Below are 72,089 nucleotides of genomic sequence, written 5' to 3' on the forward strand. Positions count from 1 at the left end.
CCAATCTATTTCATACATTACTGCCAGCTACAGCTCTGAACACATCACTTGCTTCCAAAGATTTCCTATTGGGACGAAATTTTCTTCCTTCCTTTCTTTCTTTCTTTCTTTCTTTCTTTCTTTCTTTCTTTCTTTCTTTCTTTCTTTCTTTTCTTTCTTTCTTTCTAACAACAGAGTACTTCCTTGTTTAGTATCTGCCCTCATGGACTTTGTAATAGATTCAATTATTGGTCCTGATTCTTCACTCCCCTGTAATGGGATTACACATCCATACATTTGCTTTATAACTTTGCTATGCCCTCCTACTGTAGGTGGAATTATCTTCCCTACCCCACATGACTTGGTCTGGCAATGGAATATGAGTAGATGTCATAGGAGACAAGGTCACACATATGCTTTTCATGGTTTGGCTTGGTTCTTATGCTCTGGATCTGCCATGAGAAGAGTATGTTCTGAATTCCTGCTGTCCTCTTAGCCTAGGCCCCACTGTGAACACACATGCAGACCTGAGCCCAAACCATAATCTGGATCCAAGCCATCTGTTCCAGAGTGGACTTAAGCTACCCAGCCAGGCCCAATCCAGATCATTCTAAACTCAGCTGACCTTTAGACCCATAAGCATGAGAATAAATGCTTGTTGCATTTTGGGGTGGTTTACTATCCTTCATTATTGTGCTTGTATCTGACTAATACAGACCAACTACTTTTTTAGCTCCACATCTCATTACAGTCTTGTGAATACACTATAATCCAGCTAATTATGACAACTTGATTATATCCTGGTCCATCTTCCTATTTTCATACAAATATACATATAGTATTTATTGGCCCTGGGCTAATACAGCAAGATAATCATTAGTGATCTCTTTGTAATCCTCTTGAATCTCAAGGCAGGTTATCATGTCATTCATGGCCTTGAATTTTTCAGTTTCCCTTTTCACGTATGTGTAGTTTGGTCCCATGACTGGAGAGATGAACCTTGCCCTTTGGTAAGGTTTAATATTTATTAAAGGGCCTATATGTTCCAGAACTTTGATTGGACTTTATATACATACAAGGTTCATCCATGAAACAGAGATTATTTTCCCCTTTTCTTGAAAGGGAAAGATAAGGCTCAGAGAAGTTATGTAACTTGTTCAAAATGTAAACAGTAGAGGGGCGCCTGGGTGGCGCAGTCGGTTGAGCGTCCGACTTCAGCCAGGTCACGATCTCACCGTCCGTGAGTTCGAGCCCCGCATCAGGCTCTGGGCTGATGGCTCGGAGCCTGGAGCCTGTTTCCGATTCTGTGTCTCCCTCTCTCTCTGCCCCTCCCCCGTTCATGCTCTGTCTCTCTCTGTCCCAAAAATAAATAAAAACGTTGGAAAAAAAATTTTTTTTTAAAAATGTAAACAGTAGAGGTAGGACGGAAATTCACTTTTGTCCTGACTCTCAGTACCATGCTTTTTGGCTATGCCATCTTTTGCAAAGCACAAAATTATTAGATAACTGACTTACTGAACATGTAAGTGACATAAACAATAATGTGTTTTAAGTATGATGAATCTAGAACATAAAATGCCATGACTTAGTGATTTTATTAAAGAAATTTTGGGGTGCCTGGGTGGCTCAGTTGGTTGAGTGTCTGACTTCAGCTCAGGTCATGGTCTCGGGGTTTGTGAGTTTGAGCCCCATGTCAGGCTCTGTGCTGACAGCTCAGAGCCTGGAGCCTTCTTCGGATTCTGTGTCTCCCTCTCTCTCTTTCTGCCCATCCCCTGCTCACATTCTGTCTCTCTCTCTCAAAAATATATGAACATTAAAAGACTTTAATAGAAAAGTAAACAAATAAAATTTACAGATTTAGATTCTAAACTTTTTTCTTTTAATTAAGTAAACTCTAACCTCAATGTGGGGCTCAAACTCACAACTGCAAGATCAAAAGTCACATGCTCTACTGACTGAGCCAGCCAGACATCCCTGGATTCCACACCTTAAATAGCTCATGCCTCCATCTCTGAATATTGCCCATGTTTATTTCTTAAAGTTCTATAGCAGTCGGAAGGAAATCACAGAACAGCCATCCCAGGATAGCAGACAGAGTCTGACCTAAGCCCACAAAAGTCAAAAGTGTCAGGGTTGGGGTTGAAAGCTTGGCTTGACACTGTCTCCAGCTCACACCCTGGCACCTTTGGGTTTTGTCTTTTTTTAACAGCAGAGTGCCAGCCTCGAATTTTTAAACCTTAACTCTGAATTTCTTGACTCAGTGTGTTTAAGATAGACTTTGCATGTTACTATTTTGAAGCAGCTGTTTGTCAGAGTTGGAGAGGAGGGGAGGGAATCAAAGTTTAAAGGGAGGTGCTTGTCTTAGAATCGAGGCTGTTGAGATACAGGATTCAAGGGAGGTTTGATTTGGACAAGCTGAACAGCCTTACTCTAAAGCAAGATCTTTCAACCTCGGTTGTATTGACGTGAGGGGTTGGACGATTCTTTGTTGTGTGGGGGTGGGCAGTCTTGTGCATTATGGGATATTTAGCAGCATCTTGGTCTCTGCCCATCAGATGCCAGTATCACCCCTTCCCCAGATGTGACCATAAAGACGTCTACAGATATTGCCAAATGTCCCCTGGGGGTAAACTCAACCAGATTGAGAACCGCTGCCCTAAATGAGTGAGACTGAGATCATTATAGCCTTTTAAACTCAGAAAGGAAGAGTAAAGGGATGACAGATAAACTTATCTAGAAAAATTATCCTAACAGGAATTAGATTAAGTAATGGGGGGGGGAGGATTTTACTTTTAAAAAATGTCTTCTTTTGTATTATACACATGTCAGGAAAGAAAAAGTTAGATGGAGCCAATCTCAAAACATAAACTAAAAGGACAAACTGTAGAGATACCCAGTAAATTAACAGTAAAGCCTGAAGGGGGGACAAAATATAAACCGCAAAATACACCTAATTGGCACATTGATTGTTTTAAACTGGTTATTTTTAAGAAACAGGTGAAGCTCTGAAAACTGAGAAGTTACCCTTTTGTAAGAGACATTTACATTTATAAGGGAAATCTGCATTTGCAAGGATGTCTAACAGGCTGTACCAGGAAGATGGGGGAGGGGATGACTTAGTCTCCAGAAACTCCTGTCCCTGGAGAAGGGCAGACACTTAAATCTGTGCAACAATCATACCGTCAGTTACTAAGCTTTACCTGAAAATCGCCCTTAACTGGCCTCCCACTTCTGAACATCTTTTGTCTCTAGCAGGGGATGTTATATAAGGTGATGGCTTGGACCATCACCTTATTTTCCTGGGCATTTTCTCAGTATATCCCATGTATACCAGAGGTATATATGTTATTAAACTTCTTGGGGGGTTTCTCCTGTTAACCTGACTTTTGATTACAGGGATCACTTCAGCCAAGAATCTAGAAGGGTAGAGGGAAATTATTTTTCCTCTTCCATAGGTTCCATGAGCTTAGAGCCAAAAAATAAAAAATAAAAAAAATAAAAATAAAAAATAAATTGAGAACTCTTCTGTTTTTAGGCCACTACACAGTGACCTCCCCTCTTGCTTCAGGGACTCTGCTTTGCACCTTAGTATATGAGGTAGGCATTATTGTTCTCATTTTATGGATAGTGAGCTGAGGCTTGTAGAAGTGTCACTTGCCCAAATTCACAGGGACAAAGGCAGGGATTAACCCCAGCTCTGCCTGGCTCCCAAGCCTTGGTTCTTCCATCACTATGACGTCTCTATCCCACAGCGAGGAGAAGACCTTGGATTCCATGGAGCTTCACAAAGTAATCATCACATTTATCTTACCTTCCATTGAACCCAAGGCCGGTTTTCCTCTGCTGCTTCTGATTATAGCTGATCATGCAGGGCACTCAAGGAGATTGTTGCCACATAGGATGGGCTCACAGAAATCTCTGGCTTAAATATTGTGTGATTCTGCGATTCTACTGAAAGCCATCCAGAGAAAGGAGAAAGCCATATCATTATACTGAACTGGAAGGAAGTGCTGGGAAGGAAGCACTCAAGCTGCACAGAAAAGGGGCTCTCATGCTTCTGGAAGGAATTCCTTATTCGTGCAGTAGGATAGGATAGGATAATGGGATATTATGTGTAACTTCCTTATGATGGGCCCAGCAGATAAGGAGACCCTGTAATGGGGATGACATGGGAGTCTAAAGGGCCAGAAAAAAAAAATGTTGCAATGAAGGGCTTGCCTTTGAACCTCTGAAATTCTGCTAAGAAAGTTAAGATTCCTTGGACTCAAGTTAAACCTAGGCATTGCTCATTACTAAATCAGATGCCAGTAGATGTGTAAATACACCAGGCATACTGATGGTGAGTTTCCCTTTAATTTATTACAGCTTTTCCCAAGAGCGTGTTTTATAAGAATAAGGAAGAGGTTGATCTGTTATGCCCAGAATTCGTGATCCCCAAAGACCACTAGGGAGCCGAGTCCGATGCAAAAGCAAAGAGCCTTTATTCGAGCTAGCTCGAGCTCAATCCCCTACCTGCACCGACGCAGCGGTGAGATACCAGGGAAAGAGAGCGAGTTTCAAAAGGACAAAGGTTTTATTGGGGCCTGGGGGCAGTTGGTGAGGTAATGGCTATGGCCTCAGCCGATTGGCTGGGGAGGGGTCCTGGGGAAGGGTTTACTCGAGGGGAGGAGGTGTGGTCAAGGTGAAGGACACAGAACAAGATGGAGTCAAGGGGAGGAGGTGTGGTCAAGGTGAAGGACACAGAACAAGATGGAGTCAAGGGGAGGAGGTGTGGTCAAGGTGAAGGACACAGAACAAGATGGAGTCGGCTGGCGTAGGCCCGCCCTTTCAGATCAAGGTAAGTGGACATTGGCTTGGGCTGTGGTATGGATCTATCCAGAGTGCACAGAACAGGAAAGAGGGATGAGATGCTTGGACGTGTTCCAGTTTCACTTCTTTGCTCATGTATGCAATGGCTTTATTGCCTCTTCGTGGTGTGCTAGGTACTGTGCTAGGTGTTGGGGTTGTAGTGATAAGCAAAACAGTGGGGGAAATAATACTTTTTAAATAAACATATAATTAAATTTATAATTAATCACTGTGATAAGGACTCTGCAGGAAAATACAGGGGTCCTTGGACAGGGCTACCTGGCTTGTCCTGGAGGTTAGGAAAGGCTTCTCTGAGGCAAGATCTGCAGGAGGAGTGAACTAGCTAGGCAAGGGGAGAGGGGTAAGTGTTAGAGGCAGAGGACAGAGCTTGTGTAAAGATCCTGGAACAAGGAAAATCTGTGGCATTGGGAGGAATTGAGAACGGATGATTGAGGTTGGAACACACAGGGCAAGAACAAAAAGGACACAAGACTGAAGAAATGGGAAGGGGCTCAGATCAGATCACCCTAAAAGAAATGTAATTGACATATTCAGATTCACCTTCTAAAAAGATCTCTGCTGTGCAGAGAAGAGTTGTGATGAGGCCAGAGTCAACCCTTGAGGAAGTTGTGGCGATAGTCCTGACAATAGTAGAGAGTCGTGGTGGTCACAGAGATGGATAGAAGCAGACAGACTGATGAGATCCTGAAGAGGATGAGTCAGTCTCCAGGCCTTGGTCCCATCTGGAACTCCAGGCCCTGAGGAGATTACGATACCAAATTATATGACCTAAGTTTCCTGTGATCAATGAAGGTCATACTTGGACATCACGTTCTTTAGGTCTTTCATTTTATAGATCAGTCTGAAAGGGGAAGTGAGTTGCTCAAGGTCACATGAGAGGGGCCTCATCAGGACTAGAACCGAGGAACACCAGACCAGCTGGTTGGGACTGCTCAGGTTACAGGGTCAACATGCACAGATTCCTTATTGACATAGAAATGTGTTACAAAATGACATGGGAGGTGGAAACGGTTATCACCCTGAACGCCATTTCTGGTACATGGTAGGCCACATATTGAGTGCAAGACTAACTTATGTGTCTTTACATACCCCTAAACTCCCCCTACTAAGAAGAATTTGGGGCCCCTGGGCAGCTCAGTCGGTTGAGTGTCTGACTTCGGCTCAGGTCACAATCTCACAGTCCATGAGTTTGAACCCCACATCAGGCTCACTGCTGTCAGCGCAGGGCCCACTTTGGATCCTCTGTCCCCTCTCAGTCTGGCCCTCCCCTGCTCATGCTCTTTCTCTCTCTCAAAAATAAATACACATTTAAAGTAGAAGAGGAAGAAGAAGAATTTGGTCATAACTATTCTCATCATCGACTAATGTAAGAGAACTTTGACATATAACTAGGACAGGAATTAGGTAGGTGATGTGCAGGGATAGATTTTTTTTTTTCAAAAGTAATAAGACCTGGTTGTTGGTTCATAAGAAATAGAGGACATGGAAGGAATTTGGATTTCTCATGCACATTAAATGGAAGACTGATTAAGGGAGGGTTCTTTGCTTACAAACTGGAGAAACAGACTCTGGCAAATTTAGACAAAAATAGAATAAAATGAAATAAAACACAACAACCAACAACAACAAAAATGAACCCCCCACCCCCCGTCAACCAATGCACAAGCAAAACAAAACAAGAGCAAAAGAGGAAATCAAATCGTTAGGCTACTGAGAGTTCAGAGAGGCATCCGGAAGGAGGCTGGAAAATTGGGTCTGGGAAGGCACAGCGTTTGGAGGCTGGAAGCACGAACCATTGGGATGTTCTCTCACTGGAAACAATCTGAGTAGGAATATTCTGCTGGGCTGACTCACTGTAACACTGTACTCCGTTGCCTTGACCCCTTGCTCAAGGTGTATGTTTCAGGAGGGAATATCTGCTTGACCTGGCCCTAGCCATGCGCCTGCCCTTTGGCTAAAAGAGAGCATGGTCCCTGAACACAGTACCTCCAGGGAGTATTCAACTGGAAAGAGGTAGTTACAATAAAGGAAAGTAGGGTTGCTGTCAGGAAGATAAAAATAGAAGTTAGGCTCCCAAAAGCAAGTATACATGTATAAGTGCCAAAGGACAATACTCACTGCAAAGTTTAGCTGCAGGTGTATCTTTTCTTAATAAGCCATAGGTGAAGGTTCTGCTTCCTTCTTTCTCTCTATTCTGTTCCCCACCTTGCCTCTCTAGTGTCTTCAGGCACTGCATTCAGAGGCCACCCCACCTGCTGCAGGCCCTCAGAAACTGGGTGTAGGAGGAAGGCTGTCAGCTTCAGATGAACTACCGAGCCTGAGTGGTTTAGGATTAATTATAAGGGCACAAAGATGTGTTAGCCTTAAAAACAAAACTGCCAGTGGGGCGCCTGGAAGGCTCAGTTGGTTAAGCATCGGACTCTTGATTTTGGTTCGGGTCATGATGTCATGGTTCCTGTGACTGAGCCCTGCGTCGGGCTCTATGCTGACAGCCCCGGGCCTGCTTGGGATTCTCTCTCTCTCTCTCTCTCTCTCTCTCTCTCTCTCTCTCTCTGCCCCTCCCCAACTCACAGTCTCTCTTTCTCTCTCAAAATAAGTAAATAAACATTTTTTAAGAAAATAAATAAAACTGGGGCACCTGGGTAGCTCAGTTGGGTTGAGCGTCCGACTTTGGCTCAGGTCATGATCTCATGGTCCGTGAGTTAGAGCCTCGCGTCAGGCTCTGTGCTGACAGCTCAGAGCCTGGAGCCTGCTTCAGATTCTGTGTCTCCCTCTCTCTCTGTCACTCCCCAATCATGCTCTGTCTCTCTCTCTCTCTGTCAAAAATAAATAAACATTAAAAAAAAAAAAGAAAATAAATAAAACTGCCAGTTATTTTATCAGCAAATGATGGGTTTATTCTAGAATAACAGAATTGCAATCTGTGGCAAAATCATAGACAAGGCCCTAGAACAAAGGAGAAGACTGCCCTTTTATAGAGGAAAGAGAGGACACTGGGGAGGCTGTTATAAACAAAAAGTCCATGGAAGTAAACCAGGAGTTTGAAGTACAGGGGCTTTCCATTGGTCGATTGTGAATTTCTCATTGGCTGGACTGCTGGGGCAGTGGAGAGGAGGAGAGACCTTTTTCCTACTGCTGGGGTAATAAAGTAGTATCCACTTAGGTCCTGGGTCCCTCTCTTCCTGTTGGGTCTGCAATTGAAAAGTGGCAGGGTGTGAGAGCTCCCCCTGCTGAACCTCCTGACCCCAGTTTAGTGAGGTTTCGCTTTTTAAATTTTCACAGATGGAAGTCTGTAGGTGGGAGGGTCTGGTTGGGGAGACGTACCAGATTGGCTAAACATTAAAGACAGTGGGAAGTGAAGAGAGGAAGGTGAGTATTAAGGAATGAGGGAGATCCGCAGGCCCCGGGTCTGCCACAGTCACCTATCAGGGAGGAAAGTGAGATGTTACCCCAGTGAGACAGCAGCCTCCCCGACATAACCTGAGCCTCAAATACAGAACTGTTTAAATTTTCCTTGGGAGCCGGTGTTCCTTGAAAAGACTGGGAATGCGATTTCCTACCATGTAACTTCCATAAGCAACTAGTCAATGTGTTCACTGTTGCTTACACAAGTTGAAAATGTCCTTTCCTTTGCTTTGTTGCTGGTGGCTTTTCCACCTAGAATGGACATTAGAATCACTTGAGGACCTTCTCGATATATCACTGCCTGGGCCCCCGTTCCACAGATCTGAGTTCAGTTGGTCTGGGCTTACACCTGAGCATCAGTATTTTTAAAGCTCCCAGGTGAATCTGACATGCAGGTTTAGCTTTCCCAGGGTTGAGAAGTCTATGTTGATTTTTTCAAAGGGGAGATTTGATTAGCCTCTCTGGACACTCTCAGCACAGGACAGACAGGGCTGTTGCTTCTGGGCAGGGCTACTCCTCTAGTGACAGCATCTTCAGAGATGCTTCTGGCTGGTACAGTTGTAGCTGGGCCAACCCTCCAGACCCACTGAGATAGATAGAGCCACTGAGGTAGAAGATACCAATGCAAACATACATAGTTAGTTTCAGGTTTCCCAGACTCCTTCTTCCAGCCATCTGGTATACCAGATCACTAGGGCTCAAATAGAGTCCTCTCTATACTATACAGCATCACGCCTCTTCGTGAGACAAGCACCTCACATTGTGCTCTCCATTCAATAGTATTGCTTCCCAGGGGCAAACTTTCCCTATAAGTGATTACCGGTATCTTCAGTAATCAGCTTCTCAAATGAGCGTGAAACATGGTTAGTATCCAAAAAAGCAACATTTTTGTCTCCCACATTCCTTTAAAACATTTCCCCTCCAGATTCTTGTTCAATCATTTATTCATTTAGTCTTTCATTCAATAAGAATCTATTAAGTACCTACAAGTATGTGTTTGTTGAATCAAGTAATATTCTAGGTATCACATGTAGCTATAATAGTGAACAAAATAGAATCCTTTCCCTTCTGGTGCTTACATCCTAGCTGTAGGAAATAAGCAATAATTTAAAAAAAAGTAAAAGTGGGGCGCCTGGGTGGCTCAGTCGGTTAAGCGTCCGACTTCAGCTCAGGTCACGATCTCGCGGTCTGTGAGTTCGAGCCCCGCGTCGGGCTCTGGGCTGATGGCTCAGAGCCTGGAGCCTGCTTCCGATTCTGTGTCTCCCTCTCTCTCTGCCCCTCCCCCGTTCATGCTCTGTCTCTCTCTGTCTCAAAAATAAATAAACGTTAAAAAAAAAATTTAAAAAATAAAAAAAAAAAAAAAAAAAAAAGTAAAAGATATTAATGTTAGGAAGTGATACCAGTGGTGGAAACAATAATTCAAGGCAGGAAGATAAGACTGCTTCAGATACCCATAGTAGACACTGTTGGCGACCTTCCCAGCTCCCGTTTGTTGGGAGAGTGCTCCCATGTCCCAGTCCCTGTGTTAGCTGTCATAATGACTCACAGGTCATCCTTCTGACACTTGTCTTCAGCTGATAAGAGCCCTTTTGCCAGGAGATGCCTGGAAGTTTATACATCCCACTGAGGGGAAGCCTGCAACCAGTAACTGATTGATAGGTGGTATATATAACCTGGTTTCCTTGCATCAAGATAGGACAATTCTGTAGTGCCATTCATATTTTGAGTTCTCCGTGGGATCAGGTAGGGGAAGTTAGAAATCACACCTTCGCTTAGCGGCTTCCTCTGCCTTATTCTCCTTCTCTTGTTTCTTACAGGTTTCTCCTGAGAGCACTCCCTCAAGGAGTTACTGCACAAAACACGTTGTCACAGGCTCCGCTTCTAAGGAATCCAACCTAAGACAACATGTAAAGGAAGTAAAGGAGCATACTTTGCAGATACCTGGATGAAGAATATTCTACATAGAGGGCCTGAGCTGATTTCAACCGGCTGCTTCTGGGGAAAAGCAAGGACAGGAGTACCTTCCTGGGATATTGTAATAATTCGGGCTTTTACTTGCAGGGTTTTGAGCATAAGAGGTATGTGACCTGCCTTCTGTGTTAATGGGCTCTGGGCACTAATGACAAACATCTCTAGCCTTTTTCTGCTGAGTTGTCCTTATCTCCTAAGGAGGTCTTTCAAAAAGCCCAGGTCAATTTCACGCAGACTCTGCCCCCACAGCCCACATCCCTTGCTCTGAAAAGATATAGACCCATCTCAACCCAGCAGCTGCTCCTTGGTGCCACCACCAAAGCTTGAGGTCAGCCCTTCTCACTCTAGATTTGTTACAGAGGACTCAGACCCAGTCCACAGTCTGCTGTGAGTGTAAGAGTGTAAGTCAAGCACCGGTTCCCTGTATCTCCCAGCTCAAGGCTCTCCAGGGGGTCCTTTTGAAGACTCCATCATCACCCTTCAAATTAATCAGGAGCAACTCTCCCCTACTTCTTCCTCAAAGCAGGATGGTAGAGCGGGGCCCTAGGAATGACAGCAGCTCTATGCAAACGTATCTTTTAACCAATGTCCCGTCACAACATTCTGCGGAGGCCTCCTCACTGGACTGGAGGAGAAGGGGCAGTTACAGCCTTGTCCTCTCGCAAACACCCCCGGTGGAGAGGCCCAGGAGCTCACAGCAAACTTTTTCAGTGGCAGCCATTCCCCCCCTGCCCCCCTCCGCCCAATTCTCCCTCCTGCTCCCTCTCTAATCCTCTTGAAACACCCAAGGGATTCACAGTCACAGAATGAGTTTTCAAATTCCTTTCCTTTGTAAATCTGCATAATCTGAAATCTACCCCATTGATGCAGATACATTCTAAAGCAAAAACATGGCACAGAACCCGCCCTCCCCAGGGCTGTGGTGTAAGGGAGAATTTCCAGTTGTAATATCCTGCTACATTGTCTTAGTAGGTCATTGTGGTGGAGGCTAGTAGTCATCCCTCAATATCTCTTTTCTTTTTTCTTGTATATTTCAGAAGTTCCGATTTTTAGGTGACTCGTGGTACCATTAAGAAGGATCATCTGCGCTCTGTAGGACTCTCTATAACATCTCAGGGAAGGATTTGAATTCGCATGGCTTTATATCACATATCCACCTCTAGCTTGATCAACAGGGCTTCAGAATAAAATGTTTGGGACACAAAGTTTTTGCTAGCACCACATATATGCTTATCCTGGAGACAGGAGCAGTTCTCCAAAAAAAGAGGGTCTGTCCTCATAAGGAAAAATTGGTGCTGGCAGATCAAAGAGTAGAAGTTCGCATCAGGGGCTTTTAAGATTTCTGAGGCTGATACTTCCTGTTTGGATCCCATAGCCCTTCTGTGGTCACTGTGTAAGGTGATCTAGGCTAATTGCCAATTTGTATCTAAAGTAAGAAGGCTGAGTAGTTTCTTTGATCTTGAACTTGCTTTTATTTCTCACGTGTGCTGCCCTGATAAATCGACTTATTAACACTTTCTCTATTTTGCCCTATATTCTCCATGGTCTCTGTTATGTTTCTGTTGAAAATCTTATTCACACATTTGTGTGCTTGTCTTGATTATAGGAATTTTTATTTTTACTGATTCCTTGTCTTTGCTTTACTTCAAACCCATTGACTCAATCATCAAATTACACGCACACGCACACGCACACACACACACACACACACCATATGAAACATACTTGAGTGATAGGAAACACAACCCAAAGCTTTAGTGTAGTGTGGAAATTAAGGCAAGAAACAACTTCCAGAATAAGCAGACCTATCCAAAAAGTGGTGGTGGTGGCGGCAGAATGGGAATCATCTTTTTTTTTTTAATGTCTATTTATTTATTTTGAGAGAGAGTGTGAGCACGCGTGAGTGGGGAGGGGCAGAGAGAGACAAAGAGGGAATCCCAAGCAGACTCCACACTGTCAGTGCAGAGCTGGGCACCGGGGCTCAATCTCATGAACCATGAGATCATGACCCGAGCTGAAATCAAGAGTCCGATGCTTAACCCACTGAGCCAGCCAGGCTCATCTTTAACTTTCAGAGTAGAGAATCATTTTTAACTTTCAGAGTAGAGAATACATAGGGAATGACTAAAGTGGCAACCTCAAGAAGTAGGACTATGTTATTTAATGACTCGGAGGCAATGCCAAACGAGATAGCAAAAGGGGATGACAGTGGTTGCTTCAGAGGAATAGTTAGTAGTGGGAAAAAGAAGATGGCCCAGGGGCTGATTACTTTCATAATAAATCTGGTTGAACTCTTGTTAACATGGTAATCGGATAAAAACAAAAAATGAAATGAAATCACAGCCCCAGTGGTCTTGGATTCTGGCCTGGCTTATGTTCACGACTTAGGTTTTCTATTTATGTCGCTTGCGAGTTGAGTTCCCCGTCTCTGTCCTTCCAAGATAGTTTTATCCCTACTGTTGGAGGGCACCTGCTAGACTTACTTCCTGAGAAAGAAGCACATAGGAGGTAAAAATGGCAAGAAATTGTATATATAAAAATGTCTCTCATCGACACTGAAATTTAATTGTCTTAGGCACAGAATTCTAAATTGGAACCCGTTCTTCCTCAGAATTTCTCTATTGTCTTTCAGTTTCCATGGTTTTACTGAGAAATCTGAAGCCATTCTGAATCATGGTACTTTGAAAGTGAAAAAAAAAATTTTTTTCTTTTCTGGAAGATTTTGGGATTTTTCTCTTTGTAAGTTGTGGTAAGAATCCATTTGAATTTGGGGTGCCTGGGTGGCTCAGTCAGTTAGGCGTCTGACTTTGGCTCAGGTCACGATCTCACAGTTTGTGAGTTCAAGCCCCGCGTCGGGCTCTGTGCTGACAGCTCAGAGCATGGAGTCTACTTAGGATTCTGTGTCTTCTTCTCTCTCTGCCCCTCCCCTGCTCATGCTCTCTCTCTCTCTCTCTCTCTCTCTCTCTCTCTCAAAAATAAATAAACACTAAAAAAATTAAAAAAAAAAAGAATCCGTATGAATTTATTGTGGTGAACTTTGATGAGACCTTTTTATTCTGAAACTTTTTTTGTTAGCTTTTTCGTTGCTTATTTTATCTGTCTTTCTATAATTCATTTGTGTGGATGTTTAGCCTTCTGGACACTCTTTAATATCTAGCAAATGTTTTCTCTCTTATTTTCCATCTCTTAATCTTCTGCTCCACTTTTTTTTTTAAGAGTTTATTTTTAAGTAATCTCTGCACCCAACGTGGGGATAGAACTCACAACCCTGAGAGCAAGAGTCCCAAGCTTCACCAACTGAGCCAGCCAAGCACCCCTGTTCTACTTTCTGAGAAATATCCTCAAAATTATCTTCCAGCATTTTTATTGATAGGTACATTTCTGCTCTTAGATTTTTATTTTCCAAAACTCACTCTGGTTATCTGCATGTTCTTTAAAAACAGAATCCTATTTTTATTTCCTACATGCATCATCTTTTCTCTCAGAGAATATTAATGACTGTCGTGTTTTTGTTTTGTTTTAAGTTGTCATCTCTTTGCTTAGGCTTCTGACTTGTGCTCTTCCTCAGATGTTTGATAATCCTTGTTGAGGTTGATAAACCTCTCCAAATCGGGTGCCCATGTCTAAGAGTCCAGCTTCCTTGGGTTTATTAAGTCAGTCAATACTTGTCTTTCCGCTTTCCAGCTTCCAAAATTTTAGCACTAGCGGAAAAAGGAGTCTTTAAAAAGAGAATTCTGTCAATGAGAAGAGGGATGGTTTTCCATTCTTCCTCTCTTTGCTGCTAACGTGCTATTTAAAGCTGTCGAGAAGCACAGTGATAGGAGGACCCAGAAGGTGGACGATCCCTGCTCAGTGGTTAGAACACTTCCGTTCTGTTCCCAAGCTAACTGTGCCCACTCAGCACAAGAAAAGCCCTGCGCTCAGATTCCCCACCTCTCCTAGCAGGCCACCTGAGCCCCATCTGTGGCAAGGCCCAGGGTGTGTGGCCCCTGCCCCTTCTCCTTGCTTCCTAAGCCGCTGGTCAAAGCAACCCTCTTATCTGCTTGCAAGTCTTTCTGCGAAGGCAGTTTTAGAGCAGTCTTGTCTCCATTCTCATCACATATCCAGAGATGTCAGTATCCTACATGTAGGTGGCAGGTGAGCCCGGCTCTTTGTTCTGCCTCGGTCTCCTCCTCTGTAAAACAGGAACGACTCGGCCTCCCCCACTGCGCTGCTGTGAGCAGGAAGTTAAACGGGGCCAGTGGTCAGAGCCTGCCCTTCGGGAGTCGCTCTGCCTCTGCCAGCTGTGAAAACTACCAGCCCAATGGGGGCACCTTCTCCCCAAACCTCCCTCCCCGGGGCTCACGGTGAGGGCTTGCGCTTTTTCCCACCAGGGCCACAGGGTTTGCAAAAGTGAAAGTAACTTTAAACCCCTTGAGATCAAAACAGAAGGCGAAAAAAACCCAATAGCTAAATTCTCACGTCAACAACCATTGCAAGAGGAAAGAGAAGGTATCAAGCGCTCTAGACGGACGGCGTGCCGGCGGCAGGGTAGGCCAGCAGCAACAGCTCTCTCTACACAAACCCAGGGAAGGTGTGAGACACGGTGGAGTCTGCTGCTTCCTTCAGACCCAGGGAATGTCTGCCTCACACCTCTCTCTCTCTGCCTCCCCCTCCCCCCCTTCCTTCTATTTTTATAACTTAGAGAAGAACAGGAAGGGGTATTTTTTTTTTCAATGTTTTTCAGCATTCAGGGCCTGCCTGTGTTCCAGAAGGTGAGGAGGTTGTGAGCTTACCAGCTTGCCACAGAAAATGCTTCTGGGCCGGGGCCAGGCCTTCAGGCTCTCCAGTTCGCCCCCGGGGGGAGCCGCCTAACCCGGGAGGGGGACGTCTGCTGTCCATTCTCCAGCCGGCCCAGGGAGCTCTAGGTCACCCTGTACGTGGTCTTCCAATGCAAAGTTAAGAAAGGACCCCGAGATTGTTGACTCAGCATTGAAGGGAAGGGAGCAGCCAGGTTTGAGGAGATGGCCCCGAGCCAGCCCGCCAGATCAATTCCTCTCTCCTGGAGAGACCTCTGCCGCTGGCTGACTTCGGGAACACACCAGGTAGGCAGTGACCACCAGGTGACTGAGGCTCCCGGGACCACATTCAGCGCTCAGTTTAGAACGAACCCCCTCCACGCCAGTAGAAAGTAGGAAAGATGGACACAGTCTTCAGCCCAAATATTCTCTCCTTCACAGATGCTTCCGGGCCTCTCCTCCCGTCTGCTCCCCTTCCCACTCCTCCTCCCCTCTCCTCTTATCTTTCTCTGTTGCAGCCACTTCTAATCCATTCTCTATGTTTGGTTCACCTTTTAGCTGCTGGTCCTATCCCCCCCCCCCTTTTTTTTCTCATTAAGCTAATTCTACTCATAGGTTTGTCCTATTTAGAAAATAAAACACAGTTAAATTTGAATTTCAACTAAACAGTGAAAAAACTTTTAGTATAATTATGTCCCATGTAATAGTTACACACGCTGATAGCAAAAAGTTATTTGTTGTTGATCTTTCCATTCAGTGAAATAGACTTACTAAAACACATTCATGGTTGATCTGATAAATGAATTGATCCGAGAATCTGTATCTTATCTGGAAATGCTAGCTCCAAACCTTTTTTGCTCCCCTCTTCTGAATACTTTCTAGAGACAGACTTTCTTTAAGCCAAGGGGAGAAATAAAGGACTATAGACAAGTTAGTTCCCGTGCTATGTGACCTACTAGGATGCATTCACACTGAAGGGAGGAGCTTGGATGGCTTCAGTTTACTGGCTAATGGTAGGACGAATAGCCTTGTTTTCAGTTTGCTTCTTTTCCAAGGGAATAACCCTATAATGAACATTCCTGGCTTTCTGCACTGACCTGATGAGCTGTGAGGCTGCACGCCTAAGTCAGCAGCATCAAATTCCTCCCACATGGGTTATTGAACAGACAGGATCTGTTTTTTGGGATTGCTGTTTTCATCTGGGAGAACTTCAATGCAGCGAACAAGTATTTCTTGAGTAAATGTTAAGTCATCCTTCTCAAGGTACAAAGCTTCAAGGAGCTGTCTCCCGCCTTCACCACATTCTCTAGTTCATTTGGGGACCACACATAAAAAGCCAGCTGGGCTTTAGAGTAGTATATTTGTGACATGAGCAGTATGCATTTAAAATGCTACATATGATGGAGGAATTCCACTCCCTATAATATCTGATGTGTTCTTTTCCTTTGGAGAAGTTCTTAAAAGCTCACAGAGTGACATAACCAATAACCATGTACCCCAACCACTTCGTGAATTAGCAGATCTTAACCTTGTGTGTTTTGCCTTATATGGAGAGAATTTCACACATTTTTTCACATCTTAGCATCTCTGAAATTGGGTGCACTTTAAAATTAGTTACATATTGTGGCAACTTTCTTCCTGAGTGATACATAAAATAATATGAGGTTTTTTTCGTCAATGGCATCTTAGGTTTGATAAAACAGCATGATTTTTACTATTAAAATAATATTACAGATAAAATTGAAAGATTTTCTTCTCTCCTACCACTTGTCCTCACCCCACTGGTGTCATTTCTCTATTCACCAAAGGGGAATAAAGACTCATAAATGTGGTATCTGTCCTTCAGGCTATGATTGTATATACATACATATATTTTGCCTTTATTGTATTGTATTGTGTTGTTCTCTGTGTTATTGTTCTGCACATATAATTTCGCATCTATCTTTCTCTTTTTTTAACGTACAAGTATATTTTAAAATCTATCCATGGCATATGTAGAGGATTTATTTATCTCCTTTATAATATTGCATTGTGTGAATGTAATGTAATCAATTTATCCATTCCACTATTGACGGACATGTAGGTTGTTTCCAATTTGTGTTTGCAGTTTTGAGTTCTTTTCTTTTCTTTTCTTTTTTTTGTTTTTTAAGTAGGCTTCATACCCAGCACGGGGCCCAGTGCAGAGCTTGAACTCATGACCTAGAGATCAAGACTTGAACTGAGATCAAGAGTCGGACACTTAACGGACTGAGCCACTCAGGCACCACCCCCAGTTTACATTCTTATAAGTAAGAATTTTCTATTTAGAATTTAATTTAGTAATCCACATTTAGGAATGGAATTTCCTAAAAGGTTGTAGGTATGTGCATTTTCAATTTTCAATGTATCTTTAATTGAACTAAACCTACATTCAGGGGTGCCTTTACCTTTGTGGGTGAAATCTGGATTTGTTACTGTGTGAGGTTTGGTTTCTTTCTTCCTCAGAGGAAAGCCCTTCTGTTTTGCCTTTCACCCACTTATTTACCAGAAATCGTAATAGTACAGTGACTCGCTGAAGCTGTTACCTTTGAAACTTCTTCTGCCATGGTTCAACTGAACCACCTACACTTCCTAAATCATCACTGTATTCCCAAAAACCTTCTGGTATTGAAAGGCCACGCAAGACCCTTTCAGGCCCATATGTCAATCATCCAGAGTTGGAGAGATGAAGTCACTTCAGTGTCAGATTTTAGAGATACGGCACTGTGTGTCAAAGGCCCACGAGTGGGCATCCCCATTCGGTCTAACAGTGCCACATCCAGGAATTTGCTATAAGGAAGTAATTAAAGATGTGTACAAAAGTGAAGTGACAAGGTATTATTTACAGATAAGTTTATAACAATAGAAAGCAAGAAGTATTGTCAGGATTCCACAACAGAAGTAACCTTTGGATTCATAAATAAATCAGGGTGGGTTTCGATGGGGAAGAAAAAGCCCCAGAAAGTGCACATAGCATGTTGTTAAACGAGAAGATGGGACAGAAATAGTTTGAAGAGTATGACTTCTTTTTGAGAAGGTTTTCATGGAAAAACATCTGGAAAGACAGAACCCAGGCTAACAGTGGCTCTCTCCGGGATATGGAATTATGGATGGGTTCTGTTTTCTTCCTTTTGTGATCTATCTTTCTAGCTTTTTTACAATGAATATCTATTATTTCTGTGGCTAAAATAATTAAAATGAAACATGCCAGGATTTTATTTGCTTGGGTTATGGTTTTGTTTTGTTTTGTTTTGTTTTTTTGCAAAAAGGTGATTTTATTGAAGCACAGGGACAGGACCCGAGGGCAGAAAGAGCTCGCTTGGGTTATGGTTTTGTATTGAGAATGAATGCTAGGAGGTGGGCAGGCTGGTGAGAGAATTTACGAGCGAGATAAGAAGGGGGAACAAGTTTAATAAAACACATTATCTGGGAACAATTTTGGATTTTTCTTGTGCATTTTCTTTATCCTTGTTCTCCAGACTTTTTAAAGGACTCTTAGCACAAGTATCCAGAGATGACTGTGGTCTTGCAGTGAATAATCCAGTTTTCCTTTTGTTTTTAAAACACGTCTGGGGGCGCCTGGGTGGCGCAGTCGGTTAAGCGTCGGACTTCAGCCAGGTCACGATCTCGCGGTCCGTGAGTTCGAGCCCTGCATCGGGCTCTGGGCTGATGGCTCAGAGCCTGGAGCCTGTTTCCGATTCTGTGTCTCCCTCTCTCTCTGCCCCTCCCCCGTTCATGCTCTGTCTCTCTCTGTCCCAAAAATAAATTAAAAAAAAAAAAAAAAAAACACGTCTGCATTTCTTCCATCACTGTAAGTGGAGAATTTGCGCGCCCAGTAAAGACCTTCAGAAACGTAGATTTGATCACCTTCCTTGATAATAAATTTAAATGTCTGTTTGTTTGTCTGTTTGTTTGTTTATTTTTGAGACAGAGAGAGAGGGAGAATCTCAAGCAGGCTCCAGACCCAACACAGAGCCCTAAACAAGGCTTGATCTCTGAGCCACCCAGCTGTCCTGATAATAAATTTAAGAGAAGTATCCAATGTTTCCTTTAGGTTTTTGTTTTGTTTTGTTTTCTGATTGTTTGTTTTAGTTTTGGAGGAGAACAAAATCTCCTCTAGAAGAATATTTTCTTGGTAGCTTCAATATCCTGTCCTTGAAGCTTCACTGGGGAAAAAGAAATCACTCGTTTAAGGCAAGAAGCTCTCTTTACTATGAGCTTCTCATCAGCTTCATAATGTCCAGGTAACAGTGTGTATAAAGGAAATATGGTTGCATGCAGATGGGCTCTTTGATGGTTATAGATATATAAATTTAAATAAAGTTATCACTATACTAAACCAAAATATTAAAAATGATATAATCTAATGCTATGGGCTATGGAAAAACCGGCATATGTACTCACGGACAAAAACACTTAAAAATGGTTCGGCATTTGTGGGTATAAATCCTAACAATATGTAAGAATGATCAGAAAGTTTTCACTTCCCAAAGAAAAAGTGATCAGTATAAAAATGTACACAAGACCATTCGCCGACTATCCTTTTAAGATGTAACTTCAGAGTAGCAGCACCATGAAGTTCAAAATTCTTTTCAACTTTGAGTCACCAATTTTAGGATTCCTAAAATTATATAATTTTAGAGACAGAAGGAATCTTAAAAATGTAGCCAGATGGCCCTAAAGAGTTGGAACGATTTTCCTAAGGTCTCCCAGGTAATAGGAAGCTGAGTTTGTGGCTGGTGGATTCTGTAATTACGAGTTCTGCATCTTTCCATGCAATACCCCCCACTCCCTTGCTCTCGGTGATGAGACAGCACCCAACAAAAGAATCCAGGGCCAGAAGCAAGTTGTTGGTCAAGGCAGAGTCATGCCTAGACGACCATACAGAACTCTTTCAATTCTCCCACTTTAAAGAGAAAGAAAATGAGGCCCACAGAGGTGAATTCATTTGGCTCAAGGTCAATGGACCTCTCTTAATGGTTTCTTGGATGAGAGAGACAAGTATGGCAACTGGGTCAACAGTGCGAATGTCTGATTCTTTGGGTTGGAATATCCGGATGAAAGCTGAAGAGATACAGAGCAAGTGCTGGTTAAGCAAATATACCCAGTGCTGGTGCTGCATTCCAGACAGACAATAGCTCTGGAAGTGGTGTGAATGGCACCCCACCCCCACAATTAACCTCAAAGAGGTGTTAATTTCACAGTCAAACTGAGGACCATTTAAATTCAGGCAGTGTCAGAAAACAAGCATTTATTTGGAACCAAAAGAACAATTTGTCTCTTTTCTTTTGCATTGTCTGTCCCATTAATTTTCCCAGAATAAAATGTCCTCAAACAGACTCTCCCTGCTCCTAGAACACCGCACATCCCAGTCTAGGCAAACAGGACCTTTAAAAGAAAGAAGGAAAGGCACTGGCACACCCTTCAGTGAAGACTGCAGGAAGAATGAATAATTGCCTAAAGCTAAGGCAGCACACATTTGTTCTTCCGAGTGTCCTTTTTTATTAATGACATGATGATGTCATCCAGCGTTCATCACATTTGTTAGAGTGTGGACACTTTTTCTCTCAAACCACTGATTTTGTTTATGACCACATAGTTACGGTTTTGGATAACTCTACATTTCTTTTCTTCATCTCAGGCTTCTCAATCTTGGGCACTGCTGACACGTTGCACTGGATACTCCCTTGGTGAGTCGGAAGGGGAGGGTGTCCTCTGTATTATAGGACATTTAGCAGTATTGCTGGTTTCTACCCACCCGATACCAATAACACACTTCTTCCCCATGCTCCCCGTTCATGACAACTGAAAATGTCTCCAGACATGGCCACTGTCCCTTGCTGAGATCTAGTCCTAAAAAGTCACCAAAAAAGTTGTGCTGTTCTAATCTCAATAGGCACCCAAAATCTTTCCCAGAGTTGGGCTCAAGTCCAATGGTTGTGGCTTCCTGACTTTTCTGGTAGTGGACCATCCACCATTTTGAAATCAAAATCAGAAAACATGAATGTTGCATTATTTGGGAAATTGGAGGGATGTGAACTAACTTAACTCTTTCTCCCACTCCATCTTTTAAAAAAAATTTTTTTTTTAAAGTTTATTTTTGAGATAGAGGGAGCGTGAGAGTAGAAGGGGCAGAGAGAGAGGGAGACGCAGAAATCAAAGCAGGCATCAGGTTCTGAGCTGTCAACACAGAGCCCTGCACAGGGCTGGAACCCATGAACTGTGTGAGATCATGACCTGAGCCAAAGTCTGGCACTTAACTGACTGAGCCACCCAGGTGCCCCTATCCCACTCCATCTTAATTATTCCTTTCATTTGTATGTCATTAGCACCAACTTATGTTGTCTATACCTAAATATATTGCCATTTTGCTAAATAATCTGTATAACAGTAATACCTACCATGTATGGAGCCCTGCTATGTACTAGATTCTGTATTATGCATCTTGTATTGTCATAACCCAAAGAGTTAGGTACTTATTGTCCTCATGTCACTAGAATGTAACTCCTTGAGGGCAGGGATGATAGGTTTAATTTACCAACTACCTCAAGGCTTTGCATAGTGGCCAGCACATATGATTGTGCATAGTAGCGTCCAGTAAATATTCTTTAAAATGAATCAACGATTGAATACATTTTATTGAAGATCTTTGACTTCTCCCTTTTCTAACCCAAACCCAAAACTTGCAGCAAATCCTGTTTTCTCTACTTTCCAAATACGTTCGGAGTATATTTCTTATTTCCTTTATTGCTACCAGCCTGAGCCAGGCCAGCACAACCTCTCACCTGGATAATTTCAACCTCTCACCTGGTCTTCATGCTTCTTCCCTCATTCTACTACAATGTGTAGTAGCAACCAGGGATCAGCAACCAGGGATCCTTTTGGATAGTTCAGATGATTTCACTCAAATCTTCCAAGGGTTCCCATCTCACACAGACCAAAAGCCAAAGTCCATCTAGTGGCCTACAAATTCTAGATCTCATGTCTTCTGTTCCTCCTCTGGGTTCATTCTCATGTCCTCTCCCCCTCACTCACTCCGTTCCCTCTACACTGCCCTTCCCACTGTTCTTTGAACGTGCCAAGCACCCTTGAACTTCTGAGCCTTCATACAAGCTGTTCCCTCTGCCAGGAAGACCCTTCCCACAGGTCTCTGCTTAACTTGCTCCGTCCTTACATCTTTCCCGAAATGTCAACTTCCCCATGAAGCCTTCTCTGGCCACTTTTATTTAAAGTTGCAATTCCTTTGCTGTTTCCTTTGCCCCCTTGCATTTATCATGTTCTAGTAAACCAGAATGTAAGCTCCATAAAGGAAGGGATTTTTGCCTGTTTTGTTTGCTGGGAAATCTCCAGCAAACTAGTGTACTAGTTTATTGTACTAGTACTAGTACAATAGTACTAGTGTATTGTAGCTGCACAAATATTTGTTAAGTCAGTGAATGAACGAGCGAGGACACAGAGAGGCTAAGTGGCAGAACGTGGTCACAAATGCCGGTTGCCAGTCTCGAAGTCCCATTCTTGCCATAGTTCTCAAATTTGGCTGTGGATTAGAATCCCGGGGGGTAGCGTGGGGTGGGGTGGTTAATACTTGTCAAAACGCAGATTCCTGGGTCTCACGCTGGACGTCAGGAGTCAAGATATGAGGGATGGGGATTCAGGAGACTGTACTTTAAAAAGCTCCCAGAAGGTCCTGGGCAGCTAGTCTGCTGGATCAGCAGATCTATAAATGGGAACTTAAGGTGTGATCTAGAACCTGCCTGCGTCAGAACCAGCTAGATCAAAGTCTGACATCTGAAGCCAGCTTCTGACTCTGCTGTCCCTATGACTGCTTGTTTTTCCCCCCTTTTCTTTCTTTCTTAAGTTTATTTATTTATTTTTGAGAGAGAAAGAGAGCGAGTGAGAGACAGAGCATGAGTGGGGGAGGGACAGAGGGGGAGAGAGAGAATCCCAAACAGGCTCTGCCTCACTGTCAGCACGGAGCCCCACGTGAGGCTCCATCTCGCAAACAGTGAGATCATCATGACCGGAATCGAAATCAAGAGTCAGATGCTCAACCGACTGAGCCACCTAGGCGGCCCGCCCCTTTTTTTCCCCTTTTCATAACCAAATTCTTTGAGGAAAAGACCTCAAAATCTAACTGTGTTGAATTTCCTCACAGTAGAATCCCATGTGTGCAATTTCCTAACTGTATGACCCTGGTTAATTATTTACCTTCTTTATCAGTTTTCTCATCTGTAAATTGGGGGAAATACTAGTCCCTGTCACCTAGGATCACTGTGAAGTTTCAACGGATTTATGTTATGAAATTACCAGAACAATACATGGCACGTAGGAAACATTCAAAGATGTGAACCGTTATTGTTGGTAACACCACTAACTTCTAGGTTCCAGCCCAGACTTATGAAATCAATCTCTGCACGGAGGGCTCTAGAGCATTCAAAACAAGCATTCCATGTGATTCTGCTGCACACAGATGTTTGAGCAGCCCTGCCTCAGTCTGTCTCATGGGGAGAGGACCAGCCTGGCTGCCAAATGTTCCACAGATGCTGGTACAAACAGTAGTCTCCTGTCCCCTGAGAAACACAAGATCTGTGCCTTGGCTGGTAATAAAGCATAGAAGTTTGGAGTGCCAAAGTAAACTCAGAAATTATCCAGCCCAAATTCTCACTTTTATAACTAATGAAACCGGTCCCTAAGGTGGCTGTGCAACCCATGTGTTAATATTCTTAAAACGAAAGCAAAGAAATCCCTTTATGTCCTTGTTACTCAGTCAATGTGGTCACAGGACCAACAGAATCAGCACCACCAGGAAGCAAGCGTGTTAAAAATGCAGAATCCCAGTCCCCACCCCAGACATACGGCATCAGAAGCACTGATCTAGACTACTGGTTGTCAGACTCAGCTGCACACTGGGATTACTTGGGAAGCTTTACAAAATACTGATATCTGGATCCCATCCCTAGAGATACTTACGCATTTGGTCGGGCGTGAGAAGTGGACATTGGGATTTTTAAATCTCCTTAGGTGATTTTAATGTGCAGTAAAAGACAGTATCCCTATCTCAGTCACTCTAGATATCAGTTGCTCCCCAGGTGTTCTGGGTTGGCAGAAACTGCAGCATCACACTGGGCCAAGGTTGCTTCTTGTCCATGGGAAAACCCAAAATCAGGAATGGTTTGCGATTGTCATTTAGAAAACACACACACACACACACACACACACACACACACAATTTATGAAAAATCATATATACTTATATATATACATATATACATAAATATGAATCAACACATATGTCATCTTATCTTTAACATTACAAGTTTCATCTAATAAGCAAAGGTGTAAGACAAGAAGATTACATTTAAAAAACAGAGAAAAGAGAAAGATCTATCAATCACCATCCTACCACCCAAACTCGACAGCACGTCTCATTTGGCCACGCCAGCTTCAAATTCTGGATGTATATGTTCCCCCTGTTGACTTTGCTCACACTGGTATTTATTTTCAGATCTACCAAAGCGGATGACTGCATTTAGCCCTGTGTGTGTTTTTTGTTTTGTCTTGTTTTCCCCAATTAGATTGCCGCTTAGGACTGTCTCTCTTTATGAGCATGTTTTATGAAGAGAATGCATAATTGTCTCTTGAATCCATCCCATTAACTGTCTGGCACTTCAGCTTGCTCTTCTGTGGCCCAGAGATAACTTCTAGCCTATCTCACTTGTGGGGAAGATTACATGAGATAATGAAGGCAAAGATGCTTTGAAAAAGGATAAAGAGCTTAAGACCAGTGGGACAGAGGAAGCATCATCAATATAACCCCATTTGTTGAGGGCCAATGTGCCAGGCATTGGGTAGTTTACATATTTTGCTTCTGATGCTCACAGCCACCTTGCAAGGCATTATTACTTTTATTTTATAAACGGGAAAACTGAGGCTCAGAGAGATGCAATACTGAGCTCAGGCTCTCACTACCAGTAATTGAGAAAGCCAGTTTTCACACCTAGATTTCCTTGATCCTGAAGTCACTTCCCCAACCAGCCGCTCAGAGGCACATGTAAAATGTTACAGACTTTAGAAAGTGCAGCATCATAGGAAAGGAATAGATGGAGGGCTGTAAAACTGGAAGGGAAAGAAACTTTGTCGTTAAGTTGAAGTAATTCGTACTTCCGTGAGGGTTTGGCAGATAAATTTCAAAGTAGACTGGTAGCCTTGTCCGACTGATTCTACCAATTTAAGCAAGAATAATTTGGAGACATTAGATTTTCACCAAGACTTTATAATGAACACTTAATTTGAAAACTATGCTTACTTTGTGTAGACATACACTTCTGAGGAGTACTGAGGATCAGCTTGAGTTGAACACGTACATACCCGTAAGAATTAACAGAGCAATGGAAAGGAAGACTTCCAAGAGGGTACACACCCAGATTCTGCCATCCCCTCAACTATCTGTCTATCCCAGTCTCTCTCTCTCTCTCTCTCTCAGGTGTTTTGGAATGAGACTCACAGAATAGGAAAACTTTTCTTAGGAGGCACTAGAATTAGATTTATATTCTCTAATTTACTGGCTCTCAACCTTGCCTACACATAAGAATCACCTGAACAGCTTTAAAAATATTGATGCCTGGGTCTTGTCCCCAGAGATTCTGATGGATTGGTCTGTAGGGAGGCCTGGATTTGAGGATTTTTGAGACATCTTGCCAATTCTCATAGGAGATAATGTTAGAGAATCCCTAGGCTAACTGCTCTTTTTATTTTATTTTATTTTTTTAATGTTTATTCATTTTTGAGGGACAGAGAGACAGAGCACAGGCCGGGGGAAGGGAGGGCAGAGAGAGAGAGAGGGAGACATAGAATCTGAAGCAGGCTCCAGGCTTGGAGCTGTCAGCATAGAGCCTAATGTGGGGCTCGAACTCACGAACCTTGAGATCATGACCTGAGCAGAAGTCAGATGCTTAAATGACTGAGCCACCCAGGTGCTCCTCTATGCTAACTGCTCTTAAAGAAGCTAGTGACTAACTTACTAAAGAAAATGTGTGTAATGGAATTATACATAATAAAGAGTGTATCACCCTAGACAAACCCATAAAAAAAAATTGTCATGATCTTTGAATATAACTTTAGATAGCCCTGGATATACACACTACATGGCTTATTACAGTTTGTAATGAATATTTGCTGAATATGTAAAGGATTGCATGGTGGATGAACCAATGAATAAGCAAAGGAAAGGCAAGGGTGAGTGACTACACTAGGAAAGGTGCATCCTTTTTACTTTAATTTTTTGAAAAAAATTTTCATATAGGCAAAATTAGAATATCCATAGATTTGAAGTCAAGAGACTTGTGTTTGAATGTGCACCATGGAAAAAGTCAAATAATAAAACTCAGTTTTATTATTTATTAAAAGAGTCTCTTATTCAAAGCCCAATCCTGGGCTTTTGGGATAACAGGTAAGATTATCATCTACAAAGAAAACTTTGTACGTAGTAAAGGGCTACAGAAATTCAAGGGAATGTTATTATCTTCATTATAAGAAAAACCCAGTAAGGTAACTTTGGGCAGTGGCTCTCAAACTATAGCATGTTTCAGAATCCTCTGGAGCATGGGTGAACATGCAGATTCCTGGTTAGAGGTCTTGAGTCAGCACATCTGGAGACCACACTTTATGTGGCACTGATTTTGACAAAATTATCATGTGATGCTTATCCAACAGCATCATATTTTGTTGCCCTTATCCTTTTCCCAAGGCACCTTAACTCTTCCTTTAATTTGCTCTATCCTCTCCAAACCTGAGAGCCAGCTCTTCAGAAAGAAAACCAACCAACCAACAAACAAAAATGACTTCCTTCATGTTTGTGAATGAATTGACGACTGTGTACTACTTGATCTTGGGAGATCAGAATTCTAAGACAAGTTATGAAATAGAAACTTGCTCATCTCCTTAAACACTTAACAAGTTTAAGTCAGTCAGTATTGTTTCATCATGGAAGGTGGTAGGAGAGCAGGTGAAATATTAGGTTTGGGTTTGAGAATAAAAGAGAACAAAGACAGAGAGAGATGGGAAAGAAAATGTCTATGGGAAGGCAGACTTAATACTTCAAAGTTTTGACTAGTGTAAGCCCTAACTAACAAACTAGCCTTGGTTCTCAGTTGAGTTCTCTTCTTGTATTTGCCTCAAACAAGATTAAATGAGAGCTTGGTGGCAACAATTATTTGGTGGAGCCAAAGTTTGAGAATGCCAGGAGGTTAGATAATAAGACCCTATCTACTAAAACATTCATTAAATTTTTTTCAAAATTGGGGTGCCTGGGTGGCTCAGTTGGTTAAGCGTCCAACTCTTGATTTGGGCTCAGGTCATGATCCTAGGGATCGAGCCCCACATGGGGCTCCATGCTGCGCATGTAGCCTACTTAAGATTCTCTGTCTCTCCATCTGCCCCTCCCCCATTCATGCTCTCTCTCAAAAAAATTTTTCAAATTGATTACTCTTTGATATAATACAGTTGCATGATTCAAAAGGCAAATATGAGAAATCAGTGCAAATGGTGGAGGAGGGAACTCTTGGGATTTATCAGTAGAGACAGAAAAGCCTGACAAAAAAAACTGTCAGAATTAAACTTACTAAACTCTGAGAATCAAAGGTTTATAGCAACCAAGTGAATGCTTCACCAAAAAAAGGCCACTGAAACATGGCAAGAAATGTTCATTTCATCTAGTCCCACCATTCTCCTCAATGTGGTGATGGACTTCAAGACAGCAGCCCACATTCCCAGCGTGGGCATCAGGTTTCAGAGGAAGTGGACAAGACCTTGTTCCTCAGGAACTGTGTTTGTCTGTTCTGACCTTATTGGTGTTTCTCCAAAGAACTGATGCAAGGGGCTTCCTTTTCTTCACCCCACTTGGAAATCTATCAGGACTGAGTGGCTACGTGGAGGATGTTTCCCCAAAACACTGAAAGATGAAGAACGTGCCACTACCATCTGGGGCAAAGAGGAGCAGTTTGGGCAAACAATAGTCAAACCAAAAGTACAGGAAGAAATGCCAAGGAGTGAGATTTTTGAGGGGGATAACATCTTTGAAGAATTCTCATGTGTGCTAGGGAATCTAGAGAACATGTGCATGCCTCTCCAACAGGACACATGCTCAGAATAGACCTGAGAAAATCATATGCTTTCATCTCTAGCTGACCCTTACTTAGGCTCAGTGCAAGCCCAAAGAGGAGGCTCAAGCAGAGTTGAAATATGGCGTGGCTAAGGAGGGAGTGACCCACTACAGAGCCAATCTGCAAAGACCTGGAGAATTGTTTTGTTTATGTTTCCAGACTTTCTTTTTCTGGGCTTCAGGCATTTAAGGAAATCTTTGTCAAACAACAAGCTGGGCACTACGCTAAAGGAATAGAGACTTTAGAATCTTCCCATGACAAGGAATGCAGTCGTTACAAAAATAGTTTAGAAAAGTCACTAAATAAACAACTAAGTGCAGCCCACAATAACAAAAAGCAATGACAGAAAATCTTAGGGAGAGGAGAGAATTTGATTTCCAGTTACCACGTCATAACACTCGAAATGGCCTGTTTTCAACAAAAGAGAAACCAAAAAGTATGGCCCACCCAAAGGAAAAAAATAAATTAGCAGAAATTGCCCAAGAGGAAGCAGACCTACTGAACAAAGATTTTAAATCAACTTCCTTAAATATGCTCCAAGAGCTAAAGAAAACCAAGGTCAAAGAACAAAAGAAAACTAGGACAATGAGTCTCTCTCTCTCTAAATAGAGATTTTAAAGCTGAAAAGTACAATAATTGAAATAAAAAAGTCATTGGAGGGGCTTAACTGATTATTTTTTAATTAATTAATTTATTTATTTTTTTAGCAGATAGAGTTAATGAAGTTGAAGATTGGTGGAATGAAATTGTCTAGTCTGTGGAGTAGAAAAAAAAAAAAGAACTACAGCAAAAAAATCATACAGCCTAGAGAAACTGTGGGACACCATCAGGTATACTAAAATATATATAATGAGACTCCAGAGAGAGATGAGAGAAAGAAAGGGGCAGAATGAATACTTGAATAAATTATACTATAAAACTCCCCAAATTTGACAAAGACATGAATCAACACATCCAAGAAGCTCAAGTTTCAAAGTAGGACAAATAGAAATCCACATGGAGACACATAATAATCAAAATGGTGAAAGGCAAAGAACTTTGAAAGCAGCAAGAAAAGAAGTAATGAATTATATACAAGGGATCCTCAATATGATTAACAGCCAGTTCTCATCAGAAACCATGGAGTCAGTGAAATGACATATTAAATTCAAAGTATAAAATGATAATTCTATGTAATGGGCATGCAATAAAGATGTAATCTGTGAAAACAACAGCATAAGGAGGAAGCCTCGAGATAAATAGGAGTAGAATTTTGCACACTATTGAAATAAAGTTTATATTAACTCAAACTAGATTGTTATGTTAAATGTAATCCCCAAGATAACCACTGAGAACATAATTTAAAAATAGTTTTAAAATTTAAAAAGTTGAAAGGAATCAAAATGATACAGTACAAAAAAAACCCACAAAAAAGTAACACCCAACTAAATAAAAAAGAAGGCAGTAAATGGAGGAATTGAGGAAGAAAAAAGTAAAAGACAAATAGCAAAATGGCCGAAGCCTTCCTTATCAGAAATCACTTTAAATGTAAATATAAGAAACTCTCCAATTTAATAGCAGAGATTCACAGAATGAATAAAAGAGGAACAACACGATATATGTTTGCTGACTACAAGAGATTCACATCCGAAGATGCAAAGTGTTTGAAAGTAAAGGGATAGAAAAATATTACATGCAAATCAAAAGAAAGCTAGGGTAGCTATACTAATATCAGAAAAAATAGACCTTCAGGCAAAAGCTGTTATAAAGGACATATATAAAAACCCTATAGCTAACAGCATGTTCAATGGTAAAAGACTGAAAAACTCCCCCCTTAGATTAGAAACAAGGATGCTCACTCTTACTATTCTTTTTTTTTTTAAGTTTATTTATTTATTTTGAGAAAGAGAGAGCCTGCAAGCAGGAGAAGGGCAGAGAGAGAGAAAGGGAGAGAGAGAGTCCCAAGCAGGCTCTGCGCTGCCAGCACAGAGCCCAGGGCAGGGCTTGAGCTCACAAACCATGAGATGTGACCTGAGCAGAAATCACGAGTCAGATGTTTAACTGACTGAACCACCCAGGTGCCCCTTCTATTTAACATTGCAATGGAAGTTCTAGCCAGAACAATTAGTTAAGAAAAAGATACAAAAGACATCTAAATAAGAAAGAAAGATGTAGAACTATCTCTACTCATAGATGACACGATCTCATATATAAAACCTTAAGAATTCACAAAAATCTATTAAAGCCAATAAATGAGTTTATCCAAATTGCAGGAAACAACATCAACACACAAAAAATCAGTTGTATTTTTTATATGGTAGCAAAGAACAGTCTGAAAATTACATTGAAACCAGAACAATTCTATTTACAAAGCATCAAAACTAATAAAATACTTAATAAATTTAACCAAAAAGGCAAAATACTTGTACATTGAAAACGATAAAACATTGCTGAAAGAAATTTAAGAGGATCTAAATAAATGGAAAGACATTTCCTGCTCACAGATTGGAAGACAACATAATTAAAATGGCAGAACTCACCAGATCTCTAACAATATTTCCATGGCTTTTTTTTTTTTTTTGAGGAAATGATAAAAGCTGATCCCGAAATACATGGAATTGCAAGGGGCCCTGAGTAGCCAAAACAATCTTGAAAAAAAGAACAAACTTGGTGGATTACCATGTCCTGATGTCAAAACTTACTACAAAGCTATAGTAGTCTGTGTGATCCTAGCATAAGCATAGACATCGAGATCAGTGGAGTAGAACTGAGACCATAAATCAACCCATACATTGATGGTGAACAGCAATTTCCAACAAGGGTGATGGGACCATTCAATGGGAGAAAGAACAGTCTCTTCAACAAAAGATGCTGAGAACTGGATATCCATATGGAAATGAATGAAGTTGGATCCTTACCCAATACTGTACACAAAAATTAACTAAAAATCAAAGAACTAAACATAAGAGCCAAAACTGTAAAACTCTTAGATGAAAACGTAGGCGTAACTCTTTATTACCTTGGATCTGGCAGTGCATTCTTAGGACATCAAAAGCACAAGTAACAGAAGACAGATAGATATACTGAATTCATTAAAATTAAAATTTTTTGTGTAAAGGATACTCTCAAGCAGAGTGAAAACACAGTACACAAAATGGGAGAAAATACTTGCAAATCATATCTCTGATAAAAGTCTAGTATACAGAATGTATAAAGAACTCCTACAATTCAGCAATCAGCAGACAACATGATTAAAAATATGCAAGGGACTTGAATAGACATTTCTCCAAAGCAGATATACAAGTGGTCAACAAGCACACGAATAGATATTCAACATCATCAGTCATTAGGGAAATGCAAGTCAAAACCACAATGAGATACCACTTTATACTCAGTAAGATGGTTATAATAAGAAAAAAAAATTAAAGCGTATCAGCAGGGGCTGACAAGGTTGTGGAGGAATTGGAGCCCTCATACATTGTCGGTAGGAATACAATGGTGCCATCTTTATATAAAGCAATTTGGTGGTTCCATAACAAGTTAAACAGAATTACTACATGACCCAGAAATTCCATTCCTCAGAATATATCCAAAAGAATTAAAAATAGGTGTTTAAACAAAGACACAAAAAGCAACGTTCATAGAAGCACTCTGTATAATAGGCAAAAGATGGAAACAAATGTCCATCAATGGATGAATGGATAAAGAAATTTGTTCTATCCATACAGTAAAATATTATTCAGCCTTAAAAAGAAATTAAGTACTAATGCATGCTACACCTAGATAAACCTGGAAAACATTACAGAAGCCAGGCACAAAGGCCACTTACTGTATGATTCCATTTATAGGAATATCCAGAATAGGCAAATTTATAGAGAAAGAAAGCAAATTTGGGGTATCTAGGGGTTAGGAGGGCAGAATGAAGAAAGACTGCTTAATAGTACGTATGGGGCTTGCTTTTAGGGTGATAGAAAGTTCTGGAACCAGAGAGTTACTATGGTTGTACAATACCATGAATGTACTCAGTGTCATTGAATTGGATACTTCAAATTGGTTAAAATGGTAAATTCTATGTGTATTTTACCACACACACAAAAAGGGTCAAATATGAAATGGCACATTGGAAGAAAAGCCTTGATCCCATCACTGTAACCTCTACCTGACCCACTACTTTACCCTGGCTCTTAGAGGTAACCACCTTAGGAGTTTATGGTTTATTTTTTGTTACATATTTATGAAATATAAAACAATACAAATACATATTCTTATAGCTGTTTTATTCTCATAAAATCTAACATACTATATGCACACTAATCTTTCCTTTCTTTTTTTTTTGGTTTTTGGTTTTTTTTTTTTTCAGTTAATAGTGTCCCTAGATCTCCCCCGATCAACACATAGAGGTGGTACTTCTCTTTTAAAACTATAGGTTCATTGCTATGAAAGCATTCATTCCTCTGGAGACTCACTGAATATCATTCAGCCTTTGAAGAGAATTATAACTATTTTGATGGAGTCATGAGCTAATCATTCAGCAATATATGTGTATCAAATCAATACACCGTGCACCTTAAACTTACAAAAAGTTATATGCCAATTATATTTCAATAAATCTAGGGGCGAGAAGAGAAAAAAGTTTAATGCTTTCCTCCCTTTATTTCCAATTGCAATAACCAGTTCTGCTTTTCATTAAAAGCTAAAACATCCAAATGAACCCCAAAGCAAAATCTCCTACCAGGATGTAAAAGCAAGATGATGAATATTTTTCTCTTTCTCGTCTCTGCACCTCTCATGGCTGTCTCCTCACTGCAGGAAATATTTGGGATTGGTGATAGCTGTTGAGAGCTCAAACCACGTGAGATTCTGCAGGGTATAAACTCTAACCATTGCCATTTTAGCATTCTCTCCATATCTGAAGGTGAGTAGGGAGGCGCAAGAAACTGGACATCTGCTCCTACAGGCTTCAGAATGTCTTCTAGGATCCCCCAAACCTAATCTTGGTCTCTGATTCTCGAATGTATCATAGAAGGTAAATCAACCTGCATGGGATCCTAAGTGTTTTAAACAGCTTCTCTCTTGCAAGCATCAAAGGAAACCAGCAATTCTCAGCAGCTTCAGTAATTCGAATCAGAAAAGAAAGCGGTTAGTAACTTGCTGAAATGAACCCAATCGAACTCCAGATTTCAGCAACCATGAAAGAAATTATTTTCTTCACACGTGCATTTAACAGAACAGGTGAACAGACAAAAAGGAAATGAGTTTACGCAAGGTTCCATGGTTAGTCTTGATTATGATTCAGCAGAATTCTTGGTGTTGATTTTTTCCACCTGCAAGTTAAATTTCTGATAACTTGGCATGGCTGCCTCCTGGGCTGAGTCAAAGGCAGCTCTCTGTCTGCTGCCTATCTGTCTTGTTATTCTTGCAAGAGCAGGGCTGACCTCACTTCTCTGCAGCCCATGATGCAGTCTCATATTGACTTCCCTCCCCACTCGCCATCACTTGCACTCAGCTGCATCCACAGTGGCTGGCACGTAGAAGGCACTCAAGGAAGATGTGTTGACTATCAAATGATGGCTACTCCATTTTGCCTTGTAATTTTAGGTGGTCTCCTGTATCGGTCAGGAGTAGAGATATAACATGCTGAGCTTTTTGAAGGACAGGTTCTCATCCTGACAACTTCTGTGTTCCCGAAGCTGGCAGCTCAAAAGGCAGACGGTCTCTGTGCAAAACCACATGGAGGGACCGTGCAGCTGTGACATCTGCTGCCCAGAGTTAGAAGGCCGCCTCCAGAGGCACCCACTGGGGAAGTAGACGCATGGCAGCACTTTTTTCTCAGCTGTTCCTTTTCCCTGGCTGCCTTGGTCTGCAGCCCACTAAGCCCCTCAACTGCCTTGGACCCTAGCCTCTGCTCTCACTTGAACTCTTCCACTATGACGCAGGGCCGGTTGAACGGGAGGCCAGGGCCAGGACTGGGAGATCTGGCTCCCACTTGGCCCACAAGGGCTCACAGCCGGACAGCTCTTCCTTGTGCCTCTCCTGGCCCTGGGCCAGGGCGGCCTCGTAGATATCCTTGGGGCACTCTAGAAGGGACGGCCAGATCTCCAGATATATAAGATATAGATCTAGATTAGATATAGATATACTTGGGATATACACATATGCTATCACCTGGGCTTGACAGTAGATCCAATGAGAGGTAGTGGTTGAGTACTACATTATTTTCGTAAACGACTGGTCGTGAGTTGCTACAAAGTTGGTTTTACTATTAACGATGCTAATACATTGACGGCAAAATTCTAAATAAAAAAAGGAAAACCAAAATAATCAAGCAGTCTATCTATTTAGATTGATTTTAAGGAATTGGCTCACCTGCCTGTGGTATGGGGCAAATTCCAAATCTATAACACGGGTCGGCGTATTCGAAACTCAGGCAGGAGCTGATGCTATAGTCTTGAGGCAGAATAGTTCTTTTTCTGGGAAGTCTCAGATTTTGCTCTTAAGGCTTTCAACTGATTAGATAAAGCCCGCTTACATCATTGATGGTTAATCTCCTTTACTTCGGGTCAATTTATTGTAGATGTTACCTATGTGTTCAAAATTACCTTCACATAAACACCTAGGTTAGCATTTGACTATTGTAGACTAATCAAGTTGACACTTAAAATCAAGCATCGCACTTCCTCATCTGATTTCTTTTTTTTTTTAATGTTTATTTATTTTTGACAGAGAGAGAGAGAGAGAGAGAGAGAGAGAGAGAGAGAGAGAGAGAGAGCATGAGTGGGGGAGGGGCAGAGAGAGAAGGAGACACAGAATCCGAAGCAGGCTCCAGGCTCCGAGCTGTCAGCACAGAGCCCAACGCGGGGCTTGAACTCACAGACTAAGAGATCATGACCTGAGCCAAAGTCGAATGCTCAACCGACTGAGCCACCCAGGCACCCCCCTCATCTGATTTCTAAATATGCCAAAGTCCACAGCTGTGCTGAGGACTTAGTGTGTGGTCTACGGTCATTTGCCTACATCAATTTTCTCTGGCCCCAAGGCCCTCTTTCTTCTGGAGATGTCTACTTTAAAGTTTCAGTGTGCTTTTATTCTTGATGCAGGCTAGTCTTCTTTTCCTGGGCCATCCATAAATATGCTCCACCTGGTCCCTAGCTCCACTGCTAGGCTTGTGTCTGGTAACTTGAATGGTCTAAGATTTCATAGTTATCTTTTGTGCTATGGCCACCATGTCCTGTCATGCAGGTTGTATAGTGCATAGGTCCAGGCAACGAGATTCACATCCTAGAATGCTAGCCTCTGGAGTAACACAGTGTGTAGCTCTAAAGTCCTAAGCAGAGACTTGACTTCCTTCCTTCCATTCATCCATCTATCATCCATCCATCCATCCATCCATCCATCCATCCATCCATTACCCTGTCATCATAACTACTTGCTTCACCCATCTCGGGGGGGATCCCCATTCAAAACTCCATTCATCTGAGAAGACCAAGTGTGATGAGATCATCTGAAGTTGCAAATCCCTGAAGAGCAAGTTTAAGCTCCTTCAGTCACTAACCCCTCAGATTTTCTCTGAAGGTATGTCTTGATAAGGCCTATAAAATTGTTAACATGCCCGATAAAGTGTTTCAGAGTATTCATCAGAAGACAAAAAAATTTATGACAATATTGTCCATAAATATATCTATAGTCAACCTTCTCCTATTCTGCTCTTATTTCTTGGGATAAATTTTTCCTGTATTTCTCCGATAGGTTACTTGAAATCCAAATCTCTCCTAACCCACTACTCACAATCTTTTTCTCTTTCTCCATCTGTCCTTGATTTAATTCATGCATTCAACAAATACCTGCGAGGCACCTTTCATGGACTAGGCACTGGGCTAGATCCTGGTCCTTTTTCTCTTGGAGCTTACAGTCTAATCTCCCACTCAAAACTATAGGCCCTGCCCCCTTATTTCTAGTAAAGACATTTATTCCAAATGATCAGAGACATTTGTAGTCTTTAGGGTGAAAAATGAATTATTTCTTTATTCAATAAGAATTATTCAATGAGATTAGGTCATAGGCTGATAGACCATTATCAAACGGAGCACATGGAGGCATTGCCTTAAAACATAATACATGCTGAACCTAGTATGTGCAGGTATGGTTGCCTTAGGGAGAAATTAAAGGTCTGGTAGTAGGACTATGCTATTAACACATATGAACTAAAGGAAAAAGAGATGGGTCTAAAAGAATTCTGTAAACTTTATGCTTCCTTTCAGCATCAAGTTTATTATGTGGAAATTGATTTTGCCAATCAGTTTACCTATGTTATCTTTTGCTTACGAATTTGGAAAACCACAAATCATCGCCCAGTTGGAGTCTAGGAAACCAGTCTGATGGTTGCTATTGCCCAGAGCAAGGCTGAAGTTGGTTCAGTAAGTTAGACCATCTCTCCACCTGGCAGTCTATTCTCCGCCTTGTGCCAAGATAGTTTTAAGGACTCTTACCAAAATATACGGGTTGCACCAAGATTTAAAAAAGAGAAGTAGGTGAAAGGAAAAAAGCAAGAGAAAAAATAAAATAAAAAGATAGCTTTATGAGTCTACAGCTTGCAAATAACTTGAACTTATTTGCAAGAATGTTGTTTCTTACAAGTTATACTTACGTAATTTCATTTTTCTAACATCTGTATTTTCTCCACATTTTACATCTTTGAAATGGAAGCTCCTTTTACAAAAGATGGTATCTTAGATAAATGAAACAGGGTCATCTAGCTCCCTAACTAAAGTCATACCTCATTCGCTAATTGTCTGTCTTATATGTGCTTCAATCATGTTTTCAATTGCTTCTCATGTCCATATTTCATTTTTCTTTTTTTTTTTTTTTAATTTTTTTTTTAACGTTTTATTTATTTTTGAGACAGAGAGAGACAGAGCATGAACGGGGAAGGGGCAGAGAGAGAGGGAGACACAGAATTGGAAGCAGGCTCCAGGCTCTGAGCCGTCAGCCCAGAGCCCTACGCGGGGCTCGAACTCACGGACCGCGAGATCGTGACCTGAGCCGAAGTCGGCCGCCCAACCGACTGAGCCACCCAGGCGCCCCCATATTTCATTTTTCTAATTAGAAGTGTAAATTCTTTGAGGCAAAGAGAATTCCTAGGATGTGCCAAGAACTTTTTATATACTATTTTATTCTAAATTCTTTCAATAACTCTATGTGATAGATTATTCCCATTTCACAAACAAGGAAATTGAGGCCCAGGAAGGTGACTTTACTTGCCAAAGTTCCTCTAGCCAACTAGTATCAGTGGAATCAGGATCTAAGCTCAAATCTATCTGACTCCAGTGTTCTTTCCCTTTCAATGGTGCCATCCTGCATTGCTATCTCAAAGTTGTAGATCAGGCCTTGGTATTGCTTTCGAATTCCCCATAAAGTTTCTTATCATTCTGTGCACAGAGCAGATACTCAATAAATTCTTGTCAGCTGAGGGAATGATTTCTAGCTCATGTCCTTTTTTAGAGCAATCCAAGTTGGCATGGGAGCAGCTTTATTTTTATTTTTTTTTTAAGATTTATTTATTTTTGAGAGAGACACAGAGTACGAGTGGGGGAGGGGCAGAGAGAGGGAGACATAGAATCCGAAGCAGGCTTCAGGGTCTGAGCTGTCAGCACAGAGCCCGACGCAGGGCTCGAACCCACAAACATTGAAATCGTGACCTGAGCCGAGGTTGGACGCTCAACCTACTGAGCCACCCAGGTGCCATTCAACTTTGCTTTCTATTGTCTTCCCTCTTGGTTCGACCTGTTTGGGATGCCTTGGGCATGTTGGAGCTGCCAGAATCAGAAGAAAAAACAAAAACAAAAACAAAAAAAAACAGAGAGCCTCTTAAAGGGCAAATCATACCTTTGAACTCCCCCACTTTTTGCTGGAAGGGTCTTCTTGCTCAGACCCAGGTTGAGTAACTCTCTGCAGCGAGGTGGGGGTGAGAGTCTGTGTGGTTTTGACAAGGGTGGGCTAGAATTTACCCTGGAAATCTTGACTAAAATGTTTTTGTGGGCCCCCGGCACGGTTAGGTTCACACCTAGGAAACTCTCTGAGGGTAAAGCCACAGCTTGGTTAAATTGGGTGACTCACAAGTGTGAAGGTTCATATTTTAGCACCTGGCAATCAGGGGCAGAATTGAACCACTTAAAAATGAACGCCGATGAAAACTCAGAACCTCTGCAAGGGGCTCCAGGCCACAGCATACATTAGACTCGTAATTGCACCAAAGAACTGAATTACCTTGTAGCTCATCTTTGATTTACATTAAAAGAACATGAAGTGACAAGTCTAGGCAGGCGAATGAGCCTTTGAGTCCTGTCCTGGGGTCATGTTCTCTGCTTGAACATATTTGATTTCAGGGGCCCCTTCTAAAAAGCAGGTTCATTATGATACTTACTGGATAGCCTTGGAACAGAGCAATTGTGAGGTCCTGAAAGCTGTAACACAGATTTTTAAAAATCCAAGCCTCCGAAAAATTGCAAGGGTAAGAAAAGACAAGCGTAGTTGTACAAGTATGTCTATAATTCAATTCCTCTTGGGTTTGAACATTGTTCCTTAGTTTCTTCAGGAAAAATCGCAATTGTGTGTGTGAGGGGACCAGGGGAGAGAAAGGGGAAAAGGTCCCACTAGGTCCTGGTGGTGTGCTCTCCACAGATATGTCAACAAGCAAAGAAGAAAGGGAAGCTGGTGACTCCAGCCCACCTCACTTCCTCATTCCTCTGCCTGGGAGAATTTGCAGATTTCTTAGGAGTTTGGTTTAATTTTTAACATTCTGTTAATAGTCTTACGGTATTCCTTTTTGGGATTCTTCCGGGGCTAGTAATTTACACATGTGATTGCAGTAATGCAAATGGGAGTCTTTTATACAGGAGAAACGCTGGTTCATCTGATTACTCTGCCTCCTTTACCCAGCCCTTTGGCCCGTTCGATCAGCTGATGCTTCATAGATTCTTTTTTTAATAAGTTATTTGGGTTTTGCAACTTTTACAGTTTTTCAGAATTTTGTCTTTCCCCAGTTTGAGACACTTTTACAGTAAATACTGAAAGTTATGCAATAACTAAACATTATGTATTAGTAATACAGATGCCTGCCATCCACTTTATCAAGAGTCGCCCAGGCTCTATATAAGGTGGTGGAGAGTATTGGTGCCTAGAATCAGAAACAAAACAAAGCAACAGAGAGAGGGGGAGTCACAGAATCTGAAGCAGGCTTCAGGCTCAGTACTGACAGCTCAGTGTGGGGCTCGAACTCACAAACCACAAGGTCATGACCGGAGATGACGTCGGACCCTTAACTGACTGAGCCACCCAGGGGCCCCTAGGCCTTTTTCTTCCCCTAGACTTCACGCTCTGGGACATAGCAAGAACTATATAAATATATGGTAAATAAGTAAGTAAGTAAGGCCAGGAAAGAACTATGCCTGTCCATAGTATCCTCAAGACTGTAGCATAGAACCTGATACTAGTATATGCTCAATAAACAATTATAGACTTGAATGTCTTCCTGTAGCTTAAAACATCAAGTTGTTGGGCGTCGTGAAATTTAGCAATTATTTATTATATGACTAGGTTGATTCTCAGAGACTAGATACTATTTCAGGCTAATGATTCCCAGATAGGAGAGATCTGACCTTGTTTACTCTATGAATGGCCCGCAACAAGGTAACACCTCTCTGGGTGCTACCACTGTGCCTAGCTTTAAAGGGTTAACTCCTGACTTGTTTACTTTGACTCTTACACCTCTGTTTTTAAATGGAATTATTGTTGACTCTTATAACTCTTTATTAAGTATATTCAAAAATCAAATCCATCCTTGCTTTGCTAAGGAATGGGATGAGGTGGGGAAGTTCATATTATGGAGCCATGTTTTAGAAATTAGAACATCTGGTAATGTCCAGAATACATCGCCCTAGACGCAGTGTAATAGAGAGTGAAGGGAAATGGGTTGAAAGTCTGAAGGCTCTGGTTTTGGCACCTGCTTTGCCAAAAACCCTACTCACTTGCTTAACCTCTCTGAGTCTTTTTCTGCTGGTTTTTAACAGGAGCATCTTTTGGAGAAACAATATCAAGAAAATCCTGCCCAGAGGAGGAAAAGATTACAGCTGGATGATGTGTGTATCTATCTGAAAACATACAATCACACGATGAATGTCAGTTTGCTCATAAGTCAGTTCTTAAGAATGAATTTCTGATCCTTTGTTAGAGAGTCTGGAAGTTCAAATAGAAATACTTCCAGTTCCATCTATTAAGGGAACCTAAAGATGCAAAGTCTAATAGACTTATCTGATGCATAAGAAAATTTCTTTTAAGTTCATGACTTGTTCTACTTTCTCCCTTTTTCTTCTTATTCCAGGCAAAATATTTTTCATCCAACCTAGAGTTGTATAGGATTCCCCTGCCTCCTTATTCATCCAACGTGCAGCACTTTAATTAAAATACTTTCTCAATGTGCTATCAAAGAAATTCTAATCATTACACATCAACAGCCTACAGGAAACCACCATCTTGATGTTAGAAAAGAAACAGGAAGCACTGCTTATCTCTAGGTTGTCAAGATTTCTGAAGCACTTACCTACCTACTCTGCTGGGTTCCTACTTTGACACCAAAGCTGTCAAATCATTTATGGAATTTCCCAAGACTTAACCTAGTTCTTCATGATACCTCTAGGTTGGGAGAACTTTGCCAAAGAAAAACACTTTCACTGCAAACGTTCCAGCGCCAGGAAAAAAAGGGTATATGTTTGTGTTTCTATTTGTGAATCCTTGTCTGGGATGTAATCAAAAAAGGTTCTCAATGGTGGGGAATCTCCAAAGAAGCCAAGAGAAGTGTCTCTTGAGAGCAAAATTGAGTTTGGAATACCAGTGAGGGCTGGAGGTGGCAAAGCTGAGACAGGAGCACACAAGTGAAAACATTCCTGCCCTTAAGGCTCTGCCCTCCACTCTGCTCCAATCAGAACAGGCTAGAGAACCGAAGCGGAAATAGAAGCTCGCGGAGGGGCAGGTGGAGAAGCAGGAGAGGGGAAGAAGATGAGCACCCCCTTTCCCGAAAGGCAGTAGTGGGCTGCTTGGGGGCGCTCAGAAACCTCACCTTTGAGGGAAGCTTTGTTTTGTTAAAATGTGACTTGATATCCTACATTTTAATCTCTGAGCTAAGATTCTTGGTGACTTAATCGGACTGCAGGACTTTGTGCTAACTAAGATCGGACAGAAAAGTCACAGGCTGCCTTACTTTGCGTCCAGAGGTGGAAAAGGACAGTTCCCACGGAGCAAGACTGAGAGAGACTAAAAACCAAGTGTTCACAATATAAACCATGAGTGCCACAAGTTCAGCCTGCTAGCTAAACAGGTAAATGTGAAACAGGGAGGGATTCCGGGGGTCCTGTGTGCTGGCCTCCCACCCACTCAGCTGTCTCCCACCCACAGGAGCTTCCTGGGAAAGCGGGGGGTTTCAGTACATAGTTTGCCAACCGCCGCAGGGCGTCTACCCCTCCCTCAATTTGGAGATTCTGAAGAAAACAACCTCAAACTTCCTAAACGTGTGATGACACCAATTAACTACTTCCTGGCATTACCTTGGGATGTGCCACAAACTGATATCAGAGCATATCCTGACATGATGCTGTGTTTCAGGGGTCAGCAAACTTTTCCTCTAAAGGGCCAGGTAGTAAATATTCTTGGTTTGCCAACCGTACGGTATCTGGGGCAGCTGCTCAGCCCTGCTATTCTAGCTTAAAAGCAGCATAGACAATACCTAAACGCAGGTGTATGGCTGTGTTCCAATAAAAGTCTGTTTAAACACACAGGCAGTTAGTTGGCTTGTGGACCCGAGTTTGCGGATCCCTGCTACACAGTGTTAAAGCATTCATTCCCTGCTTTTCCGAAAGAGCCAGAACCATCCCTCCCACCAGCCCTGTTCTCCATCCACGTGGTTGGGCAGGTTTCGGGCCTCACTTTTGATCCAGGGGTGTTCATGGGACCCAGGTCTGGCCAAACATCATGCATAGCCTGTGCCCTCTATGATTGGCTTAGGGGTGAGTACCTGAGTCAAGTCAGTCAAAGTCAAATCAAATCGAATTAAGGGACTTTTGCTTGGACAGCTGTGGATTTCAGGTGAGAAAGATGTATGCCCAGAATGTTTGGAACAGCGTGTACAAAGATTCCTCCTGTCTTTGGCAGGATTCCCCTAATACAAGGATTCTGTTTCTAGGATAAACCTGAGGGGAAGGATGGAAGTCAGATGGGGAAGGTTGGGCAGCCAAGCAAAGTACAGAATCAGGCAAAGTTCTGTGGCTCTGGCTAAGTTCTGCGGGAGGTGAGGTGGCTCTGGAGACAAGGTCAACTGCAAAGTCTTTCCCCTCATGGGGGAGGGAGTTGGGGAATTTATATCTCTGCTCCCGTGAGCCACGGTTAGGGTCTGCCCCTGGGGAGTTTACAATCCCAGGAATGTCTGGCTCTTAGGGCAGCAGCAGGCAATGCTAGCTTCAAAGCCAGGTGACAAGGAAGCCCTGGAAGGAAGCAAAAGGGCACCAGGTGAGGGTGTATGAGAGCCGTGTGTAGGAAGCCAACAGTTGCTGCTACATTTGCTGGAGACAGAAGTGGACACAGAAAGAAGCAAAGGGAAGAGATGGGGAAAACATGACGTCTAAGGGTAGTTTTTGAACCTGTGTCCAGTATTCCTAAAACTCTAAATTACCCCTGGATTTTGCACTTATATGGTGGAGGTTGAGGAACACTTTCAGTTTTCTATTACCTCCAAGCAAAGTGTCTGAATTGATGGAGACCAACAATTCATTAGCTTTCGCCATAACCCAGAAGGGAAAGGAAAGAAACCTTAACAGAAGGTATCCTGGCCTTTGGATCTCCAGTCTTGGAAATACCTTCTCTCAGCTGAGCTTTTGTGTCTCCATTTCCGTTCTTAAGAACAGGCTGGTTGTAGAATTGCAGGGGTAGGAGTCTTTCACACCCTTATAAAAATCTAGCTCCTGAGAATGGGGGAGGGTCTGAAGAGTCTGACCCCAGCTGGGGATGAACCCCAGGTACACTCAAGACCTTAATAAATAATGGAGCACAAGTAGAAAGAGAAGCAAGAAATGTGGGAAATGTGATATCTCAGTTCTGGGGCCCGGTGGACCAACTTGGCAGTCTTGGATAGAAACAGATTAAGTGTGAGAAATCACTCATCCCTAATACATAGTCGTTTCTTAGACTTTGCTATCGTGAGAGGCATTCAGCCTCAGTAAGTCACAGACAACAAAATGTGCATTTTTTCACTTCAGAGGATTTAGCCAGTTGATTAACTATAAAAAGAGGGAGGCTGGTAGGTAAAAGACTAAGCGTTCACTTCAGGGAATTCTGGTTGAGCCCTCCAAGAAACGGAGTTCACATGTCGCTCTGGAACTCTCCTGGATAATAGCTCACATCAGAAAACCACCGTAAAGGATTTGGCAAGCAGGGACTAGGGCCGGGGGTATGGTGGGCAGGGAATTATGGGAAGTCTCTCCTCCCATCCTCACGGTTAGGGAAATTCTTAAAGACATGGCGGAAAACGTGAAAATCCAGCATCGGGTCTGATCTGAAGTCACCTCATCTTTTTGGGGAAACGACAAACGTGTAGCGCCTGCAAAGAAAGATGACGGTCACGGAAATATACTTCCTCGCTAACCCACTATGTTCATTCTCTTTTTTCTTACTTTTAAGTGACTCTGCTTGTCACCAGGGTAGGTAATCAGGAAGGCATTCCGAGATTTACAAATGTCAGTGTAAATCCAGGCTGGCTTTACCAATAGGCAGTGGGTTGGATTACGTGTAACCTGGTTACATTGCTGGTGTGAATGCTGCAGGTCGTTGTTTTTCTAATGTTACTATTCCAATAAAAGACCTCAACTTTACCACTCAGTAGCCGTGGGACTTAGGTAAGTACGTCCTTCGACCTTTAAGCCCTTTAGACCTTTACTCCCATCTATCATAAAATAAGAAAAGAATATATCCCAGAGGGCTCATTTTGAGAATTAAATGAGATAATCCTTGTAAGGTATCTTCACATGCTAAGCACCAAGTAAATGTTCGTTAGGATAATACAAATGATTATAGTTATTATCGTTATAGCATTGTTACAAAAGCAGGTATGAAACTGAAAAATGTGAAGCCTATTTTCCATTTTCAGTCAGCCTTCCAAGTTCACCTTTCTGAGCATTCGTCCTCAACATTGGCAGCAAGGAGAGAACCTGAACCTGAAGTTAAAGATCTGGGATGCGGCCTCTGCACGGCCACTTCCCAGCTGTGTGAGCCTACACAGGTTACTTGAAGGTCTCTGAGCCTTCATTTCCTTCTCTGTAAAGGTAGGAACGCCCATGTGATGGCTGGAAGTAGAGACTGAGCACAAAACATCCACCACTGTGCCTGGTGAAACAGCAGGGGCAGATTAACATCTTGCGTCATGACTGCAACTTCCTGGGTGTTTAATGACTCCATCTTTTTGGAAGGGCCTAAGCCTCCCCCTCCCCGAGTCAAAACCTCAGTTCTCCAGATTCCGGTTTGTTTTCTTTTGAAATTTTAAAAATATTTTATTTTATAGGGTTTTTAAAAAAAATATTTATTTATTTTGAGAGAGAGAGAGCATGAGCAAGGGAGGGGCAGAGAGAGAGAGAGAGAGAGAGAGAGAGAGAGAGAGAGACAGAGAGAGAGACAGAGAAAGAGAGAGAGAGAAACAGAGAGACAGAAAGAGAGAGAATCCCAAACAGGCTCTGCACTATCAGCCGAAACCTGACATAGGGCTCAATCCCACAAATAGCAAGATCATGACCTGAACCAAAATCAAGAGCCAGAAGCTCAACTCCCTGAGCCGCCCAGGCACTCCTATTTTATGTTTGTTTGTTTGTTTGCTTGTTTGTTTTAAGTAAGCTCTAGGCCCAATGTGGGGCTTGAACTCATGACCCTGAGATCAAGAGTCACATGCTCTACTGACTGAGCCAGCCAGGTGACCCTCCAGATTCTGTTCATCTCCTTCTCAATTTGATGGAGCAAAGCAGTAGAGGCACTAATATCACTCATTCATTCATTCATTCATTCAAGAATAGTTTTTGATCACCTATGAGGTGCCAGGCACTGGGGGTACAGCAGAGAATAAAACAGATGAATGTCTCTGCCCTCTGAGAACAGATTTTGACCTGATTTGTCTGTCACCATCAGAAAGTTAAGTAAATAGAATGCACAGCATGTAAGATGGGGGTGGTTCTTAAGGGTAAAAAATAAAAGGGAGAAGAGGGATAGGAAACCTGTGTGTGTATGTGTAGAGGTGTGTGTGTGTGTGTGTGTGTGTGTGTGTGTGTGTGAATTTTAAAGAGAATGCTCAGGAAGGGCTGACTGAGAATTGAACTTGGAGTGCACACTTGAAGAAAGACAGCGGGTAAACCATGGAGGAGACAGGTGGAGAGAGGTAGGTGCCCTCCAATTCTACAATCCTTCTATATAACAGGTAACCTATGTGACAGGATTTTTATAGCAAATTCAGCATTACTACCTTTTACTCTTAAATCAAAGTTTATTCACCTTTGGCCATACTTCTAACACTACAGATGGGATTCAAAACTGCTACTGGGGAAACCAAGCTAATACCTGCTTCTAACACAATAGTGCTGGCAGAAATCTCCACTTCCCCACTTAACTCTAGCTGAAAGCATCCTGATTTTCAATGCTTTCCTTTGTCCTCCAACCTGCAGTCAAAAATTTTCCCCCTCGGAATGATTAGGTGGCTCAGTCAGTTAAACATCTGACTCTTGACTTTGGCTCAGGCCATGATTTCATGGTCATGAGACTGAGCCCCACATAGGCTCAATGTGGAGCCTGCTTAAGATTCTTTCTCTCTCTCTCTCTCTCCCTCTCTCTCTCTCTCTTTCCACCCCCTCCACCCTTTTTCCCTGCTCTCTCTCTCAAAATAAACATTAAAAAAAATCTTTCCTCTCAAAAATGTCCTTAGTTGTATCCAACCCAGTTTGATACTCTGAAAGACCATGGTCCATTACAACCAGTACTTAGAACTCCTTAATGATAGTTGCCAACATTTACACAATACTTAGAATGCTCCAGGCTCTTTAAGTGCTCTATATTGCTACTTTGTCTTATCCTCTCCACAACACTGAGGTAGGTTCCTTTACTATCATCCTTTTGCAGACGAGGAAACAGAGAAACAGAAAGATGAAGTAAATTGCCCAAAGTCGTGCACCTTGAAAAGTCATAGAGATGGGATTTTGAATCCAGTAATAGGTTTAACCAATCAGTGATTGTCAAGCTCCAATATGCAGTCGAGTCACCTGAAAAGTGTGTTAAACTCAAATTGCTGGGCTCCACCCCAGGAGATTCTGATTCAGTAGGTCTGGGATGGGACCTGATAATTTGCATTTCTGACACGTTCCCAACTGGTCCACCACTTGAGAATCACTGTGCTACACCAATATCACTTCCAGTTGGAGGGGATCTAACTTTTCAGGAGCTACGGAAAAAGAAAGAAAAGTGCCGTCCTTAAAAAAAACAAACAAACAAAAAAAAACAAACAAAAAAAAACACCTTCCTTCTGTGTAGGATTACACACTGGGGAATCAGAGTGCTTACATTAAATTCATTTGAATTGGTACTTAGCCCCTTTTAGTAGCTCCCAACTCAGTTTATGTATAAGACAACGGCATCAATAATTTTAAAGGAAAGCAGGGTCTGATCAGATGAATCAGAGTTTTGAAGGTCCACAGAAATAGATACATAGAAAGTAGTTAAAATAATAGTCCCCAAGAAGTCATGCCTCTCTGTGTCTGTACCCCTTTGGGATGTGATACACCACTCCTTCCAGTAAGAAGTGGAATCTATGTTCCTTCCCCATTGAACTTGAGCTAGTCTATTGCTTTGATAAATGGGATGTGGCAGATATAATGTTCAATTCTGGGGCCTAGGTTTTAAAAAGTCTTGAAGCTTTTGCTCTTAACCATCCTGGACACTAAGCTATGTAGAAATCACTAGGCTATGTAGAAGCCCGGTCTAGTTTACTGGAAGAGGCGAGGCTACATGGTGTATTGAGATGCCCCAGCCCAGAGGCAGGAGGAGGAGCCAGGAGAAGTGATTGAGAATGTTTCCTGGATTTTCTTTCCCTTTGCTGCCCCTGCTTGCTCCGGCCCTACTCGCCAGCAACTACTGAGATATTTCAGTTACAGATTCCGAACTCAACCGTTTACCTGTCATTGGCATGCCCCATCTTTACCTGCAGGTGGTTCTGGTATCAGGCTATATCTAAGTCTGAGAGTTGTGTTTCCCGGTGTGTACGAATAGCCATGAATTTAGGGTCATGACCTCGGCTATCAGTATCACATAGACTTACTCCTTTTTTTAGGTCTGCTGTGTCCCTTCAGGTAAGGTCAAGAATAATCACACTTGCTAAGTGAGCTTTCGATTAGCACGAAGAGTTCTTTAGACAAAGAACTTTGCCAGCCAACTTACCTAACTAGGATTTAAAAGCATTGTTTTGCTTTCTGTGGTTTTTTACGGGGTGTGCGTGCATATGTGCACGTCACCTATTTATATGTAATGGTCCTGGTTTTCCATTTGTGTTTGTCACATAGAATTTTATTTTCAAGTAAACGGAATAACTTCAAAACCATATTCAGTTACAGAAAAAAGTAACAACAAATGTAGCTCAGAAAGCAAATACATGTGGCAAAAGCTGTGATGAAAAAAACGAGATGTTCAGATGTGTGCCTCCAGGGTCTGCCGACCTCCCAGACCTCCAGCCTCCACTCTGCAGAGCATGGACACGGACAGTCAGGGGACCACTGTCCTGGCTCCCAGCTTGCCTTTCCTGTTCTTGCTTCCATCCTCATCCCAGGCTCCCTGGAGAGGGGGTCTTGAAGGCTTTAGAACATGTTGGAGAAAAGCACTACTTCCTATGGAAACACCCGCCCTGTCCTATCTTCTTCCCCAGTTAGCACGAGGACCTGACTGTAGAGTCTCCAGTGAAAAGGCTCCTCGGAGACCCTTCAGGCCCTTACTCTTCCCGTTTTGAAACATGTAGGTGCTGTTTAGGGGTGAGTGTACCTTACTGTCAGGAAACTCCTAAGACCCTGCAGGGCTGAGAAGGCTGGATGAATTGCAGCTCCTTTTAGGCCCTGGGCTGTGAGAAGCAGAACTGTCAGGGCCCTGGGAGTTTCTTTTGATAGTGTTAACTCCACTCACCAGTCTAGGAAGGCACTAGCTCAGGGCTAGAGAGGGAGAATTTTCAAGAAACTATCTTTGAGTATCTGAGAAGGGCATAAATCCAGCAGAAAAGCAGAGGAGGCAGGAACTCTCAATAGTCAAGCAGTTTACATTAGAACTGGGGATAGAGAAGTCAACAAAACGGACAGGGACCCTGTTCTAGTGGTGATGACATCCTAGTAGCAGAGACACAGAGTAAACAATCGGTAAAAATACATACAGAATAATACCAGATAGTGATAACAGATATGAAGAAAAATTAAGCAGCCTGAAGGGATTAAAAATGAGCATCTATGAGTGTCTACAGGGTGTGTGTGTGTGTGTGTGTGTGTGTGTGTGTGTGTGTGTGTGTGTACAGACTGCTAGTTTTGTTAGAGTGGTCATAAAAGTCTTTTTTCATGGGAAGACACTTGAGTAGAGACAGGTTGAAGTATTTCCTAGTTAGAGATTGTTAAGTGGCTGAATATGGGCCAACTTCAGACCACAGATGTGATTTGCCTGGATGACATGCTTGGCCGGCATTTCACACAAAATCTGGATTTGGGACTTCCTTAAAATCGTTCTAGAAGCAACACTGGTCCCACTGGACAGCACTTTACTGGAGTGAGTGACAGCTGCCAGCCTTGGATGAGCCACGTGCTTGCTGACTGGCCTGATTCTCTCATGTACTTTACGTGTCTGGCCCTACATATACTTGAGTTTGCTGACGTTGGTAGTTAGATCAGAAAGCAAAACAAAAATAGCCTCCAAATATTATTAGCAAAACAGGCTCTACTATGTTTTAACAGACACATTTGGAAGACTGTGCTATGGCCTACTTGCAAAATGCATCATTCAGTCAATAAACATTTTTGACGTAGAGACGAAAATAACCAGGATGATGAAAGCAATGTCCCCTGCCCTCAAGGGACTCACAGTCAAGTGGGCAAGACAAATATTTGAAGAAAGAATCACAATGCTATGAATGACAGAGTGCTAAAGGAGCACTGGGTTAAGAATTTAACTTGGCTGAGTGGAATGGTGGTTATGGGGGTGGGGGAAGCATTCTAGAAGAAAAAAGCATGAACAGATGATGGAGATGAAAGAGAACAGGGGACTACCCCCTGTGACTGGAATTCCCCCCACTCCATCCTCACCCATTGCGCTACCCTCTGCAGTGCCTTCTTTCTCTAGAATTTTGATATTTCCTTTCTTACAAGCTCACCTTTGTTGAAGGTAAAGCCAAGAGGCAGGCAGCTTCCCTCCCCTGTTCTTGGAGAGTTTGGGGCAATGCTGAAGAAGAGGGTGGGAGCCTGCTTTGAATTTTCCACTTGTCTCCTGTGAAATGCCTCAAAAAGTCTGCTAACCAGTGGTCCCCAGTACTCTCCGTGTATCAGTGTGAAGTGGCACCAGCAAGGTTCCTGGTATTTAGTGCTGCGTAACAAGCCACCACAACATGTAACGTCCTGAAACAATTTATGATTATCTCTAGGCTCTATGTGTTGACTGGACTCACTTGGGCGGTTCTTCTTGGGGTCTTTTATGTAACTGCAGTCTGAAAGGGCTGGGACTGGAGTTATCCGAAGGCTCAGCTAGGGCTGGATGTCCAGCATGGCTCCTTCATTCGTACGTGTGGTGCTCTGATGCCTCTCTTTGTGGCTCTCGGTCAAAGCAGTCATGGGACAGATCAAAGTCAAAGGGATGGAAGGATAGACCCCATCTTCCATGTGGAATGTCATGTATGTACTAAGAGAAGGAACTGGTGGCAACTGTAGAGACATACTACCTCAGTCAACATGGGGGGACATCTTCCCAGTTCTCAGATAATTTCTGGCAATGTCAGGTCACTGAAGGGAGTCCCTGGGCTGAACTTCTTAGGGTTATTCCTTCTGAAGGATTGTAGGGGTTGTTACCTGTGAGATGTTACTAGTAGACATCATTAAAATCAGAAGTCAGCAGCGATATTTGGTTAGCCTTCCTGTTCCTCGGTACGCTCCTCGCTCCTCAAAAGGAAAATTAAACTCTACTTGCCAGTTGGAAGTATTCTAAAAGTTCTCTGAGATGACCATGCAATATGGAGGAAAGAATATGGCCAATGAGACACAGACTCATTTTTAGGTTTGGCCACACGAGGTAGCCTGGCCAATTTTTACTCTTTCTGAGAAACATTTTGTTTTTCATTTGCAAAAAGGGGATAATAATATATCATTTGTTCTCAGGACTGAAGGGATTGATGTACGTCAAATGCCCATCATAGTCATTAAGTAAATGGCTGTTGAGGCATTGCTGGAAATGCCAGAATATGATGTTCCTCAAATGAAACTTATATCATTCCTTCCTTCATTCATTCGTTCATTTTTTTCAGCAAGCCTGTAAGGTGTTTTGAATGGGTAGGCAGAGGGGAAAGTGATGAGCAGCTGCAATCCAAGAGAAAAACTCTTGGTCATTAAAGTTATTCCAGGCATAGCAAAGGGACCTGGGGCTGGCCTTCCCTGTCAATGGCTTCTCAGGGCACCGTTATTAAGACTCAGAGCCAGCTGAAGTGGACCCCGGCCCCAGCCCCAGTGCTTTCCCTCTGACCTCCTGTGTGGAGTGAAGAGCTGATCCACGATGCTCTGAGTGTATGGCGGGAAGTGCTCTCAGGATGTTTCATGTGGGGGCTCCCTTTCCACTCTCTGCCCCTCTGGTGACCAATAACACCACCAAGAGAAACTTGGGGAGAAATATCAGCAAACCCGGACCCCAAGTCGTCCCGAGGGTCATTGACTCACGGTCTTAGGACTTACTTCAACAGCCTCAGGATCTAAGGCTGACTTCAGGGCCCCGGGGCCTGGCATGTGGTGCCTTGGTCTCCTCCATCTTGTTTTGTTTTGTCTAAGGCTACATGCCAGGCACCAAGATGGAGGCACTGCCCTCAAGATCACAGCATAGGGGGCATGACAAGCAAATCACCAACGTCTAGTGTAATCAGGGTTGAGAGATGGGGCTGAGGGTGTGGGAAGGGGTGTGATGGGGAGGCAAAGAAAGCTTCCCAGGGAGAGCCCTGGGAGAAAAGGGCTCCTATCGTGGTTCCACCACTGGCCCATGAACAGAAACACCCTGAGGCCGGGCCCTACTCTGCAAAGGGCACTCAGTAAGCCACACAGCACCAGGTACCAGGAAGTAACACAAATCAGTGGAAAGAAAGATGTGTATGAAAGCTCCAGAGTTTGGAAAGGACAGGATGAGCTCTTCCAACATGGGGAAATGCTTTCAGCGGTTCCTCTCCCTATACTATCAATGACCAGGGCGCTGGCAGCCCAGAGCACTTTTGAATGAAAGAGTCAAATGAAACTTTTAGAGCCTTCTCTTCCTCTTCGTAGGATTCTATTGAATTTACATGACAGAAAACTCAAAATATCTGTGACAAAAGCCAGATAGGACTCAACTTCTCTAATCACATGAAAGAAATGTGAAGTAGACAATACCAACCAATATTGCCTTTCCATGAGAATCAGGGGCTCAAGTACCTGTTACTGCGGTGTGCTAATGATGATTTCCTATTTCCCTTATTCCCTGCATGCTTATTAATTGGAATGTTGTGAAGAACAGTTGCCTTTTCTTTCTTATTTAATCTTTTCACAGGTCTTTTTCTTTCTTCTTTTCTTTGAATAACACTTCCTTTGTGGCACCACAAAAGGCTCCCAGGCTACTTTTTATTTTCCTTGTTCCAACACTGGAATCAACCACTTGTCCAAGAAACCCTGGTTTCTTTTATCATAGAACGGTATTTCAAAACCAAGATCTAGGCACTAGGTTGCTACTGGGATTTCATTGCTTCTGGGACTTATAAGTAGTCTTGGCTTGGAGAGATAGATAAATCGATAGCCATATTTGTCTATTTATCTATTATAACTCATGCAGACACAAATCTATATTTATTTCTGTTTCTATTCCTCTGTGTGCATGTTCAAAAAATCATGAGTTTACCGTGAGACTTTCTTCTTCAACACAGCACAATAGGGTTCTTCTTACCATTACCTTTTGTTTATTTGCAACTTCTGTTCCTTCTCTGACAACAAGAAATGTGGCCCTCCTTACCGCATGCATTGTAAGATTCTCCTAAAATTTTCTCAAAATGGCTGTAACTTTTTGCATTCTGATCAGGGTGTTAGTTGCTCTTGAATACACATCAGCATGTGCTATTGCAGCATTTAAAATTTTAGCCATTTCAGTAGATATGTAGTAGTATCTCCTTGGGATTTTAATCTGCATTTCTTAGATGACTGATGATGTCGAACATCTTTTTTTTCTTTTTTTCCTTAGACAGAAAGAGTGACAGAGAGAGTGCATGTGCAAGCTGGGGAGATTGGCAGAGGGAGAGAGAGACAGAATCTTAAGCAGTCTCCATGCTCAGCACAGAGCCCAACACAGGGCTCAGTCCCACAATCCTGGGATCATGACCTGAGCTGAAATCAAAAGTTGGATGCTCAACTGCCTGAGCCACCCAGGAGCCCCTGTTGAATATCTCTCATACTTATTCGCCATCTATATATCTTCTTGGTGAAGTGTCCATATCGTTTGTTTGCTCATTTTTTTAAAATTGATGTGTTTGTTTTCTTTGTTTTTCATTGCTGAATTGTGACAGTTATTTATATATTCTAGACAAAAGTTTTTTATTGGATATATGATTTGCAAATATTTCCTCCCAGTGTGTGGCTCTTTCTGTTTTCTTAATAGTGCTCTTCATAGAGCAAATATTTTTAATTTTGATAAATTCCATTTTCTTTCATGTCATATGTTCTTGGATTCATGTTCAAAAATTTGGCCAAACCCCAGTTGTGCAGATTTCCTCTCATCTTTTTCCCCTAGAACAGCTATAGCTTTATATTTTACATTCTGTCTACGATTAATTTTTGGTTAGTTTTTTATAAAGTATGAGGTATTTGTTGAGTTTTTTTTTTTTGTCTAAACAACTGAAAAAAAAACCAACAATTCCATTTATTAAGATAGGAGATTCTGCGAAAGGAGTTGAGATTATGCAAAATTTTCAATAGACTATCCCCTTTACAGTCTTGTACCTCCCTGTCACCCTCTTCTGTATTTGGTGCTTCTGAATACAAGCCTTCCCTTTCACTTTCACTGGAGAATAGAACCTGGCTGTCAGTCGTGGGCAATGGAGCATTTGGCTGCTGGCACGTCTGCATGGGGATAGAGGGAGGTGGGATATGAACACACATCTGGGATTTCAAGCCGTCCAGGCACCTTTTTTGCGTAGCCTTACCCCTGGCCATGGGTCCCTGTGTTTTCTGCTGAGTTCTCCAGGGCACATACGTGTACTTCTCCTTGGTGTCCCCTTGGGTATGAATTGTAGGTTTAAGCTTCTTCTTCTATCACATCAGCCACCACTCCACCACCTGCTTTACATCTTCCAAAAATGTGAACAAGTCTCTCCTTTTCCTTTTTTACTCCTTTACCACTATTTTGTTGGAGGAGATAAGGGAATGTGTTCCATCCGTCATTTGTAGCTGTCCAGGCAATGTTTGGAAAAAGGAGGAAGATAGGGTGGGGTGTTAAGAGTGGATGATATGTGATTTGGGGAAAAAATGTCAAAATATATTTTTATATTTGGAAAGCAAAATGCCTTTGTCACATAATAATTCGAAAACTTAACCACCATAGTTCTTTTTCTTGTCTGACGTGATATGCAGGAAATAGAATTTATTTTCTGAACACACAAAACCCACTGGTCAGGGTAGGAGTCAGAGGTGGAGGGAAGGTGTCATGAGATTTTCAGGTTTATCCAAAGAGGCCATGGGTTTAAAAAGGTTGCAAAGCACTGCAATAGTGAGATGGACTGGTTTCTGAGGAAAGGTGAGAAAAGAAAACCATTAACTCCAACTGTCACTCTTCCAACTGAATATTGAAACCACTAGGGAAAAAATTTTGAGTGAGGTTAACAGTCATAAGCAATGTTGGTGTTTTTGAGGTTTGCCTGTGAATCGCCATTTAGCTGTACCACATGCTTCCTAGAGATGTAATTAATTGTCATATTGTAAAGCTTTCAAATGTGTTAAGTTGTGTGTTACACGGGGCTAACTTATGGCAAGGTTTCTGTTTGTTTAGATTAGTGGATTTATTTGTTGCATTTTGGGTTAGTGGACAGAAGATTCAGGAGACTGGAATTTTTATTCTACTTTCACAGTGATGGTTTATAAACTAAGTATTTTATCGTTACGTCTTTGTATAAAATACACTGCGTGCAAGGGTGATTTGGCTCGAAATTTGTTACCCATGGACTGCCAAGGTTCGTTTGGCCGATTGACCGACTTGACCAACTAGGTAAGTGTCTTTCTCCTCCTTCCTTCTCTATATCGAAGATAAATGAGGGCATGAAATCCCAGGTGATAGTTACTTGTTGTAGTGTTAGTAGTCATGACATTAATGGTAGTGGTAGTCTTACTACATAGATCACTCCTTAATGTAAGAGGGGAGATGAATTAAGGAGACCGGGGCATTAAAAGCAGTGGGTCTAGAGGCAAGAAAGCTGATTTTGAGCCTTAATTCTGCCAGCTCTGTGAGCTTGGTCGGGAAGGCTTAAGCTCTCTGATCTTCAGATTCCTTGTTAATAAAATTGAGATCACAATGGCTACCTGACAGCATTGCTTTGAGAACTAAAGGAAATAATTTTAAGAACTGAGACTGTGCCTGGCATTCTGTCCCAAAGATGATGGGAGCCACTGTAAATTTTTAAGTAAAGAATAATACAATTAGGTGTACGTTTTAGTAAAAGTGAAGGGTAAGGCACAAAAGACGGGACAATGAGCCTTGAAGCAGGGAAACCGGTGAGAAGATGATACTATAGCTGAAAAATTACAGAGCTTAAATCAAACAGAAGAAGCAGTGGAGAGAATGAGATCTACTTGGGTGAGACAGAGGGGCTCACTCTCATTCATCTTTGTGCCCCAGCATTGAGCACCATGCTGGCCTACAGTAGGGGCTGAGCAAATATTTCCCTTGATCATAGAATTGCCTCCATTTGATTGCACGTCATCAAAAAAGGTAATAAGGTGAGAAATTGTGTGATTCTCACTGATAGGTCTTTCTCATGTTTCCTATTCTCTCCAACTCTCTCCTTCCTTTTGTGTACTTGCACTTGGGGACATGAGGCATTTTGCCTTCCTGTCCTTGGGAAAGTGGCAGCATAGGAGAAGGTAGACTTTTAAAATGCTGTGAAATTAACAAGTGACCATTTTTCAAAAAAGCCTCTTCCCATTTGGAAGAATACATGATGAATCAGAGCCAGTGTCTCCCTCACAGAGGTAAACAAAGATCTCCTATCCTGAGTGATGGAGAGCTGCAGAGGGTGCATGACGAGACCTGGTGGCTTTCTCGAGCAATTGTGGGGTTGGAGGGAGGGGGGGGTGAGCTGAGGATTGAGAAAATGGGATAAGTTTGGAGGTAGGAGAGCAGAGGAGACCCAGGCTTCTGTCCCTGGGTGGTGCCTGGGGGTGTGACGGGGGAGATGCGAGCCCCGGGCCTGGCCACCAGCCTGATGGGGAAGCTTAACTGTGCTCCGGGTGGTGTAAACCTCCAAGAGTTCCTTGTGTCAGAGAATAGCATTGCAACAGCACATGAGTCTAGGACTGGAAAATGCAAGCTTTCCCCAGATCAGAGCAATGCCCTACAGTGGAATTTTCCCACACAGAAGTGTGACTCAGAGGAGAGTCAGGATCTTAAAGAGGCTTTAATGATGAGAATGGCAGGGTAGGGCCGGAGGGTGCCATACTGGCAGCAATGACCAATGACTGAGGTCTAGAAGGGAACCAGAACCTCTGAGTGGATGATAGCGTAGATACGCACTGACAACCAGATATTCTCTCCCTTTCCATCCTGACACCTTGACTCGATGAGTTCTGTGAACCTTGCGGCCCCCAGAATTCTGATGTAAACTTGGGGCAAGCCAGGGAGTCTGAATTTGAATTAACTCAAATTAAGTCTTTACCATCCAGGAGTGTGGGGACTCACCATAGAAATTGAATTCAGTTATAAAAACACAAAAAAGAGCTCTTGGACACATTTTGTCAATGGACATTCCTACTCCTTAGATGAATAACTTTTTGTACATATTCATAGAAGTGCAGTAGGCATTGATCTTAAGTTGCTGCATGAATACATTCTACATGGCAGAGATATAGGTTCAATCCAGGAACCCAATTTCCAAGAGTATTGCCAAATTGGAGCCTGATAAGGATGGACAGAGAATAAAAATCAGACAATATGAGAAATCCTACTAAGACCTGGGATCCTTAGTCGGGACTCTCGCAGTTTTCTAGCATTCAAAGAGAGCAGTGAAGACCAAGGCTGGACTTCCTGCAACCTTTCTGTAGCACTGGCTGTTTCCCAGGCACTGTCTCAAGCCCTTCATAAAATTTAGCTTTCAGTTTTTACAACAACCAGAGCAATAAGTACTATTACTATCCCCATTTGCCAGGTGAGAAAATGGAGATGCAGAGAGGGTACATCATGTGCCCGAGTTCCTACAGCTGGTGAGTGACAGAGCCAGGATTCAAACTTACTTCTGCTCCAGAGTTCATGGCCTCACCTCATTCCCTGTCATGTTCTAATTAGTGTGAGAAAGAACTTTATTTACAGTTGGAAAGGAGCATGGGCCACAGAAGCAGTGATTTCACTGAAAGTGGGTTAGGCAGGTGTCATGGTGGGTATTGACAGATTTGAGGTTCTGGTGGAGAGTCTGAGGTCTCTGATTCTGAACTTCTAGGAGGCCAATATTCCCCTGAGATTTCTTGCTGGTTAGTCAACATTTTTAAAAATTTGGTTTGAAATAAGCTTTTCCTCCCTCAAGAGGCATAGGAGACTTGCTTAACAAAAAGCAATAAAAATCTAGCTCAGGTGATGTCGTTCTCACTCTGTGTACATAATCACCATTTGAAGTATCCTACTGAAAAACAGCAGGTCTTTTGGAAGTGAAAGTATTTTATTTATATAGCTACAGAGCTCATAGCGGATGACTTTATGAAATTATTTCCGGTTCTTCTATACTTAAAAAAATTTATTTTTTGGTGAGGGGTGACTCTATCTCCTGATTGTTGATTCCAGTGGCTGAATTTCTTGGGGTTAGTTTCTCCTACATATTTTGGAATTTGGGCTTGAGAGCTCATTTTGGGGGGTCCTCCACCCACTCTCCCTTCTTCTATACACATTCACTTGCATCTCACATACTTGAGATGATCACTGTCAATCTAGTATTCCATCTCATTATAATATTGGGAAGGTCACACTTGGTGATCCATGAAGATCTGTCCTGTAGGAATGTCAAGAGTTTATGGCACTTCTGGAATGCATTCAGAAAGTCCATGAGGATGATGACACGACTCCAGACTCCAACTTGCTTCGTGTATACACTGCCTGCTTCAAGTATGCAACTACCTAAAAATCAAGAAAAGGATTGCATTGTGTTTTATTTTTTTTTTTAAATTTTTTTTAACGTTTATTTATTTTTTGAGACAGAGAGAGAGACAGAGCATGAACGGGGGAGGGGCAGAGAGAGAGGGAGACACAGAATCAGAAGCAGGCTCCAGGCTCTGAGCCATCAGCCCAGAGCCCGACGCGGGGCTCGAACTCACGGACCGCGAGATCGCGAGATCGTGACCTGAGCTGAAGTCGGATGCCCAACCAACTGAGCCACCCAGGCGCCCCTGCATTGTGTTTTAGACTGAACGTTATCAACAGAGGTTTACCATTTTGGAAAATCAAATTACTGACGGTCTCTCCACTTAGGCTTTTGAGTTGCCAATACTGCGCACTCCATTCTGCTTTTGTAGCCGTCTTATTCACTGTGATTGCTACACAGAGTGTAAATATCTAACAACTTCCTTACACCTTTCGGTGTGACTGTGACCAAGCATTTACATGTGGAAATGATACATTTCTTTCCTTCTATTTATCCTGTATATTAAAGTTAGACTTCTGTTGATTTTTAAAAATCTGGGTGTAGGTAGGTTAATTTATTACAAATTAAATTTCATTTGGGCCAGAACAGAGGGCATTACGATATATTTATTATAAAATGGAGGTTTGAGGATTTAAAGAGCATTCATTTTGTTTTGAGTTTCTATCATCCCCCAAACCTCAAAATGAAACCAAGCCAAAACCTCTCAATTATAAAACCAGGGCTTCCTTGAATCTTGACTCAGATTTACTAAAAGAATATATGACACTTCGCGAAAGTTGGTGAGAGGTTAAGTTTTCCAGGGAGGGCAGCGTGAAGCCCATATCAGGTGTAGGAAAAACCATTATAAAATAAAATTTTACTCTCTCAGAATATTTTCAGAAACTTTCTATTTAGACACCATGTGCTGAAGAGCAAATTCAAGAAGCAAGTGCTGTGGTAAGCCTGCAGTATTCACACACATTGATATTAGAGTATTTATGTATTTTTTCCTTCTCTAATTCTCTTAAGTAGATGAGCTGATATCAGAGGATAAATTCTAGCTTCCAGATCGGTGAGATGAGACAGATGACCTTCCTTTGTCAAACTCAACATTACTTTCCATCTATTTACTGGAAGTTCTTTGTCTTTTGTCCTCCTTGAAATACCTTTTCTCTCTTTATCTCCATGCTTTCAAGTCCTATATTATACTTTGAAAGAATGAATCGGCAAAAATGTCTTATGAAAAAAGGGAAGCAACACTTAATGAGTGAAGATCCATCTCGCCAAATAATAAAATGCATTATAAAGCTATACTGAATAAAATGGCATGTTAAAGGTACGAGAATAGGTACAAATGAAAGAGATATTACAGAAGCAAACTCTATCAAAAATCCATTGGAAATGAGTAGAGAAAGATTATGAAATGAAGGGTGAGTATACAATAGATAAAATTTTGAGAGCAAATTAGATTCTCACTATATGTCATGCATTAAAATAAACCTAACAGAATTAAAAGGTATTTTAATGTAAAAAATAGCAGAAAAATATGGATGATCAGTGTGTGATCTCAGGGAAATAACTATAAGCCAAACCAGAGAGCAAACCAATGGAGGAAATCACAAAGGAATAGATGGATCAGATTAATGACTTTAAATTTTGTTTTTATTTGTAGAAAAGTAATGCCTGCTTGCTTAGTACTTATGCTATGCTGATGAAATGGTCTCCAGACCCTACGAACATGTGTCTCCAACAGGAGCACATCTGCTGCCTACAGATGTCCAGGTTGTGTCCCATACAAGGGAATGGCAACTAAGACAGTGACATTCACATTGGAGACATATTTAGTATGTTTCTGTATTTTTATTATAACTTCCTTAGGTTTCAAAGAGAGGCTATTTGTGTATTTGTTATAACAGTTCCCTAACTAATCAAGTAAAATATCTTTTCGTAATAGAGTACATACATACCGTTTTGCTTTGACTCACAAAGAAAGAACAAGTTTAACAAACAAAAGACTCTCTTGATGTAACAATTAACAAGGCTTCTACTACTGGAAGCTGCTCTTCACAAATTTCACAAGCTCATCAGAAAATATCTTAAAATGAAAAAAGGAAAATTTCCAATTGGTAAAATGTAGCTAAATTTCATGTTTCATTTTGTAGTTAACAGTATTGTCATTTGTTTATTTTACTAAAATGACATTGCAGAGTTTCCAATTTAAGCCTATACTTTCAGTGACTCACTATAGAATAAGTAATATTTATTTACCATTAGCACATAATGATCTAACTGTATCACAGTCATTATCATGCTGTGAAAATTTTATCATACAATTTTAATTGCTGTTAAATCTTAAGGGCTCACTACATAAATATAATTTTAAAATATTACACATTCTAAAGGAAATGTATTAAGTGATCACATTATCTCTGCCCAGATGCTCAAAACATAAGAAAATAGTTCATCGTATCAGAAAAACAGAAAGTGAGAATCCACTATACAATAAAATGAAAAAAAAAAAAAGTTTGGATCATTGAATGCCAGGGGGAAGAAAGAAAAGGAAATGAGTAGCCTCAGAAGATTCCAGCACAGACTTCACAGAGAGGGCAAGAGGTGAATTTACCCTCTATTTCCATGTCAAAAGAATGGATGAATTCTTCTTAAAAAAGTGAGAGAAGAAAAAAAAACATGTAGAATCCATTAAATGAAATACACTCTCAGTTGATCTAGTTAAAGTCCATGTATTTGAATATCGAAAGCAAAATCCTCCTGTTGAGCATCAAATAGGACAAATTTATCTCCCAGAAGAAAGCACATGTAGGGAGTCTTTGGAAACTTCGTACATAAGAATTCTGACAAATGTTGAAAATAAAAATCCTAACTCTTGTTACTTTTATTTTAAGCTGAAAGAATTCTTTAAAAAAAAAAAAAAGTTATGTAAATCCCTTAAAGAAAAAAAAAACAGCTGAATAACGAGAATGGGGATATAGATTGACATTTTTGTCACTTAATTGTTGTAAAACAGGAATACAGTGAAATGCACCACAAACATTTTATTAAGCGTTCACAATTAAAAATTGTTTTGAAAAAAGTAGATAATTATTGACGCTACAGGAAATAAACTATTTGAGGATGAAAAAAATATTAACAGGCTATTAGAAGAGGTATATTATAAATACTTATGTGTTTAGCAAAACAATTTGGCACTCAGAGAATAATCTATACAACTGAATGACAATGGGAATTTCCTCATTTGGTAGAAACGATAGTAAAAGTCAATAACATTATGACTGACATGCATAATATGAACATCAACAACAAATAATAATATTGTACGCTATTTAGGGGCTGAAATATAAAACCAAAAATTAAGATTATAGCAGATGGAATGAATAAGATTATTTAATAAGGCGAGTAATGCTAATTATCATTCATTTTAGATACAAGTGGTGTGCTGATAAACTGACCCTTTTAAAAAAGAAAAAAGAAAAAAAAAAAAGCCCTGATCTGTGGCATTTGCCAATCCCAATGGTGTAAACACTCCTAATAAGACTGATTTCAAATGTCCAATATTTTAACAATTGGCTTATAAAATTCCTGAATATTTAACGGTAGGCTTTCACCAGCCCGTGCAAGCCGGCTCCTACATTGCACATACACATGCAGTCAAAGCCACGTAGAACAGATGATAATTGTTAGATCTGAGAATTTAAAAATGCAAGTCTTGTTATTTCTACATGCAACTCTTTCGGGCAATTCTGCCCAGAAGGTGACATAAATAAAGAAGGATTATACATGTATTTTTAGTAGACCACTTACAAGAGAAAATCTGGAAATCTAAGATTCAATAATAGAATAAATGGGCATGGAAAACATAACAAATTGCAACAGATGATATTCAAAAATGATAGACTATCCCATATTCTGCTTTCTGTGAATTTTTTAAACTGAGAGGAAATGAGACAGCAAAACTCTCTCTGACAACACTCTGAATAGCTTTTTATATTGCACAGACTATACAAGTACTTTTTAGCCTCAATGAAAATTAAGAGTATTGGATACATACTTACCAAATATAAGTATTTAGCCATTGTTGAATTTGTGATAGGAAATGCAGTTGGTAACATTATGTTACTAGAAACACAAGTAGAAGGGAGATAGTGGGAGGAGGGTGACTGAAATAGGTATGGGGATTTAGGGTGTACTTGTGATGAACACCAGGTAATGTATGGAAGTGTGCAATCACCATATTGTATACCTGAAACTTATACAACACTGTATGCTAACAGTACTGAAATTAAAATGAAAATTTAAAAATTTTCAAAATAAAAATAAATGAAATGAAATGAAATAAAATAAATTAAATAAATAAAAATAAATAAATAATAATAATAAATAAAATAAATAAATAAAATAAATAATAATAATAAAATAAAATAAACTAAAAACACAAGTAGGGGCAGGTTAAAAACTCTTCTAGAATTTTTTGGTGGCATTAATAAAGATGAATAGTCTGGAAAAGAAGCCAAAGAATACATGAAAAAATATCAACATTTATATGTATTTGTTTAGCTCTAATTTATCATATCTTTAAAAGTATTAATACTGTGAGCAAAATGTTGCAGAAACTGAAAGTCACGACTTAATACCCTTGAAACATCGGAGATTAAGAAATCTCTTTAAAAAAGAAATTATGGTTATGATATCTATGAAAAATATATTATTGTTGCTGTAGAAATTGCAGTCACTGGACATAGATATGGAACTCAAAAAGTACAAGTGAGAAGACCAAGTTGGACCGCGAATCCTATGGTCACCCCGACTCTGTCCAAAACCCAAATTTCCAAGTGAGGAATTTTGTTTTCTGTGTCAGATACAATAATATTGTCATTAAGGAAAATTTTACAATGCCAGGAGAATACTATGCCTGTTCTGGTGTTCTAGATTATACTATTTGATGAAATATGAAGGATATGAAATACTACAGTTACACAGAAAGTTACAGTTGGTATCTATTGATGACTACAACAGCAAATGTGATATTTATGGGTCATGAATATTTTGAGAAACTAAAATCTTTAAGCTGTTTTCTAGAATCTACATAGATTTCCTCTGAAATATTGCAATTTCAATATTGAAATGCTTGCAAGCAATAACTTACTGGATACATTTTCAAATATCCTGATAGCCTCAGAGCTAGTGGCAAATATAGTTTCCACTATATATTGATTTTCCACTATCAGTTGCCAGTGGCAAATATAGTTTCAAAATTAAAATGTACTTAAAACTACTTAAGGTCTGCAATATCTGAAGAAAACTAGCAAGTCAATTGGAGATGATTTCTCTGGAAAATGAGATACTGGGTCAAGTAGGCATTGAAATCATCATAAAGAATTCATTTCCATAAAACAACCGTTAAAAATGCATGTTCTGGGCGCCTGGGTGGCTCAGTCAGTTAGGCGTCTGACTTCGGCTCAGGTCATGATCTCACAGTTTGTGAGTTCGAGCCCCGTGTCGGGCTCTGTGCTGACAGCTCAGAACCTGGAGCCTGCTTCGGATTTTGTGTCTCCCTCTCTCTCTGCTCTTCCCCCACTCATGCTGTCTCTCTCTATCTCTCAAAAATAAAACAAAACATTAAAATTTTTTTAAATAAAAAAATGCATGTTCTAACTGTGATTTATAACTATTTTGATTAAAGTTTTAATTTTCTATTATTTTACACTCAACAATCTTATTTTTATAATTTATACAGAATGTTTTTTATTTTGTAGAAATAAACAATAACTAATAAAAAAAAGTTTTACTTAAAGAAAGATCCCTATTTCTAATTTGCCCATTGTGTGAGCCAGCAGTATACCTGTATAAACATTTATTTATACATAGTCATATATGACTATATATAAAAATTAAACAAATACACATTTTTAAATGCTGTGATAAAATGAAAATGGAAATTATTGTATTTGCTTTATTATGTTTATTTTAAAATTATTATTTTTTTTTTTAACGTTTATTTATTTTTTGGGACAGAGAGAGACAGAGCATGAACGGGGGAAGGGCAGAGAGAGAGGGAGACACAGAATCAGAAACAGGCTCCAGGCTCTGAGCCATCAGCCCAGAGCCCGACGCGGGGCTCGAACTCACAGACCGCGAGATCGTGACCTGGCTGAAGTCGGACGCTTAACCGACTGCGCCACCCAGGCGCCCCTATTATGTTTATTTTAAAAAAAAAAATTTTTTTTTCAACGTTTATTTATTTTTGGGACAGAGAGAGACAGAGCATGAACAGGGGAGGGGCAGAGAGAGAGGGAGACACAGAATCGGAAACAGGCTCCAGGCTCTGAGCCATCAGCCCAGAGCCCGACGCGGGGCTGGAACTCACAGACCGCGAGATCGTGACCTGGCTGAAGTCGGACGCTTAACCGACTGTGCCACCCAGGCGCCCCATTATGTTTATTTTTGTATTATTAGTACTGATGTATTTTACTTATACCCTTAAATGGTTATAAATAATATTTTCTTAATAGCACCATGATTAAATCTGCTTCACTAAAATATTGCTTTAGCTATTTTTGAGAGAGTGTCCAAAGGACTGTTTCTTATCCTTTTTTTTTCCTTAAGATTTTATTTTTAAGTTATCTCGACAGCCAACATGGAGCTCAAACTCACAACCCCAAGATCAAGAGTTGTATGCTCTTCTAACTGAGCTAGCCAAGTGCCCCCAAAGGACTGTTTCTTGAGTTTACTTCAATACCAGTTTTTAATGGCCATCACAACTGAAAGTTTTCCCTCAGAAAGATGTTAAGTAAGAAACTTCAGTATAAACATTAAACTCAGTATATATCATTAAGCTTAGGGGAAAAGATTTAAATAGTGAATAAATGTCATGTGAATTTTGATATCTGAGAAAAATATAGATATTTGTCTTTACATATTAGATAGTCATGTAGACCATCTTGAGAATCATAGTGACTTCATGCTACCATTAGCTACCCAAATGCAATGTACACATGGGACATAAGTGTGTATCTGTATGTGAGACAGTCTTCTTACTCATTTTAATTGTTCTGACCCATCTCTTGGCAAATTTGATGAGTTTTTAAGGTAACAAGAAGTAGAGTGTCAGCCTCACTATTTTCACATTGTTCCCTTATGTTTGCATTGATAAGAGTATATTCAACCCATATTTATGTGCAGGAAACTTTCTAGGCACTTGTCCATATTTGAAGGATAGTTTTTATTTTTAATTAAAAAAGTTTTTTTAAGTAATCTCTGCACCCAACATGAGGCTTGAACTCATGACCTGAAGATCAAGAGTTGCCTGCTTTTCCAATTCATCCAGCCAGGTGCCCATAAAGGACAGTTTAAATAAAGCTGGGTACTATAACCTGTAGATCTTTTTAGTCATATGCAAACGGAAACACATGAAAATCTTCCCAAAAGGAATAAAGGGTAGGACCACCAACCTTCCATGTTTTTTTAGAGTGCCATGTTCTCTCGTTTATCCCCTATACCTGGTGTGTGATCCAAACAAAGGTCCCAGGATTTGTATCTATGTTAAGTATCGGTAAAGTTTAATTTCTATATTTTTTAAAGATAAAGTAAATAAAAAGAAATATCTCAGTATTTTCTCTCTGCTCCTAGTGAACCACATGTGTGTACCCCAGGGGTATGTGCCTTGTACAATACCAAACCCAGACCGTTGGAAATTCCCTCAAACTAGGAAAGGCATAAAGATGTTATACTGCCAACAAGATAATGAATAGTCACTATAATCATGTATTTTGTGTATTATCACTGAATATGTTATCAAGAAAACGAAACAGATTTTGTTACTTGAAAATAAAAATTTTAGAATGCATTTTGCATTTAAAAACTTAATGCTATATGACAGAGTTTTACAATAAATTTGACAGGAAATTGATTAACATCCTATTTTCTCATAAGCAACAAACATACAAAGACTTAAAAAAAATTTTTTAGCGTTTATTTATGTTTGAGAGAGCAAGAGATACAGAATGCAAACAGGGGAGGGGCAGAGAGAGAGGGGGGACAGAATCTGAAGCAGGCTCCAGGCTCCAAGCTGTCAGTGAAGAGTCCAAATCAGGGTTTGAACCCACGAATCTCAAGATCCTGACCTGAGCCTGACCTGAGCCGAAGTCAGACGCTTAACCCACTGAGCTACCCAGGCACCCCTACATACAAAAACATTTATAGAAAATTTTAAAAAACTGCTGGAGAAAGTTTTTACAAATCACAAGGCATAAACATGATTCACAGAACTACAAACGACTGGGAAACATGAAAAAAAAAAACTCATAAGTAATCAAAGAAATGTAAAATAAAACATAAGACTATCATTATCCCTATATCAAATTATCTATGTAAATGGTCTCTAAAGATAGCCTTCTATAATTCCTCCATCACTGTACAAACATGTTACACCTCTCATCAAGAGGTGGCATTATTTCTTTTTCGTTACAGCCTGGGCTGGTCTTGTGACATGCCTTGAACAATAGAATGGGGTAGAAGTAATGCTGTGCTTCTAATGTATAAAGATGTACAATTGCCTGATCATATGGTGGCTGTATGTTTAATTTTTTGAGGAAATTCCATACCGGTTTCCATAGTGGCTTCACCATTTTACAATCGCATAAGTAGTATGCCAGAGTTCTGATTTCGTTACACCTTTTTGTTTAAGTTTATTTATTTTGAGAGAGAAAGAGAGAGAGAGAGAGAGAGAGAGAGAGAGAGAGAGAATCCCAAGCAGCTTCTGTAGGCAGACATCAAGAGGGGCTTGATTGCACAAACCATGAGATCTTGACCTGAGCCGAAACCAAGAGTCAGACATTTAACCCCCTGAGCCACCCAGGTGCCCCTGATTTCCCTACATCCTTGCCAATACTTATTTTCTATTTTGTTTTGTTTTTGTAACAGTCAGGTTAATGGGTAAGAGGTGGAATCTCGTTGTTTTGATTTTCATTTATCTTATGATTAGTGATGTTGAGTATTTTTTCATAGGCTTGTGGGCCATTTTTATATCATCATTGGAGAAATTTCTATTCAAGTCCTTTATTCCAAAGGATTGAAAGCAAAGTTTTCAAGAGATATTTGTATGCTCATATTCGTAGTAGTTTTACTCACAATAGCTAACAAATGTAAGCAACCTAAATGTTCATCAATGGATGAGTGGATTAACAAAATTTAGTGTGTATATATATATATATATATATATATATATATATATATATATATATATAATGATATTAATCAGCCTTAAAAAAGGAAATCCTATCACATGCTACAACATAGATGAATCTTGAGGACATTCTGCTAAGTAAAATAAGCCAATCATGAAAAGACAAATACTGCCTGAATCACTTGTATGAGTTATCTAAAATGGTTAAATTGATAGAAACAGAAAGTAGAATGGTGGTTACCAGGGGGTAGGGGGAGAAGGAAATGAGGAGTTGTTTAATGGGTATAAGAGTTTCAGTTTTACAAAATGAAAAAGTTCTGGAAATTTGTTGCACAGCAATGTGAATATATTTAATGCCACTGAACTGTTCACTCAAAAAACTAAAATGGTTAAGATGGTAAGCTTTATGCCATATGTCTTTTGCTGCAATTAAAAATTTTAAAATTTGATAAAGGTTTCTCAAACAGTTGGATAATAATATCAATAGTGTTAAAATAACATTCATAATCTTAGTCCAGGAAGTAATAATATAGGTGGAGAGTCATAAAGAAATTTATTGGAGTGTTCTTTCTGGTAGTAAATTAGTGATTTATTATTGAAATATCCAACAACAGAATTAGGGTTGTTCACATGAATTGTGGTATATCTATCTATATGATGGCTTATTTCAATGCATAAAAAAATTTTATAGTAAAGTGATGAGTGAATAAGGCATAACAGAAAACTTTATATAGAGAGTGTAATCCAAATATATGAAAACATACATCCACAAACGTAACTTTATTCTCCCACGTACTACCTTTTTCAAAGAAACTCCAGGGACTCATTCTTCCAGTATTCAAGATGACCTTGTGAGGAGGCCTTTTAGCTTGTATAGTCATCTGCAGATATTAAAAAGTCTTGCCTAGGCTAGCATCACATCTTCAGTCTCTTGTTGTTGTTTTTAATGTTTATTTATTTTGGAGAGAAAGAGAGTGAGCGGCGGAGGGGCAGAGAGAGAGGGCAACAGAGGATCCGAAAAGCCGCTCTGCACTGACACTGTGAACTGAGATCAGGACCTGAGCTGAAGTCGGATGCTTAACCAACGAAGCCACCCAGGTGCCCCTTCAGGCTCTTGTTTTATGTAAGCTTCTCTCCTGGCCCAGCTTAGGAAACCTGCAGTAGGTAAAGGGGATTGGTTGGTTGCTTCACAATTACCCACGTGGTCCCTTCATCCTCCTTTCTACTCGCTGGCTTCCTCTCTATCCTGCTGGGTTGAAGGAAGGCAGGGAGGAAAGGGAGGATGGGAAGATCATCCCCTTGGGTGTGACAATGGTTTAAATGCTCATTTTCAGAGGCTGTCTTGATGTTCTCCAAAGACTGTCCCTGGCCCGACAGGATCCTCCTGCTCTTTCGCTCTTTGCAGACCTCCCTCCTACTTTTTCCGCTCAGGAAGGTGTATGCTGCCCTTGCCTGGCTTTGTGCTGCTCTCTTCTCAGCCTTCACTCCGTTTCCGGTCTCTTCTTAGAGGTGGCCTCTTGCAGCCATAGTCCTTGAGGCCCAGAAAAACGGGGATGTTTGTTTCACTGAACTTTCCAAGTACTGCCACTGATGGCTTCCCTCAGCCTCTCCTCTCCAGGGGTTTTCCCGAAGGGAATGAAATACAGATATCCGTGTCTACCAAACTCCAAAGAACCCCGGCCAAATGATCCAGAGTTTTCTTGAATCCTCGTACTTGGATCGGGGTGAGAGAGAAACACAACTCCCGCAGATGTGGGCAGGAGCAGCGCACCTGTTCGAGGACAACCCTCTCTCTGAGGCGGCGTTTCTCAGCGATAGCACCCTTGGCGTTTGGGGCCAGATGAGTATTTGTTGCCGGGGGCTGTCCTGTGCATTGAGGGATGTTAAGCAGCCTCTCTGGCTTTTACTCACTAGATGCTGGCGGCACCCCCCACCCCCCAGTTGTGACAACCAAAAATATCTCCAGACATTGCCAAATGTCCCTTGGGGGTACAAACTGTCTCCAGTTGAGAGGCACTGACCTAAAGACATTCTAAAGTACAAAACTTTCTACTTCCCACTGACTTCTTCACCTTTTTTTTTTTTTTTAAGGATGAAGTGGGTGGTGGGCAAATGCTGGCAAAAGACCACCCAAAATGCAAATTCTTCATAGATGGTGTGGGACTTTGCTTTAGAATGCGGGGACACTAGGCATGCTGAAACCCCACAATAAGAATAATTCTATTCTGTTCTATAATTCTATTTAACACCTTGTTGTTCAACATAAAATGAATGAAAATGGTGAAATCACGGTAACTTTAAAAAATTATCACTTCAATATTTTATACGAAGAATTTATAGTTTATGTACAAACCTTTTTTCTTAATTAAAAAAATGTTCATTTATTTATTTTGAGAGAGAGAGAGAGCATGAGCAGAGGAGGTGCAGAGAGAGAGGGAGAGAGAATCCACGCTAGCAGCTTAGAGGCCGATGAGGAGCTCGATCCCATAACCTGATCATGACCTGAGTTGAAATCAATAGTCAGCACTTAACCCAATGAGCCGCCGGCGTCCCCCCCCCTTTTTTTTAAAAGAACACCAAACAAATATTACCAGTTTTAAAGACCTAACTCAAAATGCTATCTCCTTCATGGTGCCTTTTCAGATTAGCAGCCTAGAGACCCTTTTTTTCTTGAAACAATAATAGCAGTAAGTCTTCTGCTGAGCACCACTCCCTGTACATGCATTCAATCTTCACAGTCACCCCCTTAACTAGGGGTTTTGTTATTCTTGTTTTGTAGATGAGGAAACTAACCCTAGAGAAATAAATAAGTTGCCTAACTGGCCTAATGTCGGAAATTGTCACTCAAACCTGACTATCTCTTCAGTCCATTTTCTGTCCCCCATTGTACTGGTCACTGGGCACCTAGAACTTAGTGGTGTTTTAAGCGAATTTGGACATTCCTAGGACATTTTTTTCTTTGTCTGCATAGTACTCTCCAGTGAAATTATAAACAGCTTCTTTTAGAGAATAGGCTATTGAGCATTTATTAAATATCTTCATGGAGGGCCACAGGGTAGGTAGGTTACTGAAATAGTGCTTAGCTAGAACAAAATGATGGACCCTTATAAGTTACATGTAAACATGAGACTAACCCATAGTTTCTACCATAACTACTCAACATTGCTTTGTAATGGCAATATCATAAACCACGAACATGATATGAAGATTTACAATTAGGCAGATGATCTGCTGCCTAAATATTAGTGTCATTTATGCTCATGGAAAAGGAGAAACAATTAATATATACTATGATAAAAGACATTGTTAGTCATACTACACAGGTTTTAGGACAAGATTGTTATGTAAATTCAACACATCAATTGTACCAAACTATTTGAAATGCAAACTCAATGTAATAATAATTGCAGAGCCTGTGATAATTAAAAAGAGAGGTTACAACGGAGGAGACATGTGGCCCAGGGAGACCCATAGGGACGTGGCCTAGGGAGATCTCTAGGTTTGGAGAAACAGGAGCCAGCTGATCTCCACTTGATGGAGGAGATGAGACACCCCAGATAGAACAAGCATTGGTCCTAGCGGCTCGACAACTGGCAGAGTGAGAGTGAATGGGTTGCAAGTTTTCGATCCTCTACCTGTGTGGGGCTGGTAGAAACAGAAACTGATATTTCTATCACTGCAGCCAAAATAGGTACAACTAGTCTTCTCTTGGAAAACTAACGAAAACAGTAAGGTTAACGATAAAACTGAAGGACGCAGACTTTGTACCATGGGTACTCAAAAATGTGGTTTACGGACCAACATCAGCATTATTTCGGGTGTGCAAATGCTTGGTCCCTACACCAGAACCAATTAATCAGAATCTTTGGAGTTAGGACTCAGGAATTTGCATTTTAACCTGTTCTCCAGGTGATTCTCATGGATGCTAAAGTGTAAGAGGCACCGGTCAATACCGCCCCTACCACAGCCACCACCCTCCCAATAAAAGGAAACTCCTAAGAATCCATTTAAAATGGAAGTGTCTGGGGTGCCTGGGTGGTTCAGTCGGTTAAACATCTGACTTCTGCTTAGGTCATGATCTCACGGCTTGTGAGTTGGAGCCCCAAGCCGGGCTCTGTGCTGCCAGCTCGGAACCTGGAGCCTGCTTCGGATTCTGTGTCTCCCTCTCTCTCTGCCCCTCCCCTACTTGCACTCTCTCTCTCTCTCAAAAATAAATAAACATAAAAAAAAAAAAACTTAAAATGGAAGCTTCTAACTGTGCTATCCACAGTTAGAATGTAGACATTAGCTACATGTGGCTACTGAGCACTTGAAATGTGGCTGGTCCAAAGAACCGTGAGATCATGACCTGAGCTGAAGTTGGATGCTTAACCGACTGAGCCACCCAGGCGCCCCTCTTCTGTTGGTTTGAAAGCCAATTGGACCCTGTCCACCAATGGTGTCATCAAGGAGATATATAAATGAACAACAGAATTCCATCAACTGGAACTTCTAGGAGACGTCTGTTGTCCTCACAACGTTTATTCCCAGCACTACAACTGCAGACTTTTCAGGTTCTGAGTTAATAGAGAAGACATTAAAAACAAAACAAAAGTCCACTGCTTTGCTTTGGAGTCCTCAATCCATATAGACTGGTAATACCATCAGTAAAACAGGCCTAATCTCTCCTAGATCAACAGAGGTCAACTCCAAGAATATAATCTTCAAAATTGAGTCATGAATATTTCTTGTTGCAGTAAAGGCTGACAGTCAAGTCATTTTTTTTTTTTTTTTTTTTTTTGAAACTAGTGGTTGGGGCCAGGGTGGGAAATGACAGTAGTTATATGCACATAAAGCATTTTTGCAGTTTATCCTCAGGTGACTTCTTGGAAGCTGATGCCTGTGGACTTTTATAAGCTCTGTTTTTTCATCAAGTCCTTAGGAAAGCCAAATTTCAATTGCCACTTAGAGTTCCCAGAGCTTGAAAGTGCCAGCCCCTATATTTCCATAACTCACTCAGACTCTCATCCAATATGAAATGCAGGGGACTAATGTCTAATGACAGTTTTTTCCACCTGGGAAAT

General features: G+C 41.2%; 1 long non-coding RNA gene and 1 other non-coding gene across 2 annotated transcripts; one reads left to right on the forward strand and one right to left on the reverse strand.

The window, feature by feature from the left end:
• The first annotated feature begins 20,663 nt into the window (after nt 1-20,663).
• On the forward strand, nt 20,664-40,453 carry LOC109491733. The gene is made up of 2 exons (XR_002145200.2): nt 20,664-20,710; nt 40,225-40,453. It is a non-coding gene; the product is annotated as an uncharacterized LOC109491733 (long non-coding RNA).
• Nucleotides 40,454-51,584: 11,131 nt separating this feature from the next.
• Nucleotides 51,585-51,716, reverse strand: LOC111556434. Its single transcript, XR_002735906.1, has one exon. It is a non-coding gene; the product is annotated as a small nucleolar RNA SNORA71 (small nucleolar RNA).
• Nucleotides 51,717-72,089: the final 20,373 nt, after the last annotated feature.

The sequence above is a fragment of the Felis catus genome, chromosome C2, assembly GCF_018350175.1.
Source record: "Felis catus isolate Fca126 chromosome C2, F.catus_Fca126_mat1.0, whole genome shotgun sequence".
Classification (NCBI taxonomy): domain Eukaryota; kingdom Metazoa; phylum Chordata; class Mammalia; order Carnivora; family Felidae; genus Felis; species Felis catus.